Raw genomic sequence first — 72,089 nt, forward strand, 5'->3', positions numbered from 1 at the left:
AGTGATGAGCACTAAAAATTGTGTATTTAAACCCCTTAAGCTTAGGCATTCTAGTACCTTTATCTATCTAACTTTACCGTTTTAGATTGATTTCGTATTATTTTCATTTTCTGGCACTTATCCCAAAAATAAGCTAACTCGGCCAAATAAGAGCAGAAATGAAGTAATTCTGGGATGAATAAAAAAAAGGAGCCAAGTGGAAGCAAAAGGAAGAAAAAGGTGAAAATCAACATCTTCGATCGATCTCAGATCAAGGTTCGATCGATCCAACATGATCGATCTCAACACTTCAAGATGGATCAGAGCCATGATGATATTTTCAGAGATCCCAAAAGTTCGATCGATCCAACATCATTCTTCGATCGATCAAACTATTGTCCTTATCCAAATGATTGATCTTATCTAGTTGTACCACCCTACCAACCACTTTTGTCCTTTTCCCAAAAATATCTTCAAAATATCTCAGATTTGTCTTTATCCAAAAAGTGCCACCAATAAAGATCGATCCAGCCTAAGTTCGATAGATCTCAGCCATGTTCGATCGATCCAAGTCCAAGGTTCGATCGATCGAACTTCCTCCAGTGCGAAAAAGTTAAATTTCCAGCTCATTAAAAGTTATCCTTTATCCAATCATTGGGGAATATTGTGTGCACGACCCCAGCTCATTTTGAGTGTCATTTGACCTACCTATATAAGGATAAGGATTACTTTTTACATGAAAGGACCACACATCACATCATATCATCTCATACCTTGTAGAACTCTTGGAGAGCAAGCTTAGAGGAGGAGGAGGCTAGAGACACCATTGGAGACTCTTCATCAACCAAGGAGCAAATCTCTACCACGGAGTTAGCCTTTGAAGGTTGGAGAAGCACTACCATGAGTGGCTAGACATCCTCTTGGGGCTAGAGTTTGCCCCAAGCATGTTTTTTACATCTTGATTTTGTGTATTATTGAGGGATTAGTGTTGTAATATATGTTTTGGCACTTATATATATATAGATCTTGTTTATTCAATGATTTATGTGGTCTAATGCTTCCAATTGATCATTTCATTCTATCCATATGTCTATGTATGTTAGAATAGATGTTCATGTGTTTATCTCTATTTCTTGTGTTTTTTATGCATGTCTATGTGTATTAATGCTATAGATCTAGAGATTGTCAAAACATAGTGCTTAAAGGAATACTCTTGTAATTTTCTAGATGGTTCATGCTCATTTCTTGATGGATTGTGCCTCTTCCTTAGTTTAATTAGTTTAATTTCATGTCTTTAGCTTAATTGTAGTGTAGTGGTAGCATAGTTGTTAGATGGGAGGGCAATCCATGCTTGTTGTTTGATATTCCATACTTTTGAATCCAAGTAGCATATGTCTCTAACCTTGTGGTGTATTTGGCTTGTGAGCTTAATGAAAGGATTAATGACTTGCTAGATATGTTGTGCTTTTCACATGCTATTCAGACAATATATACTTAATTGCTAGATATATTGTGCTTTTCACATGTTGGTTAGACAATGTATGCTTAATTGGTCACCCTTGCTAATTGAATCAACCAAACACACATACACATCAATATTGCAACACACATAACCCCTCATTAGTCACTAGTTAAGGGTGTAGAAAAACATTATTTGGTGGTGACCTCTAAACCCCAAGAACTCTCTCTCTCTTACTTATTCCTTATTGCATTCAATTATTTAGTTTAATTTGTTCTCTAGTTTAATCAACCAACCAACCATTTGTTTGATCACTCGACCTACTAACCCTAATTGTGATTCCACAAGCTAGTACGACTCCAATCCCTTGGGATGATCCCTACTCACCCTAGCTATATTTTTAGTGAAGGTAGTAGTGGCTTTTATAAATGTAAAACTTGGCCCTCGCCTTGATGTACACACTCTGTAAACTTATGGTGCAGCGACACACCTATCAACAAGCACATTGTCAGCAAGTCTTTTGCCCCTAGACAGAAAGTTTGGCTTTTCAATTCTCAATTGAGACTCTTTCCCGGTAAACTCCGTTTACGGTTGGATGGTCCATATGTCATTACATCCATCCTTCCTCATGGTGCAATTGAACTCCAAGATCCTACCGATGGATCTCTCTTTAAGGTTAATGGCCAAAGGCTCAAGCCTTATGTTGATGGTATAGTCCCGATCCGAAAAGTCAAAAAAATCCTATTGATGGACCCGATTTACAAAGACTAATGCGAAATCATGATTCGTCTAGCTATCGACATTAAATTTAGCATTTTGGGGAAATAATTCTTTCAACTTCCAAGCTTCCCCCTTCCAAGTTGCCTAAGCCACGAATTTTTCAAAAATTAGCTAAGTATAGCCAAAATGTGACCTTTTTTAGAATTATCTCGAATTGCGTTCCAAAAGTCACATTCGATTTTCTTAGTCATTTTAAGGTCTCAGTACCATTTTTGAAATTTTTTAAGGTCATTTCGGCAATATTCTCAAAAAATCCAAAAGTCACGGGAAATTCAGATCTCAAAAATAGCATTTTTGCAAATGAGCTCCGATTCTCATTCTAAAGGTTCTACAAGGTATCTAGGGTCAATAGGAGCTTAAATTTCAAATTTGGGAATTTTTCAACCCCGGCCCGGCCTTCGTTAGGCCAAAAATCAATTCAAAAAAGAGGTTTTTGCCCAAAAACATGGCGGGGCTTGCCAAACCTTGTGGGCGCCCGCCATTTTAGGCAGTGAGTTTGGAATTTTGTGGGGCCCTGCCAAGCTTTGCGGGCCCCCGTAATAGGTTTTCATCCGAGCCGTGGGCATGCCCTTGACAACCCTCGGGCGCCTGCCATGAACCTGCGAAATTACGGGCGCCCGCCCATGTTCTGGGTTTCCTTTAAACCCCCACTTCCATGGCTCAATTCAAATACTTAACTTTCCCTTCTCTCTTTTTTTTGGCCTAACCTCCCTTTTTCCCCTATCTTTCTCACTCCAACCTTTTTACATCTCTTTCTCTCCCATCTCCATCATTCTTCTATCACACCCACTTCTCTCATCCTCATCACTCCATCTATCTTCCCCCAATCAAGAGGAATTTTGTGGGTTTCTCCCTCAAATTGGGTAAGCTTTCTCTTCTCTCTTTTCCTTTCAATTTTTGGATCAATGGAGGACGGGATTGCATGCATAGAGGTTTTGTGATTGTTTGGGAGTTGTGTATTGTATTTGCAGGGCCAAAATTTTTGGGATTTCCTAACTCTAATTGACATTTGGCCCTTTTCCTTTTTGTCTTGCACACCAGGTTTTTAATAAATTGCCTAAGCCAACTTCTTCTTCCAAATGGTGCCTAAAACCTCCTTTAAACATGCTCGCTCATCTGAGGGAGCATCCGAGGAAGCTCCTACGCCAAATTGGGCTGAGTGGCCCATTGAAACCGAGGCCAAATTTGTTATCAAAGACGGCTTCGAAGAAAATCCAAATAGTATGGGCGGTCCAAGAGTTGAAGGATCGTAGCCTAAAATCTTTATTCAAACCACGCGCTAGCTCTTTCTATCCGCATATAGTCCGCCAATTCTACTCCAACATGTTTTATTCATGTGCGGAGCCAGATATCATTAAGACCACCATTGATGGCGCAGATTTTGAATTCAACATTTATGACCTTGCCACGGCCTTAGATTGTCCATTGGCATCTCTGGTGAATGAATTGGGCCAGCCTCTGTACGATGACCCTCCAGCTGAGCTGAGATTGTCTGAAATTGTCAAGGAAATTTTCCACAACATGTATACTGGCAGTCGCAGATCAAGCACGAATAAGTCATTCCTTCCATGCCCGCTATGGTTCTTGGACTCCATCTTTGCCAAAAATGTCCTGCCCATTCCTAAGCATTCTAAGCATAAAGGGGTCTTTCTGCATACCCTTTATGCTGCTGAGAAGGGACATTGGTTTTGCGTCCCGCAGCTCATCTGGGACCAGCTTCTTGATCGGTTGGTCAATTAAACATCAACCTTCGCAATAGCACGAATCATTGTAAAATAGGGCTATTGGTCGGGTAAGTCGAACCATTGGGACTGCGCTAGTCTATGGCAACCTAAGTGTCTAGAATTGTTCTTAGAATGATAAGGGGTAATAAGGGTTTGTTTGATGGTCACTAAACTAGAAATGTAAAGATGCATAAACTAGTAGATTGCAAGGAATGTAAAGAGGTGAAATGCAAGTAGAGAAGACTAGGGAGATGAATCCACTACCTACTCTATTAACATGCTAATATGTGGTTAACTTGGGAAACAAATTAGATATATGGCAATGATATGTAGCAATACAAAATTACTACACTATCTCTAAGAATTTTATAGAATCAAGATTTAAGCATAATCCCTCAAAGTTATACATGCTTGACTACCTAAATGAAATTGTAGCTTCACATATTCACTAAGCTAGGGACAATCAAACCCCTCAATAACTATGGTGATAGCACATGGAGCTAAGAATCAAGAATAAATCCATCAAAGGGGGACCCTAAGCTATGGACTAACAAGATTCTCAAATACATGCCAATAAAAACACTTTCACAATCTTGTTTCCATTGTCACTATGGAAATGAAAGCAATACAACCATGAGAACATACACTCTAAGAGAAGATAATATATTCAACATGATCATTTATAAGAGTTTATGTTCATTACATCAAATACAAGCTCTAGACCATGAAAGTGCCATATATATACATATTTCCCAAGATTAAACCAAAACTAAGACATACTTACAAAGTAGGGCTTCATCACCTCCCTAGATAGGGAGTTAGTTACCCATTGCCAAGCTAGAAAAAGGAAGAAGCTCTATCTTCATGGCCATTTTCGTGCAACCTCCTTGGAGCTTGAAGAACCCCTTCTTTTCTTGCTCTCTTCTCTCTCCTCTATCTTGCAAAATGTAGCTTAATGATATGTGTGGCCTTCCTTGCCTTATCTCCTTCAACAAAGCTCTCTCCTTCCTCCAAAAACATCCCCAACCACCTCATAAAGAAGTAAGTAGAAAATGAGGAAACCAATGCACAAGTGGCTGCCAAAATGAGAATTCCCAAAGGCAATTCTGTCCCAAATTCGAGCACTCTAAGCAAGGCCTCAAGCACTCGAAAATGGAGCAGATTGCTCCATGCTTGCTTTGATTCGCCCAGACCTACTTTGGTAAAATAGCCATAACTTTGTGTTCTGAACTCCGAATGATGAACTGTTTGAAGATTTGGAAAGCTAATTCAGAGATCTAAAAACTTTATGTTTTGGTGGAGATCCAATTCTCAATTTTGGTTGGTCGAAATTGAAGAGCAAGGCAGAAATTCATTGTTGCCAGGCAGTTCTGAGTACCTATGATAAGAAGATCATAACTCTCTGCTCAAAACTCCGAATGAAGAACCACTTGAAGATTTAGAAAGCTGATTCAAAGTTCTAAATATGTCATGTTATGATGGAAGTCCAGTTCTCAATTTTTCAAGGTCAAAATGGCGAGCAAAGTTCAGGATCCACTGCTGCCAGAAATTCAGCCTTGTGCCTTTTGATGGCCAAAACTCCACAAAGCCTTGATTTTGCTCCTTTTTTGGCAAATGGACCTGAAAATATATACATACACACAAATGAAGATAATCTACTTAAATAATCAAACGATGGACTTAATTAATGCAATTTAGGGCGCTTGAATATACAATATTCGGCGCTTATCACTTCTCAAGGTTTACAATGACCTTTTTATGATACAGTCGGATAATGCCCTCACTTGGGCACTCTCTTTTCTGTACTTGGTCACCAAGCTCCTCAAGATTAAGAAGTTCAAGGCCCCCTAACGAGAAGAGAAGGACACTGAGGTATTCCTTTTTGACATTGGTGCATGGAAGTCGAGCACTGTCCAGCTTAAGACTTCCCGTCAAGCATGCAATGGTGGTGTGTTTGATTAGGGAGGTCCCGTTGTCTTTGTTGCTCCTGCGCCGGTTACTTCCGCACCTATTGCGCCACCACCACCTACTATGTCCCGTGTCGATTACGACTCTTTCAGCACCCATCTTGATACCATTTAGTTGCGAGTTGATACCATGGAGGGCACCCTTACGAACTTCCGTAAGGAGACTCATGAGGGAAAGAAGGTGTTGCAAGCCATGTTGCAGTCTTGATTGACTGCCCGTCAGGCGGTGCCGGTGGCTCATCCTCCACTTCGATGATGGATTGATTTTATGCTTTTAGTATCTATTTTGTTTTTTAATCGTACTACTTGGATTTATTTTGGGCTGCCGCGTTTGGCATTTACTTTTAGCTCTTATTTTGAACTTCTAACTGCAACTTTTTTTACTATTTTGCATAACTACTCGATTTTTAGTTAAATAAAATTGCAGTTGTTTATTTTTATCTTTGTCTGGATTTATATGATGCTTGTTGTGCATAGATGTGTTTTGACAGGTTTTTAGAATCAAGATTGGGGGCGTTACTTTTGGAATTCACATGGTGGTCTGTTTATATCGCCACTGATTTTTTCCTCCACTTGGTATTATTGCTCTTTGTACCCTCCTTTTTCAATTTCATTTCCATTCTTTGTCTTCTCACATTGAGGACAATGTGACATTCAAGTTTGGGGTTACATTATTGCATTTTTGGTATTACATTTTTGATTGCATGCGCTAAATTGTTCATGTAAATTAATAAAATCATGTTTTTTGGAAAACGATGATCTTGTAACCTTGGAACTTGTTGGAGATTGAAGCAAATGTTTAATACTTTGTGTATAAAGGCAAATGATAGTTTTGAAAATAAAGAAAAATCTAAAATGATTATGTTGATTCAAACTGGTTTGTATAAATGCTTCAATTAGATTTTCATTGGATTTCATACTCTTTTATGCTTCACACTTCACAGATGCACACCGGAAACTTAATTGTGAGGCATGTAACCTAATTTACCTTGACTATGACTCAATTAATTTAAATTGATGACCCTAATGAATGGATATCTTTGGCATTGATTTAAAAATAAATAAATAAAAAATATATGAATAAGGATAATGACTAGTTTAAGTTCGTAGCCTTACTAACTCGAGTTACTAAGCCCTTGGAGTGTCCTTACACTTAGCACCCTAAAGCCATCCAGTTTAGGAGTTACTGGCCTAACATTTGCTACATGGGTTAGTTAGAAAGCTTAAAGGACTTAGGTATTACACGGTCATTCATGAAACAAAAATAAATAAATATGGTTCGTTGGAGTTCGTAGCCTTGCCAACTCGAGTTATTAAGCCCTTGGAGTGTCTTTACACTTAGCACCCTAAAGCCATCCGGTTTGGGAGTTACTGGCCTAACACTTGCTACATGGGTAAGTTAGAAAGCTTAAGGGACTTCGGTATTGCACGACCATAATATGTATCATAAATAAAAATAAAATAAAATAAAAAGCAACAAAAGTTGTATTTTAAATAAATTCATACCTTAGGGACCTCATTTAAAAGGGAAATTCAATGATTTGAAGACTTGTATTTTGAAATTAGAAAAAGAAGGTAAAAGTCATATATTGGGAATCCGGTTCACTTTCATTGAAGTTAGAGTTGATTTCTATTAAAGAGATGACAATTGAAGTATTTATATAGACTATGATGTTGATGCATGAGAATTGAAATATGTTTAGCCATTTTGTTATGTCAAGGCTTCATATACACAAGGTAGTCTACAAAATAATCTCGTCTCCAATATTCTGTATGTTTTAAGTTGCAAATGAGCTATGTGTGTCTTTTCTTGCACCATAGTTCTTGTATGTTGATAGCATTTCAATTGTTGTCATTTTGTTAAGATCTTCATTTTTGGTTTTGCTATGTGACTAGCAAAATATAAGTTTAGGGGTGTGATAAGCGCCGAATATTGCATATTCAAGTGCCCTTATTTGCATTAGTTAAGTCCGTTAGTTGATCATATTGTATATATTAGCTTCATTTGTGTGTTTTTGTTTACTTTCAGGTTGGTTCCCCAAAGATAGTTAAAAGTGAGGTTTTGTTGAGTTCGTAAAGAATCAAAGCATGCCGTTACCGTGGACCTTCATTTTGACAAAGCCAGTGATCTATTGAACTCATGAGTTTCACTGCATCGTGCTAAGAAGGAAGCTCGCGTCATCGGGCCGAGTCAAGTTCAATTCAAGAAGTAAACCTGTTGTTCAAGAGCATTGCGGGCGCTCGCCAAACAAGGTAGAAAAATCGCAAAGATGCGGGCGCCCGTTGTGTGCCATGCCCTAGCCCTGTTGACACCACGCGGGCACCCGCCCTGCGCTGTGGGCACCCGCCATACTGTAGACAAGAGAGCATGACCCTCTTTTATTTCACCTAATGATATCCCCTTAATTGGGGGGATTGCTTTGTACTTGTCTAGGAGTTTTGGACCACGAAAATGGAGTGGTTGGAAGGCTTTGGTTGATTATTAGAGGCTTGATACAATGTATTAGAGATATCTCACATGGTAAGACATTTTCTAAAGAGAGAAATATTATTCTTGAGAGTTTTGGGTTAGAGCTTGCTCTAGGTGCGAAAATGGAGGGTAAGATCACTTCAACCTCCTCCTTCCTTACTTCTATGGGTAACTAACTCCCTTTCTAGGGAGGTGATAAAGCCTTTCCTTGTAAGCATGTCTTAGTTTTGGGTTTAATTTGGGGAAAGATGTATATATGTGGTAGTTTTACAATCTAGAGCACTCATCTTGATGTAATGAAGCTTAATCTCTATAAATGATTATGTTGAAGCTATTGTCTTATCTTAGACTATAATTTCTCATGATTGTATGGCTTGCATTTTTATAGTGACAATGAAAATGAGATTGTGAAATGGTTTTAATGGCATATTGATTAAGAGGTTTGATAGTTCATAGCTTAGGGCCTTCCTTTGATGGATTATTCTTGGTTTTTAACTTCATGTGTTTTTATCATTTGATTAAGGGTTTGATAATCTCGAGCTTAGTGAGCATGTCTAAGGCTACACCCTAGTTTAGGTAGTTCAAGCATGTAAAACTTTGATAGGTTATTCTTGCCTCTTGATTTCATGAATTTCTTGAAGATAATGTAGCAACCATGTGTTGCTACATATCTTGGCCACTTATATATGTTATTTTCCCAAGTTAATCACAAATTAGCATGTTAATAGGGTAGGTAGTGGATTCACTTCCCTAGTCCTCTCTACATATTTTTCCTTTCCTCTTAATTTCTTTCAATTTAGTATTTTATGCAATCTTTAATTTCAAGTACCAAGTGACAAACCAAATAAAAACTCTACACCTCCTTCATCAAACTAAGTGATTTTAAAGACCTTGGTTGCCATAAACTAGCAATCTTTGTGGTTCGACTTACCCCTACGATAGTCCTATTTTACAATGATTTATGCTATTGCAAAGGGTTGATTATAATTGTAATCGGATCAACCGACCAGGATTTGAAGGAGAATTGGACTTTCTAGCATGAAACCTTAAGTAAGTTTTTATTCGAAAGCAATGGCTTGGTTTAATCGATTGGGAAAGTTACCTAAAGAGTTTAAATATTCTAATGGCATGTCTTTTGGTATGGTGATGCTATAGAACATTTCCTAATTCTAATAGTTTGCTTAGGTAACAGGTGGTAGTTCTTGTAGAGAAACAGGTTTTTCTGGTTATTTCAAAAGGATAGAAGAAAACAATGTCTACTTCTAACAAGATAATGCCCATAGGTATGAGGTTGTCTGTTTGTATAAATCTTAAGAAAAAATAATGATATCGGGTTCCTTTAGGTGGACTGTTGTTTCTAAGGTAGTTTTGGATATCAACCCATTCTTTGAAACCATCAGACTTTGCCTCTTCAAGGATAAGTTCTTTGATGTCTTCAGGGAAGAGCTCAACTTATTGTCTTAGGATTTCTCTGTATGTTGGAGAGAAAATGGGTAATAACTTGGCATACTTGGTTTATACATGCAGAAATTGAACTTTCTGAAGACTTTCATCTTCATTAGTCCTTTACTCAGAAATGGTTACTTCTGTGGGATTTGCTGTAGAGTATGATATGCTTTGTTAGATGCTACAAAATATTCACTTAAAGTATTTAGATTTGTGACGAGGGTTCTATCGGGATTATTTCTTGATAACCAAATATTATCTAAAATAAGTTTTTGGTTAGGAAAAAGATTATGTCTAGCGCATAACATCAAAAGAGGATTAGAGGTGCCTGGTATAAGGCTATAGCTATTGTTGCTCTTCGATTCTATCCCTGCAAAGTTTCAACTATGTTATCACAATCTGTTCTTATAAGAAATTTTTTATCAAGGAATATCTGAAATTTTTCAATAGAGTTAGTTACTCCTAGAATTTCTAGATTTGTTAAAGGTAAAGTAGATTGTGCATTATTAAAAGTTCCACTAGCATGGCGACAAATTTTTTCTTCGTCTCGAGAAGATTCTTTTGTAGGTCTTTGAAGAAGTAAACATGCCTATCCTTGTGCTGATGCATCTATTTGAATTATTTTATAACTATTTTCAAGTGGAAGTTGTAATGGTTCTAACTGAGTGACTAAAGATTTAATTTTCTGAACTAATTCTATTTCTTGGGTATTGAAATACTTTTGACCATTTTCCCCTAATTTAGAATATAATGGTCTTACTAATTGCCCTAATTTTGGAATAAAATTTCGACTGTAATTTAATAATCCTAAGAAAGCTTATAATAACTTGGTTTCTTCTAATTTATCAAGAAAGTCTAAAATCTTTTGTACAATATGTGATTGTAATTCTACTTTTCCGTCTTTAATATATAAGCCTAGAAATTCGATATCTTGTTTTTCTAAAATCATCTTTTTACTGCTTATAATGAGTCCTTGAGTTATGACTTCATTTAATATAATCTCAAGATGTTTTCTATGCTTCTCCTTAGTTTGACTGAAGACTAAAATATCATCTATATAAACACAACAGAATTTTGAATATTTATTGAATATGGTATCCATTTTTCGTTGAAACTCCAGTGGTGCATTTTTTAATCCAAAAGGCATAACAAATCATTTATAATGTCCTTCAGGACATGTGAACGCAGTCCATTCGATGGATTCTTCAGCCATACGGATGTGCCAAAATCCTAATTTGTAATCAAATTTAGAAAACCATTTTCTATCTTGTATTCGATTTATTAATACATCTTTATTAGGAATTTTATAGCTGCCATCATAAGTATTATTATTTAATCGTTTATAATTGATAACCATACGAGCTTTTCCTCTTTTTATTTCAGCATGGTTTCTAACCATAAAAGCTGGACTCCTATGTCTACTATTGCTTTTTCTTATTACTTTTAGTAATAAAAGTTCTTTGATTTGTTTTTGAAATTCCTCTTGATCATCAAGGGTATGAGGATTATCTTGAGTTTTTATAGTTTTGAATGGGTTTATTATATTCAATTTTGTTTCAATTTTATTTTTATACCAGTATTTCTGGGGATCTTCTCCTAGAATCTCAGTAGTTTCAGCTAATCGTAAAAGATTATCTATATTTAATTTAGGATTTTTTAATATAGCTTTATTATTAAGAAAAATCTTTGGTTCATCTATATGACTAAGAAACATTAAGGCGTCAGAAATATCTTATAAAAATTCAGTTACATCAAATAAATTTTCTTCTGTAGCTTCTTCGGTCATATGTAAAGTATTGACATAAGTAATAGCTCCTTTTTCTTTTTGAGGAATATAAGGATCTCTAGATGGAATAAAGGTTCCTTTCTTAAAAAACTATAAACCCGTAGAGGTATACATGAATCCTCTGGTGAGTGAGTTTATAAAATTTAATTCTAAAATAAAATCATAAGTACTAGGAATATTATTAACTACGTAGGTTTGAGGTAAAATAAACTTTTCGTTATTAATCAGTATAAGAATGTTTTGAACACAATGACTTATTGGAAGTTTCTCATTATTATACTGACTTATATTAGCATTATAGTTTAACTTTACTAAAACTTCTTCTGACATTAAATGTTTTTGAATTATACTTTTGGATGCTCCAGTATCTAACATAGTTGAGGTTTGAACTATTTTTTCTTTAAATTCTAAAGTTACAGGGAATTGGATTAGACAAGAGGGTTTATATATTGAATTTATGGATTCAACTAAAGTATTTTTTATATTACATTCATATTTAGAATAGCAGTTATTACATAATAGAGTTTTACAATGGTCTCTACAGTAATGAGCTTCTTCAATAGAGAAGTTACATTGTTTACAGTTGTAAGAGGAGAAATGAAACTTAACTGAATCATAATGACATGATGTATTGCTTATAGTGTAAACGAAATCTTCCATAGAATGAAGTCCTTGTTCAAAATCTTTATTAAGATCGAATTCGTTATCTATACTTTCGATACTATATATGCTTTCATTATCATCATTAGAATCATAAATACTTTCTAATTTATATAATTCTTCTATCTGGTCTTTAATATCTTCGAGAATATTGATTTTCTCTTGAATTCTTTTAATAGAGTTTTGTTTATAACTATAGGGGCAATTTGGTCTTATATGACCTGGATCTCCATAAATAAAACATTTACAATTTCTTTCTCTTATGGGTAGAGTGTTAATTTTTCCATCTTTCGTATCTTTATCTTTATTATCTTTCTTATCTTTATTTATTTTTTGTTTTTTATACCATGGACGTTTCTTAAAAGGTCTAGGGTTATTTTTAATATAAGGTTTTTTATTACGATAGTTTTTATATGTTTTACTTTTTTGCAAGTTATATTTCCTAGGTTTGTTTTGTTTATAGGTTTTCTGGGGCATGCAACCGTATTGTGGTGGAAAGTCAAATTGTCTACATGTAAAATAGAATTGTTTCTTGATTTGTTTAGACTCTTTGCGTAGTTTAGATTCAGCTTTTAACATGCTATAAACATGATTTACTCTATCTCCTATAGTTAACCTTTCTCGTCTAGGATTTTCTAACAATTTTTCCCATATTTTGGTTCCTATACTTCCTAGTAATTTCTGAAGACATCTATCTAGTAAAGTTCTGTCTCCGGTTTTTCCTGTAGCTGTGAAATACTCAAAAAACTTATTTATATAATCTTTAATATATCTAAAATCACAAATCTGTAGTAATTTTAAATTACGTAAAACTTCATTTTGCTTTATTTGAGTTTCTTCCAATAGTCTATCTTCTCCTAATAAAACTCTTTTTATTAAACCAGTAAACATCTGAATTGTAAAAGTATCCTTCAGGATGGCATAATCATTAGCATAACTAATTTTGTAAGATTGCCACCAGTAATAGATTGTTCCTCTAAGTAAGGTTTCACAATAAGTTAAGGCTTGGGATTTGTTATCAAATTTGGTTAGAATATATGTTCTAATACAGGCTTGTTCCCAATTTTCAATTACTCTTACCCAATCTTATGGATCGTGTCTAGATATATCTAAAAAAGTTTCTGCGTCATGTGCTGGAATATTATCATACCTCCTACGATTTGGTATCCAGGTAGACATATCTAGTATATTTCTATTTTCTACATAAGTTTCTTATGTAGGTTGTAATCTTTGTCCAGTACTATAGTCGTCATTAGTTCTATTCGAACTACTAGTTGCATTATGCATTTCTCGATCTACTGATCTTGTAGGTTAAGAGGTAGATCTTTCTGGTTCTTTTCCTTCTCTATGCTCTACTTGTTCCACGACATTTAATTCTTCCTTTAGAGCGTTCAATTCGTGCTTTGTGTAAAAAGATTTAAACCCTACCTTTAATATGTTTCTGTTAATATCATTATTATTTCCTTCACCTAGATAAATACTTTCTATAAGTTGGTAACTTGGCTCAGGATATTTTTTTTTCAGATCTTCTATTTCAAGATTGTCAAAATCATGCATTATTTTATCTAGAATTTTATCTTTTAATCTGTCATAAAGAACATTTATTTCTTCAGGAGATTCTGTTTCTACTAGTGTAGTTAAAAAGTTTTCTTGGGTATCATCAACTAAATTATCCTGACTTTTATAATTACTAAATCTTATAGTAGCTACTCCACTATTTTTCACATATATCATATTACTTTCTGGGAGTCTTTTAGTGGCAGTAGTAAGATTAGGTAATTGCCATTCTGTTCCCTCATGGGTAACTATGCTTACTTTTCTAGCTTCTATCATCTTGACGTATTTACTACTAAAAGGTTTAACTATGTCACTGAATTGAGCTTTAAATTTTAGGTATATTGATTAACCGCTTTTCCCATAAATAAAGTATTAACTAATAGGTTTTCAAATTGTCCTGTCATATTGTATCCCTTTGTGGATATAGCTATCTTAATATGTTTACTGAATTCTTTAGTTGTCATCGTGTAATTGGGGATACATCCTATGATTGATGCGTTTGTTGCTAAATCTATTTCAGCGCTAGCTATTTGTGCTTGTTGATGGTTATTCCATCGATCATCATAAATATAAGCAAGTGCTCTAGTTCATACTTCTGCTTTGTTTAATCCTACTAACCCAATCATTATTACGCCTAAATGCATAAGTTCTAAATTATTTTTATTCAACTTTTGACAAGCCTCTGGTGTTGTAAGGTTTAAAATAACTTGATTATTAACTGAACTTATTCTTCTCTGGCTAAGGAGATTATATATCTTGCTCTGGAAATCTAGTAAATTATTGGAATAAAGATTGGCTTTATTTGGTACCTTCTTCATTTCTTGTTCCATATAGTTTTTAGCATCGTGTTCATTATCATATAGAACTTCTACCCTCATTATTTCTTTGGCTTTTCTAAGGATAATGGCCATTCTCCATGTGGTTGTAAAAGATTTATACGCTTAGTGATTGGGCCGAGAAAGGATTAGTTGTTAACTTTATATCCTTTATTTTATCTGATAGTTCAGATAATTTGCTAGATGATTATCTGGGAATACTTTATTGTATTATTTCTAATTTTTCATCAAGTTTATTAACTTTTTCAGATAATTGGAGTAATAACTGTATTAAAAACTTATTTTATCTAATATTTATATTAGTTGATTGCACATCCGTCTTAAAACTTATAAATCCTACGGGGTCTTTATCAATTTTATAAAGTTCTGCTAAAGCTACTAGATAGTCAGGATTATTAGTGCTCATAAAACTATTGTAATAACCTTTGAATATCAGTTTTAAGTGATTTTAATTAGTCTATAATTATTTTTGATTTTTTGCAATATTTTTAATATCATTATTTATATCCTTAATAGTGACTAATATTATTTTATTATCTAAATTATTCGGACTAGAATTCTGTGCTACTTGTTCTTTAATATAATCAAGATTTTCTCCTAATCGTCTTATAGAGTTATCTAAATTATTAAATTATATTCTACTCATACACTTGGCTAAAATCTTTGGTGTCTAGCTTCTAAAATATTTTGTATTTGAATAATTCTAGATCTAAGTTCATCTATTCTACATTGTAGGCTACGTGTTGTGTCTCCTAATTCTTGTGCGATGTAGTAGTTCCTAAGTGCTGTTTGACAAAATTCTAAGACTTGCACAAGTTGTTCTTTGGGTAAGTTATGCATAAAATAAACTTTAGGGGTGAAAATATAAATTCAGTTTATAAAAGGAGTTCAACTAAAAATTGATTCATATATTTGTAAATATGCAAACTACGTTCATGGATTGGTAATATACTTTTGTTACTACCACTTTTCTATAAAATTCCTTTGCATTTATTACCTAGGCTATTTTTGACCAATAATCATTAAATACGGGAGATAGTGACTCACTGTTGGACAGGGGCGCTCCATATTCAGTGTGGGGGTGGACCTTATCTCCATCCTCTGGAGCCTTCTCTGTTGAATGCCAAACCTTCACAAACACACACATTGACACACACACACACAGAGCTATGAAGGAAAGAAACAGAACTTGTTTGGGTAGCCAATGGAATGTGTAGAGTATTATTTGATAGCTTTTTTAAGCTTTGTATTAGCTTGTTTACTTGCAATAACTCTTCAAGTCTTCTTCTTCTCAACCATATCTCCTGACCCACTCTAATTGCCTCCTGCACTTATGTAATGACCCGATCATTTCCTTCCTTTCCTTTTTCCTTAGAATTTTACGGATGAATTTTTTTTCGTTGAAATTTCTTTTCTGAGTTTAGTTTCTCATCGCTTAGTGTCATCTCGAGTGCCCGGAAATCTTTTCCGAGACTCGTTCTATTGGATTGACAACTTTCTTTGAGGACCGAGTCATTTTCACATTTTTCATCTTTCGACACCATTCACTTTTCGTCCTTTTCCTTGTTTTGTCCTTTTTCCCTATTTTGTCTTTTCCTCGTTTGTCACTTGGTTGGCATAACCTCACTCTTTGTGTTAGGAGTTGGTTTTTGACTTCGCATATCTTCATTCTAAGTGGTTTTCACGAAATACGTATCTTTACTTTTGCAGAAAAGTACTTTGGTTGCTCCCGGTGTCCATAGGGGCATGGATGCATAGTTCTTTAGAAATATTCTTATTTCTTGGGGTGTTTTTCATAATTATCTTTTGAAGATATTTATTTCAGGGGTTTTTAAGAAAATATCTTTTGGAAGATATTTTCTTTCAGGGGCAATTTTGCAGTTAACCCTTTTTGTAGGGGCCATTGTGCAATTACGAAAGTTATTGTAAAATACCTTGTTTTGAGCCTGGATCCTCATACGGGATTCATTTTCACATTTCGTTGAGTCATGTAGTCATAGAATTTTCTTCTGGTCATTTTCCTCCAGTTTCAGGGTTTTTGGACCCGGTTGCCGCCGAACTTGTTTGGAGCATATCTCTCTGCTCAAGACTCAGTTTTTAACACCGTTTCTTCTGTTATTCATATTTTATCATTTTGAATCTTTTTTGTTCACAGAGTTTAGTCATTTGAGCGCGTTTGCTCAAAATCCACTTTTTCGGACCTAGCGGGACCCTTTCAGGGCACTTTTTGAGATTTTTTATAAAGAGGGAGTCTTAAGTCAAAAAGTCAGATTTCCATCATCTTCTTCACCCTCTTGGCTGGCAGCCATGGGAGCCTAAGGGGCTGCCTTCATTCTTTCTTCTCCTCCACTTGATTTCCTTAGTGAAAACTCTTCGGCCTTAACGTTTATCGTTCCCCTTGACGTGCTCTACCTTTCCCCCTTATTAGAATTCATTTCTGACCATTTCTTGAGTTCAAGTTTGAAGTCAAGTTGTGATTTTGATAGGGCTTCTTGGGGATTCATGTAGATCGTGTTGTCCCTGACAAAACCTAAGAGTATCGTCAGATTCGGAGCAGTTTCAATTCAGTGGGGATTTGAGATTTCATCTCAAAATGAGGTGGGGGATGTCTTAGGTTTATATTAATGTTGTATTGATTGTTATATAAGCATACACAACTTGTAAGCATGCCTTTGTTCAAATTTTAGAATTTAATTTAATTATTTTCTAAGATTAAGATTTAATTCACATGGATGTATGTTGTTTAGAATTAAATTATGGCATGCTAGTAATTTAGGCCTTGGTATACTTGTTGACATATATTAAATTGGGAGAATTTGAATAAGAATTGCAAATTTTATTTAATATTTATCTTTTGTGAAAGATTAATTTACATAGTTGTATCAAGTTTGAAATCAACTTGTAATGTGATATTAAAGTAGGCCTTGATGAGTTCTTTAACATATATTAAATTGAGGACATTTGGATATGTTTGAAAATCTAGACGAAAATTAATTAACTTAGCTTAATTAATTTTATTTTGAGTGTTGTAGTCGTTTAAATTGATTTTGGGTATAATGTATATGAAGACCATGTTATGACCTTTAAAATATATTAATTTGAGCCTAATTGGAATTGACTTGAAATCTAGAGACTTTTCGTGATTAGGTTGATAATCTCTTGAAATGGAATATGTATAATTACCTTGTGAGCATACTACTAACTTGTTGTAGAATTAGTAATTGTAATCTCTAACGATGGTGATTTGACTTAGCATGATAGTTGATATCATTGTCGTAAATAGCTTGTTTAAATATATCTTGTGTAGGTATATGCCTTGTTGGAATATTACAATTGTTTACCTTGAAAGCTTGATACTAAATTGTAGCCTATTTAGTACTTGTGGCTTAGGATGGTAATGTGGCTCAATTGTTGTAAAATATTCTTACTTTGTATATAAATTACATATTGAGGACATGACATGTCATATGTTATTTAGACTTGAATTCTAGGACATGGTTTGTGTGGATTCAACCTTACTTATGCATGAAATGTGATAACTTGCATTTAATTTTGTATAAGTTTTGAAATTATTGATTTTGGAAAGCTTGTGGACATAATTTATGTGATGGATAGGGTTTGGCTCTAGTATGTGGACAAGTGTCCTCTAATTCATAAGTGCGCACTAGGTGGTACCTTGTGGGTCGTAATTATCTGAAAATATCTGCTTGATCTAGCGACCACATGTCCTAGTTTTTCCACTATTTGATTTCGCATTTAATTTCAAGTTGTTAATCATGGATTACTTGTAACTTGAGAATTAATGCTTGGCTTGGATATTTGATTCCTATTTAGTATACTTGAACTTGTATACTTGCTCCGTGAGTTTAAATTTCATTTAATATGCTTATGCCGTGTATACTTGTTTTAGGCGTATCTCTTTTAACTTAGTATACTTGTGTTCGTACGCTTGATTTACGAGATTTCCATATAAAATGCATACTTGTGTAAATATGCTTAGACATTGCATGACTTGTCTTAATATGGTTTAGTATACTTAGAAATGTATGCTTGTATGTTGTAGAACATATTTTAACATTACTTAGTGTACTTGAGCATGTATACTTGTATGCCGTTGTTCACTTTAAATTGCATGAGTAGCTTAGGATGATCCCTGAGTCTCACTTTGACATAGACGTTAGGTGGTATGAGCCCCTTTGACATGTTTCACCTTAAGGTGATAATATTGTAAAATGTTAGGTCGATGCATGCTCATCTCCTACGAGTAGCTTTATGTTACTCACCCACATAGTGGGGACATTTTTCAGGTACAGGATTCAAGACTTAAAGACTTCATTTGCCTTGGTTGATTTGTGGCCTCTTATGACAAAACTTGTATTTTTGTTCCAAATATGTAATGTGTACATAAGTACACGTTTTGTAGCGTATTTGACATGTATGACATGAAGCCAAGGGCCAAGCATGTTTATAATTGCACTTGTATTCAATTGGTGCCATATTTTGCTTGAAAAATGTATTTTTATCAACTTTGGAGGTTTGGCATGTCAAATTTTGTAAATGAGATGTAATGAGGCCATAGGCCATTGGAACATGTTTAAAATGTTATATTACACTTGCGTGTATGTTCACACCATCACACATTAGCATATAATGAAAATTGAACATGCCATGGGGGATTCAAATGAAGCTTAGGGATTTCTCTTCATTTCTAGTGCATAACAGGAAATTTTGCACTTTCTTGAGTCATTTCGGCCGATCGAAATGCTATTTTGGTCGACCAAAACCTTTTGGACTTCATTTGTACAGTAAAACATGCATTCTAGTAGCCAAAATCAAGTTTCAGGTCCATTTCGGTCGACCTAAGTGATTTTTCTTCACTTTCAAGAGTTTTGGAGTTTTTTTGGCCATTTCGGTTGACCGAAATGGCTATTTCGGTCAACCTAATTAGCTTGCATTCAGCTGCCTTCTAGATTTGTATCAACACTATTGTTCCAACTTCAAACGGCCATATTTCCTTCATTTCTAACCCAAATAGGGTGATTCTTGAGCCTAAATTCATGGATTTTGAGTCAGATTTCCAATGATACCAATGTCATTCTCAAATTCCAAACACAATGAAAGTTATTTATGTTTTAGTGAGGTAGTGTCAGTTTTTGCCTAAACCGAGAAAGGGCGTTTTGTGGGATTCTTGTCCAAAGTTCTTAGAACCTCTTGGAATGTTGTGAAATGATTAGTATAGGTTGTGTGGACCTCATTTGACTTACTTGGAGTCAAATTTCTCTTCTTGATCATGAATTGACTATTTTGTCCTTCATTAGCGAATTTTGTCCGTTTTGACTCTCATGTGTTCCCTCATTTTTCCTTGAGTTTCGTGACTTCATGGAAGGTCACATTGGTGTTCTAGGGATAATTTATATCTTTAGAGGCCTTGGTTTACCTTTTGCTTCTGCATTTCGTATCCATTACCGGGTTAACTTTCGGGTCTTCACTGACGTACCAGGGTTGAAAAACTCGGGTCATTACAACTCACTTCCTTTCTTCCCACTAACTCCCATTTACAGGCAATCAGTCATCAAGAGCTATCTAAATTTTATGTTATATGATAATTTTTTATTTTTTATTTTTTATTTTTATTTTTATTTTTATTTTTTTTTTCTGAAGGTGATGTTATATGATATATATATATACTTATTATATATAATTAATGGTACGCGTCCCAATATTAATTTACAGGGAGTGATAAAACTTGGAGAAGGACTTATGGAGAAGCCAGAAGATGTTTGTGTGGATAAAAAGGGTGTGGTTTATACAGCTACAAGAGATGGTTGGATTAAAAGATTAGATATTGTTGACACCCATTTTGATAATTGGGTCTGGGCTCTAATTGGGCTTGATAAGCAGTGACATGATGGCATGGACCAAGAATATATGGGCCTGATGAATGATGATGATTTAGAAGATCGGGCTGCACAAACATTAGGCTGAAGGATGCAATAATAAGTTCGGGCTTGGACACATGGATTAAAGTACTAAATTTGGGTCGCAATTGGGATAGCATTGATACAGTGATATGGAAGTGGGCTACAGGAGATAGACAGTGACATAGCAGAATTTACACAAGGATAAAGCTACACACAAGGGCGTTATTGATCAGATGGAGTATTTTTGAAATATTTTTTGATTTTATGTTAGATAAGATTTATATGTTTACCAAATTTAGTTAGGAGTTAATATTTATCTAGGAACCTTAGTTTGAATTTAAATTTAGTAATAATGTAGAGTTTTATTGTAATCAGAGTACTTATTGATAGGAGTTTGTTTTTAATACTTTCTATAAATAAACAAAAGGGCATGTTGAGGAAGAGGTCCAGCACCCTTAGAATCATTATTATTATTTGTTTGCTTTCTCAAGCTTTTCCAAGAATAGCATCCTTGCTATTTGTTCTTTCTTTTTATCTATTTATCTTTCTCAATATCTCGTTCTATCTCTTAATCCTTCCCTCTATATCTCTTTCTATATCTGTTTCTCCCCTTTTCTACTCTCAAAACGTTACTATAATTTATTCATTCAAAAGTCCTTTTAACTAGGCAAGTAGAACTCATTAAGGAGTCTATTTGTTCTCTTCCTCCTATAATCGCCTGAAGTCAACCATCTTTAAGAGACTGCAAGTTGACAATTTACAATCGAACCATATATTTGGTTCTGGCATGCCCGCAAAATCTTAAATTAAAAATTGGATCTTAGGAGCCGATTTTAGCGTTAATATTTTTGGCACGCCCGGTGGGACCCACTAGTTGAATAATTTATTTACAACAATGATGCCTCCTAAGAGGAACAAAAAGAATATGAATTCAAATGAAGAAAAAGAGAAGGAAGTCCAACCAACTGGTCAAGCCGGATCTTATACAGCAGGAGCTTTATTCCTATCGGATGCTCTATTCATGCAAATACTTGAATCCATTCGGCAGGGAATGGAAAACTAGGAGACTCATTTGGCAGCTCGCATTGATGGGATCGTTTAAAAGGTTAATGCTCGTATGGATGGGATGAATCAAAAAATAGATGTAGTATCAAATCAACTATCGGTGGTTTAAAGCCAATTTGATCAGGCCGAAGCTTCAAATGTGCATGAGTCATTGGTTTGGTAAATTTCTTCATCAAAGGCGATTATTCTTGAAGAACCAAGGACAACAATGACGGGGGTTATTGTGCCAAATCCAACTCTCGACATGCCGATTAGCATGATGCCAACTCAAACACTGGGTATCACAATCGGTAGTGTGCCGAACCAAACTCTCAACATGTCGATTGGTAATCCACCGATGAATAATTAGTATAATCAAAATGTGCAGTGTCCATATGCACAACCGATTCCTCCTGTAAGAGATTTACAAGAAGGGGGCAATCAAATTTAAGGTAGGTTTAATCCAATAATACCACCGGCGGCTGCCGAGGGGCAAGTAAATGTCGATCCACAAAAAGTGGGTTAATCCATACATTCTGTAGCACCCAAATGATCCTCCAAGAAGAAATGCAGGGATTGATAGGGCTCAGATTCTAGCTTTAATACAAGCTAAAGTGGCACAAGGTTGCAGATGTGCTCAGACAGTATATAGAAAGCCTTATCCCGATCATGTCGATACTCATGAGTTGCCTAGAAATTATCAGTTTCCTGATTTTTCTATATACAGCGGTGAGGAGAATTTTTTTACGGTGCAACATATTGCAAGGGTCACAGCACAATGCGGTGAGTTTGGTGATAAGCGCTGAATATTGCATATTCAAGCGCCCTTATTTGCATTAGTTAAGTCCAATCGTTGATCAAATTATACATATTAGCTTCATTTGTGTGTTTTTAATCATTTTCAGGTTGGTGCCCTAAAGATAGTTAAGAGTGCTGCTTTATTGAGTTTTTGAAGAATCAAAGCTTGCCGTTGTCGGGGACCTTCACTTTGGCCAAGCTAGTGACCCATTAATCTCATGTTTTCCCTGCAAAAAGCGCTAAGGAGGATGCCTACCAAAGCGGACCAAGCCAAAAGCAACCTGGCAGTAGTGAAGTTTAACTTTGTTCTTCATTTTTGACCCAACAAACTTAAGAATTGGACTCCCATTAAAACATGGCAGACTTATAGCCTTGAATTAGCTTTCCAAATCATTAAAGGGTTCTTTATTTTGAGTTTAGAGCAGAGAGTTATGGTATTTTTACCAAAGGTGTGCAGAACAGCTAGGCAGCAGTGAAGTTTGACTTTGCTCTTCATTTTCGACCCACTAAACTTGAGAATTGGACTTCTATTAAAACATGATGTACTTAGCTCTTTGAGTTAGATTTCTAAATTATCAAACGGTTCGTCATTTGGAGTTCAGAGCAGGGAGTTATGGCCTTTTTACCAAAGGTGAGCAAAGCTGAGGAACATCAAAATGGGCAGCGAGCTTGTGCGCCCGCCAGCGCCTCGCGGGTGCCCACCGATTTACAGAGATTTGCTCACCCACTCCATGATTTTGCTCAAAGCTGTCCCCTTTGACTAAATGAATGGCTAGACTTCCTTCTAGGGATTTTTGAGCCACGAAATTGGGGATAGATGGAAGGATAAGGTGGATATAATAAGGCATGTATGGTTGTAAGAAATGATATCTCTCATTTTTTGTAAGGTTTTAGAGAGAGAAATGAGTCTTCTTGAGTTCTTGGTTTATGGGTGTCCTTTAAGCACGAAAATGGAGGGGGTTTTCATCTCTTCTCCTTCTTCTCTTGCATCCATGAGCAATTAACTCCCTATTCTAGGGAGGTGATGAAGCCATTCTTTGTAAGAATTCTATAATCTTGTTTTGATTTGGGGAATGAAGTGTTTATGTAATCTTTTCATATTCTAGAGACTTACACATGTTGTAAATGTTCTTCAATTCAATAAATGAATGTGTTAAATGTATTATCTTGTCTTAGATTGTATGTTTTTATGATTATAGGGCTTACATCTCCTTAGTGAGAATGGAGATGAGAATATGAAATGATTTTAATGGCATGTTGTATGGAAGATTTGATAGTCCATAGCTTAGGGTCTCCCTTTTGATGGATTATTCTTAGCTTTTGACTTCATGTGCACTTATCATACAAATTGAGGACTTTGATGGTTCATAGCTTAGGAAGGATATTTCATGTTATACCTTAGTTTAGATAGATGAATTATACCAACCTTTGATGGATTATACTTAATTCTTAAATATGTGAACTTCTTGAAGATATTGTAGTTGTCTTGCGTTTCTACATATCATGGTTACATGTATACTTTGTCCCCCAAGTTATTTGCAAGCAAGCATGTTTACATAGTTGAGGGTGAATTCACTTCCATAGACCTCTCTTTCTAGATTTCTTCTTCTTAAATTCCTTACATTTATTGCTTTAAGCACATTTCAATTCTAGTAACTAAGTGACAAACCAATTAAAACTCTATACACCCTTCATCAAACTAAAAGTGATTTCAAAGACCTTGGTTGCCATAAACTAGCAATCCCAGTGGTTCGACCTACCCGACCAATAGCCCTATTTTACAATGATTTGTGCTATTGCAAAATGGGTTGATTTATAATTATAATCGATCCGTCAATCAATTTTTGGCGCCGTTGCCGGGGATTACAAACGGTTTTGTGGCCGAGGTTTTAAAAATTACCTTTGGTTTGATTGTGAATATTGTGTTTTGTGGATATTTTCTTATTCGGTTATGATTATTGTTGTGTTCTAAGTGTTTTAGTGAGATTCTAGGTACTCAAGGCTTGCAAGGGAAAATTGAGAAAATCGTAAGTCTAGAGGACTCTCAGTAAGTTTTTCAAGGTTCTAGTCTCACAAATTGTGAATATCTTGCATGTGTTTAACTTAGTGTTATTTAGCTTGTGAAACGCTTGTCGAGGCTATTCCTGTTTTACTGTTTTACAAAGCATCGGTCCTTGTCGTGGCCATTTATTTTCTATCTTGTTGATAATTGAGGAGAAAGGGATCATTGCATGTGGATGTTTTGGTGAAGGGTTGTTGTGTATCTTGTTTGTGTTGTATATATGTTATGTGTGAAATTTTTTTTTATGTATCCCAACAAGAGGTTGAATTAGTCCTAAATGGAGGGAAATTTTCCTTCAACTCAAATTTTCACACCACATGAGTTTTGTGCATTTTGCTCTAGTCATACACATCATACAAGAGATTGTCCTCCAACGGGACAATTATCAGATTTTTATCTTTCTTTGAACCAGGTAATGATCCATATTTCAATGGTTATGACTCGGGTTAGGGGGATCATCAAAATTTCTTGTGGCATGACATGGGAAATTCAGCCCCACAATCTCATAGGCAACATTTTCACGTCAATTTTCAACCCAATGATCATTATTTCCAGCCCTTTTCTTTTTTTTCCACCATCTCTATTGGATGAGTTCATTACTGTCAACAAACAAATGATAGAGTCTATCAATAAGCAAATGATGGATTCCAATAAGCAAATGTTGGATGACACTGTTAGCATGCAATCCACCACCTATTCTCATTCCCAATCTAGAGTTGAGTTAGATGACCAAATTGCTCAAAATTCAACAAATGGTTAATTCTCTAAATCATGAAAAGGAAGAAGAATTTCCCATTAAACTTGTGGTCAATCCAAAAGAAAATTCTATGAATGATGAGATTACTACAAGTAACTTTCATCATGAGAATGATCAAATGGTTACCACATGTGAAAATGAAGAAATGGTGGTTAAAGATCAAATTGTTGCCATGCAAAAAATTGAAGAATTTGTGGTTCAAAATGAGGAAATTAATGATGAAGAGATTGTCTCCCTTGAAAATCCAAATCAACCCCTAAATAATCCTTTGCTTGATACACCTCCTTTAATGGAGGATCCTCTAAAAGCTTGCTTGGCTCATTTCAATTGTGAGGATTTTGATGTTGACAATTCCATTTGGGAGTTAAATTTTTTGCTTGATATTCCTCCACCCATTCACTCTCTTCTTTGGGCAACATCAAATGTATCTCTTTCTTGGGAGCTTGCATCTCTTCCCATTCCCTCACTTGAGTTGTCTCAAACTGTTGAGCCCGAACCACCGGATAAGTGTGAGGAGGATGTTGAATGTTTGAAGGACAATTTTTCGGGCATTCCCGTGCTAAATATGATCTTTCACAAACCTTTGCTAGATGTGCCCTCACTTGATCCATATTCCCATAATCCAAAACAGCCCCTAATTAATCCAAAGTTCTTCATTAAGGAAAAAGAGTGGGTTGAGGTCTTTCCGTTACCTCTTTTCAAATTTTATCTTCATGCTCTTTTTCCTCCGTTTCTAAAAGAACTTTCTTATTTAGGGAATTATAACTCTCTAGAGAGACTTGGTGTAGGGTAAACCCTACTTCGAGATTCGTCTAGCTATTGACATTAAATTTAGCACTCCTGGGAAACAATTCTTTCAATTCCAAAGCTTCCCTCTTCTAAGTTGCCTTGGCCAAGAATTTTCTGGAAATTAGCTAAGTATAGCCAAAATATGACCTATTACAGAATTGTCTCGAATTGCATTCCAAAAGTCACATTCGGTTAACTTAGTCATTTTAAGGTTTCGGACTTTTTCAAGGTTATGCTTGCAATTTTCTCGACTAATCCAAAAATCAAGGGAAATTCGGGTCTCTACCATATCACTTTTGCAATTGAGCGCCGAATCCCGTTCTGTAGGTTCTACATGGTGTTTAGGGTCCATAAGAGCTTCACTTTCATATTTGAGACTTCTTCGACCCTAGCCCGGCCTTTATAGGCCAAAATTCACTTCAAAAAACAATTTCTACACAGGCCTACAGGAGCCCGCCTAGAACCCGCGGGTGCCCGCCAAAGTAGGCAGCGTGCTCATAGGACCTGCGGGTGGTGGCTAGAATCCCGCTGGTGCACGCCATTTCGGGCAGTATGCTAATGGTTACCCGCGGGCGCCCGCCTGGCGGCCACGTGCGCCCGCCGCCCGTCGCGCCCCTTTAAAATGGCTATGTCAAGCCCACTTTTAAAAACATTCTCAATCTCTCTCCCCCTCTCTCAACTTGCATCCAAACCCCCTCCTCCTACATCTTCTAACCTCACTTATTCTCTTCTTCTCCCATTTCCTCATCTTCCTTCCCTACTCCATCATCTCACCTCCCTCTCATGCTCCAAGTCTTTCATCACCCAACATAAGGGACTTTTTGGTTCCTTCATTGTTGGTAAGTTCTCTTCTATCTCTTTCTTTAAATTTTTAATCAATGGAGGGCGGGATTATATGTGTGGAAGATTTGTAATTGTTTGGGAGTTGTAAATTGCATTTGAAGGGCCAAAATTTTTGGGTTTTCTCATCTCTAATAAACCTTTGGCCCTTTTCCTTTTTGTCGTGCACACCAGGTGTTCAACGAATTGCCTAAGACAACTTCATCTTTCTAAATGGCATCACTTTTAGCATTAACTTGTGGCTGATTTTGTTGTGTGCGGATTTGTGTTTTATGTAGATTTTTATCTTTCAATAAAATTCATCTTTGTGTTATTAATTCTGTTTTAGATTTTCTTAAGAGACCTATGTTTTTACATATATATATTAGTTGTGTTTTGACAGGTCTTCATGTCCAAGTTTGGGGGAAGATCATTTTGGCATCTCTTCATGGGATTGCATGCGGCCACAATGCCGGAGTTGCCTCAATCATTTGGTATTATTGTTCCTTTTATCCCCTATGCTCTTTATTTATACATCTTTGTCTCACACATTGAGGACAATGTGCCGGGGTATAGTGTATGGTATTGTGTATTGTAGAATGTTTGCGTTTGCTATTTTGTTCAAATAGTTTGGTATAAAATTTTAAATCTTTTTTTTTTTTTTTTAAAAAAAATGGAAGTAATGATTTTGTAGTCTTGGAACTTGTTGGAGATTGAAGCATGTATTGAAAACTTTGTGTATAGAGATAAATGATAGTTATGAAATGAGGAAAATTTGAAATGAACATGTGGATTCAAAATGGTTTGTATAAATACTTCAATTAGATTATCTTCGAGTATCACTCTCTTCTATGCTTCACACTGCACAGATGCATACCAGAAACTCAATTGTGAGGCATGCAACCTGATTGACCTTGACCATGACTCAGTTGATTTGAATTGATGACCCTAATGAATGGATATCTTTGGCATGAACTATTAAAAAAAAAAAGAAAAAAAAAAAGAGTTGAAATAAATAATGATAATGACCAGTTTAAGTTTGTAGCCTTGCTGACTTGAGTTATTAAGCCCTTGGAGTGTCTTTACACTTAGCATCCTAAAGCCATCTGGTTTGGGAGTTGCTGGCCTAATACTTGCTACATGGGTTAGTTAGAAAGCTTAAGGGACTTAGGCATTGCACGGTCATTCGCGAAATAAAAAAATAAATAAATATGGTTCGCTGCAGTTTGTAGCCTTGCCAACTCGAGTTATTAAGCCCATGGAGTGTCCTTACACTTAGCACCCTAAAGCCATCTGGTTTGGGAGTTGTTGGCCTAACACTTGCTACATGGGTCGGTTAGAAAGCTTAAGGGACTTCGGCATTGCACGACCATAATATGTATATAAAAATAAAAAAATAAAAAAAGAAAAGAAGAAAAAGAAAAAGAAAAAAAAAAAGTTGTATTTTGAATAAAATCATGCCTTAGAGACCTCATTTAAAAGGGCAAGTCAATGATTTGAAGACTTATGTTTTGAAATTGGAAAAAGAAGGTAAAGCCACATATTAGGAATCCGGTTCACTTTCAATGAAGTTTGAGATGATTTCTATTATAGATATGACAATTGAAGTATTTATATAGACTATGATGCTAATGCATGAAAATTGAAAGTTGAATAACCATTTTGTTCTATCAATGCTTCATATACACAAGGTAGTCTTCATAATGATTCTATCTCCAATGTTCTCTATGTTCCAAGTTTTCAAATGAGCTTTGTGCATCTTCATGCACTATGTTGATGTTTGTGGGTAACATTCCTGTTAAACCCTCATGAGACTTCACTCGTCTTCTAGGGATGCCTAGGGGTTTCAAAGGCTTATTGCATATGCTAAATGCAACCGTCACTCTCACGAAAGAAGAACCATTTTGTTATTTCATTGTGTATTTAGTTTTGTTTTGCTATGGGACTAGCAAAATGTAAGTTTGGGGGTGTGATAAGCGCCGAATATTGCATATTCAAACACCTTTATTTGCATTAGTTAAGTCCATTCATTGATCATATTATACATATTAGCTTTATTTGTGTGTTTTTGATCATTTTCAAGTTGGTGCCCTAAAGATAGCTAAGAGCGCTGCTTTGTTGAGTTTTTGAAGAATCAAAGCATGCCATTGCCGGGGACCTTCACTTTGGCCAAGCCAGTGACCCATTACTCTCATGTTTTCCCTACAAAAAGCGCTAAGGAGGATGCTTACCAAAGCGGACCAAGCCAAAAGCAACCTGGTAGTAGTGAAGTTCAACTTTGTTCTTCATTTTTGACCTACCAAAATTAAGAATTGGACTCCCATTAAAGCATGGCATACTTAAAGCCTTGAATTAGCTTTCTAAATCATCAAACGTTTCTTTATTTAGAGTTTGGAGCAGAGAGTTATGGCATTTTTACCAAAGGTGCGCAGAACAGCCTGGCAGCAGTGAAGTTTGACTTTGGTCTTCATTTTCGACCCACCAAACTTGAGAATTGGACTTCTATTAAAACATGACGTACTTAGATCTTTGAGTTAGCTATCCAAATCATCAAACATTTAATCATTTAGAGTTCGGAGTAGGGAGTTATGGCCTTTTTACCAAAGGTGCGCAAAGCTGAGGAACATCCGCGGGCGCCCGCCAAAATGGGCAGCGTGCTCGTGCGCCCACGGGCGCCTGCCAGCACCTCGTGGGCGCCTGCCGATTTGTAGAGATCTGCTCACCCACTCCATGATTTTGCTCAAAGTTGTCCCCATTGACTAAATGAATGGCTAGACTTCCTTCTAGGGATTTTTGAGCCACGAAATTGGGGATAGATGGAAGGATAAGGTGGATATAATAAGGCATGTATGGTTGTAAGAAAGGATATCTCTCATTTTTTGTAAGGTTCTAGAGAGAGAAAAGAGTGTTCTTGAGTTATTGGCTTGTGGGTGTCCTCTAAGCACGGAAATAGAGGGGATTTTCATCTCTTCTCCTTCTTCTCTTGCATCCATGAGCAATTAACTCCCTATTCTAGGGAAGTGATGAAGCCATTCTTTGTAAGAATGCTATAATCTTGTTTTGATTTGGGGAATGAAGTGTTTATGTAATCTTTTCATATTCTAGAGACTGACACATGTTGTAAATGTTCTTCAATTCAATAAATGATTGTGTTAAATGTATTATCTTGTCTTAGATTGTATGTTTTTATGATTATAGGGCTTACATCTCCTTAGTGAGAATGGAGATGAGAATATGAAATGGTTTTAATGGCATGTTGTATGGAAGATTTGATAGTCCATAGCTTAGGGTCTCCCTTTTGATGGATTATTCTTAGCTTTTGACTTCATGTGCACTTATCATACAAATTGAGGACTTTGATGGTTCATAGCTTAGGAAGGATATTTTATGTTGTACCTTAGTTTAGATAGATGAATTATACCAACCTTTGATGGATTATACTTAATTCTTGAATATGTGAACTTCTTGAAGATATTGTAGTTGTCTTGCATTTCTACATATCATGGTTACATGTATACTTTGTCCCCCAAGTTATTTGCAAGCAAGCATGTTTACATAGTTGAGGGTGAATTCACTTCCCTAGACCTCTCTTTCTAGATTTCTTCCTCTTAAATTCCTTGCATTTATTGCTTTAAGCACATTTCAATTCTAGTAACTAAGTGACAAACTAATCAAAACTCTATACACCCTTCATCAAACTAAAAGTGATTTCAAAGACCTTGGTTGCCATAAACAAGCAATCCCAGTGGTTCGACCTACCCGACCAATAGCCCTATTTTACAATGATTTGTGCTATTGCAAAATAGGTTGATTTATAATTGTAATCGATCCGTTGATCAGCTGGTCCTAGTCATTGGTTGAGGATGAGGTTATTCTCTAGCTCTCTGGCTGGGGCAGCATTTGAATGGTACAGTAACTTACCAGCCAATTCTATTCAGATATGGGATGAAATGAAGGAAGCTTTCCATACCCAATTCTACCGAACAGAGACAGAAGCTACGCTGGCAGATATATCCCGTTTATCTCAGTTGCGGAGCGAATCGGTTGAGACTTTTGTTGCTAGGTTCAGAAAAGCTAAACTTAAATGTCGAGTAAGTTTACCAGAACCAGAATACATTAAGTTGGCATTAAATGGTTTAGACATCGAACATTGTAAAAGGTTTGACAGGGTTAAGTTTTAAGATCTCTTCGATTTAGCAGGCAGGGCTTCTCGATATAAGGAGATACTTAAAGAAGAAAAAGAGAGGAAGAATTCTTCTAAGGGTACCTATTACAAGGACCCTAATTATGAGGTGTTCTTGGCAGAAGTTGAAGATGAATTAGAAGTTGACGTTGTAGAGGTAAATATCAATAAACCATACATCTGTGAGGCACTGGTTAAGCCTAAACCATCCACAAGGGGCAGTGCAACATCAACATCAGCAGCGAGGAAAGGTCCTGCTGATACCGGGAAAAACTATTCGTTCGATTTGTCAAAAATAGGTAAAATGTTTGACCACTCGATAGTCGATAAGATGATATCTTTGCCTAAGGGGCATAAGATTCCATCGGCAAGTGACTTGAAAGGAAAGGAGTATTGTGAGTATCATAATTCTTGGAACTATGCTACTAATGACTGTACTGTTCTACGAGGTGTATTGCAGAATGCTATTGACAAGGTATATTAAAATTTCCAGAGAAAACTTTAGACACTATAAAGGTGGATACTAATCCATTCCCTACAATCACATCTACAAATGTGATAAGCTTAGCAAAGCGAGGTAATCGGCAGGAGGTTGAGAAAATATTAGGTGAGTTCCTTTCATCACATGCGACACCTGAGAAGATGGCAGAACAACAGAGACAATTAAGAGAGGCTCAATTAGCCTTGATCGACCATGGTTGTTACCCAAATTACAAAGGAAAGCAAAAATCAAAGGAAGATATGCCAGTAGAGGTTCAACCAAAGAAGAAAGGAATTCTTGAGAGGTTCATTTTCCTAATTAAGCCTAAGGAAGAGCCTCGGCAAGGTGATCCCAGCAGTAGTCATTTGAAGAAAGAAAAGAAGAATTGACAAGAAGATATATCTAGCTGATTTCATTATGAAAATCGGCATCCTAGTTTTAAAAGCGGTCGCCAGTTCAGTCAAAAATTTGGGTAAAAAAGAGAGCCGATTCATATAAAGTGCAAACTGTGAAACCAAGGACAGACTCAGTGGAAGACAGATGGACTCGAGTTAGTCACCCAAAATTCCCCAAGGTTCAAACAAATCAAAATGGAGGCCTTATTTGATCTCAGAAACGTAGGGAACAAAGGAGAAGGGTTAAGGAAAAAAGGAAAATAGAAGGAAGCAAAGAAGTGTTGGCTGAGGAAATCGGCATTCTAGACAAAGACCAACCGGATGAGGAGCATCAGCTGACATGGTCCAGACATAACGATGAGTTTAAAATTCAATTTGGCAGCTTCCTAAATGAAATGTCATGTAATATTGCGTTTGTATTACCAGCAATGTTCCAGGCCCCATCAGCATTAAATGCAAGTACTGAAAATAAGGAGAATGAAACTCAGCCGATTCGGAATTTATCAATTCTTTCCTCAGAATCGGCGAAAAAGTTAGTCTTTGAGAAACCTTTGTTAGCAATGACTCAATAACTAAGGCCTTTGTATGTCGAGGTATGGGTGGAAGGCCAACCTACTAACTGAGTCTTGGTTTACAATGGCTCGGTTTTGAATGTCATTCCAGCTAACACATTGAAAAAACTCGGTAAGAGTAAGGAAGATGTTTTTCCCACTGATGTAGCAATTTGCAATTTTAACAGAGGCACTACTAGCACTAAAGGGATTCTTCCCTTAGAAGTCAAAGTTGGAGGAAGGACATCTTTTGCGGCATTCTTTATTATTGAATCCATAGATTCCTACAATTTGTTATTAGGTCGTGACTGGATTCATCTAAATATGTGCATCCCATCCTCATTACACCAGATGCTGATTTTTTGGGATGAAGATAAGGTGAAAATAGTGAATGCCGATGATAAGCCATTTGTGGCAAAAGTGTAATCGGTAGATGCTATTTTAGATGATGAAGAATGTGTTCTTATTCGATTTGTGGGAACAGGAGCCGATGGAAGACCTACCTCGGCAACTATGAGAAGAAGTCTTGTCGATCGTGAAATCGGCGAGTTGCAGCAGGAAAATTCTAGGCCGAAGGTAGAAATCCCTCGGCTTACTGTAATTGAAGAAGAAGTTGTTAATGGAGGTGAAACTTAAGAAAGAAATAGCTCGACAGCAGGCTTTTAGGGCCGCTTGCATTAGGTTACAAGCATACATAGCCAAAAAATAGTTAGAAAATGAAACAAAAATAAAGCTAGGACCATCGGCTAATTTTGCTGAAGTTGATCAAATCGATACCGAAAAAGTTGGATGCTATTCAGTTGGAAGACTTAGAATTGGCACCAACTAAGCTTGATGATCTTAAAGCAGAAACTCAAGATCCATTAAAGGAGGTGAATTTAGGCACTGACGCAAAGCCTAGACCAACTTACATCAGTGCACTGTTAGAACCAGAATTACATGCCGAGGTTATCGGCATGTTAAAGGAATACAGTGACTATTTTACTTGGAATTATGAGGAAATGCCGAGTTTATCTAGAGATTTGGTGGAACATCGGTTGCCCATTAAGGATGGCTACAAGCCATATAAACAGCCACCTCGTCGAATGTCTCAACAGGTGGTAGACAAAGTCAAGGTGGAAATTAAACGATTGTTGGGTACTGGCTTCATTCTAACTACAAGGTATGTTGAATGATTATCAAATGTAGACCCTATTATTAAGAAGAATGGAAAACTACGTATATGTGTCAATTTCTGAAACATAAATTTAGCAACCCCAAAAGATGAGTATTTAATGCCGATAGCCGATCAACTGATTGATGCTGCTGCAAAGCACGAAATTATGTCTTTTATAGATGGACACTCAGGATATAATCAGATTTATATAGCCGATGAGGATATCCCAAAGACAACTTTTAGATGTTTAAGATCAATTAAAACTTTTGAATTGGTAGTAATGCCTTTGGTTTGAAGAATGCTGGTGCTACATATCAGCGAGGTATGAATTATATTTTTTATGATATGCTCGGTAAGTTTATGGAGGTATATATTGATGATGTGGTGGTCAAATCAGCAACAAAAAAGGAGCACTTGGTTCACCTCAAAGCATCTTTTGAGAGGATAATGGCTCATAAGTTGAAATGAATCCAATAAAATGTACTTTTAGAGTATCAGTAGGAAACTTCTTGGGTTTTTTGGTACACCAGAGGGGAATAGAGGTCGACAGGAATAAAGCTAAAGCAATTATTAATGCCAGTGCGCCGAGAAACAAGCAATTAAAGTGATTACTTGGTCAGGTGAACTATCTCAGGTGATTTATTATTAATACAGCTGGTAAGTTACATGTGTTTTGCCCGCTACTTCAGTTGAAGCTGATGGAAGAATTCAAATGGGATGAGACATATCTAAGGGCATTTGACCAGATTAAGAAATACTTGTCGACTTCTCCTGTCATGACGCCGCCAAGGAAGAAATGGCCGATAAAGTTGTATTTATTGGCTGCTGAAGAATCCATTGGAGCTCTGCTAGCACAAGAGAACGAAGCAGGAAGTGAACAAGCAATATATTATCTCAGCTGAGTTTCCAGTCGAGTATAGATATACGCCGATTGAGAAATTATGTTTGGCTTTGTATTTTACAGCAATGAAATTAAGAGTCTATATATTGCCTATTTTGGTTTATATTATTTGTCAAACAGATCTAATAAAATATATGCTATTAAGGCTATTAATTACAAGCCGGATCGGCAAGTGGGCTCTAGCACTAATGGAATTCAACTTTGCAGACGTTCCACAAAAGGCAACTAAGGGGAGAGCATTGGCAGATTTTCTTGCCGATCATCCCTCGCCTAAAGTTGAGTCACAAGTGTTTGATGAGATTGACTCGGTAGTCATATTCATGACCCCTTGGACTTTAATGTTTGATGGGTCGAGTACCAGTGAAGGCTCAGGAGCTGGAATAGTGATAATATCCCCAGCAGGAAACCAAATTTCATTTTTCTTCTTTTTGGATTTCAGGTGCTCAAATAATCAAGCAGAGTATGAAGTATTAATTATCGGCTTGGAAATTCTGCTAGAAATGGCAGTCAAAGACGTCCACATTGTGGGGGATTCAAGTTTGGTGATTAATCAAATCTCAGAAGACTTTAGATGCTTGAATTGGCAATTAAGGCCATTTTATTCATTAGCAACCCAATTGGTCAACCAATTTCACATTGTGACTTTAGAATACAGACTAAGGGCCATGAATAAAATAGCTAACGATTTAGCACAGACTGCTTCAGGAATCAGGGTGCCGAGTTGTATGAAGGAAAGGGTAATAAAGATCACACGCCGATCTCTTCCATCAGCTAAAACAAGAAATTAAGTTATGGAAGAAGTCTTTGCCACTGATGTTGTCGAGTTAGATGGTGATGATTGGCGGATCCCTTACATATTGTTCTTACAACATCCAACTCCAAAAGCCGACCAAAGAATAAAAAGAAGTGTAGTCGATTATGTACTTATGGATGGGGATCTTTATAGAAGATCGGCTAATGATGGTTTGCTATTTCAATGCATTAGCAAGTTTGAAGGTTTAAAAATTATGGCAGAGGTGCATGAAGGAATATATGGAGCTCACCAAGCTGGCATCAAAATGAGATGGTTGATACACCAATATGGAATGAGAAAAGATTGCATGACCTATGCAAAAGGTTGTACAGATTGTCAAAAGCATGGTCCAATGCAATGGGTTCTAGTAATAGAAATGCAATTATTAGTTAAACCGTAGCCTTTCAGAGGTTGGGCCATGGATCTAATCGGCAAGATTAATCCTCCTTCATCAAAGGGGCATCATTGGATTATTTTGGCTACCGATTACTTTACCAAATGGGTCGAAGTCGAGGAATACGTATCGGTAACTCATAATACTGTTATATAGTTTTTGAAGCGACATATTTTCCATCGATTTGGATTACCAGAAACAATTGTTGCCGATAATGGATCTGTGTTTCTAGCAAATGAAGTATTACAACTCGGCCATGATATGCAAGTAAAAATGGAAACTTCAACACCTTACTATGCTTAAGGAAATGGCCAAGCGGAAGCTTCAAACAAAGTTGTGATTAAAATTATTCAGAAAATGATCAAGGACAAGCCAAGATGTTGGCATGAAACCCTTTCAGAGGCCTTGTGGGCTTATAGAAACTCGAAAAAAACAAGTACCGGGACAACTCCTTATCGGCTAACATTTGGCCACGATGTTGTGTTGCCAATGTAGTTAAATGTGAAATCGGCAAGAGTGGCTTTACAACACAATCTTATACCTGCCGATTACAATGAAGCTATGCTTGCCGAGTTGGAAGATTTGGATGAGGTTCAGAAACTTGTTTTAGACCACTTTATGGTCCATAAAGCAAAGGTAATGAAAGCTTACAACAAAAAGGTGAAGTTCAAGTCGTTTGCAGAGGGTGACATGGTGTGGCAAATGATTCTTCCACCTGGAAAGGTAAACAGAGTTTATGAAAAATGGTCACCTACTTGGAAAGGACCATTTATAGTTCACCAAGTGTTGCATGGAGGTGCATATAGGCTGAAGGATTTGGATAGTGAAGTATATGAAAGGCCAATAAATGGAAGGTACCTTAAAAAATATAAGCCAACTATTTTTGATCTCATAGAAGAAAATAAATCTCCAATGAAGTCAAAATAGTTTGGACTATATTTTGCCTTTTTGTTTTTGTGCAAATTATGTAAAGATAGGATAAGTTTGTTTGCACAATGAATAAAATATTAGCATATTATGATAGCAAGGCTGTTCAAAGAAAAAAAAGAAAAGAAACCGCATTACTTGCCCAAAAAGGCAAATTGATCAAAAAGCATATTACAGACCCATTGTTAAAATTACTGTGAAACTCTTAAAATTTGGCTTTGAAATCTGCCAACGAGGCCCGGGATTGGTTAAAGGATGTTTCTGCCATTTTTTTGTTTTATTTCAACTTCGACATCTGTGCTTGCAAAGCTTTGAATTTGAGGGCTGCAGTCTTCGCTTGAACTTTCAATTCTGCCACCTTGTTACCAAGCTGAGTTTTATCTAACTGTAGCTGACCAAGTCTAGCTTGAAGCTTCTTTTCCTTAGTGTCCAGCTCGGCAGCTTCTTTCTTCAAAGATAAATGCAGCTCATTTCCTTTCTTTAATGTCTGGGAAAGCTTTTCTTTTCATGACATTGGGAAGAGTAATGATCAATGGTATGGATTGATTCAGCATAAGTAGTAGTTAAAAAAGAAATTTAAAGTTGGAAATTCTTGAAAAGAGCTTGGTCATTTAAGGAGAATCCTGGATAACTACTCAGGAAAGACAGTGTTTCGGTCAATTCATTTTTTAATGAAGGGGTTATAGACAAATCTTGCTGCACCATTTAAGACAATATCTGAATGGCTTTTGTTACTTCCAAGGGAGTTTCAAAAGTTTTTTCAGAAGGGATTTCAGGAGGCTTAGGATCTGGTGAGTCGAACACAGAATCGAATAACGAGTCAAGGGCTGTGAAAGGAGAACTCGGGTTGATGCTGACAGGAATAGTTGGAGTAGTTGAGTCTTTTTGTACCTGAAATATGTTGGGTTAATCACAGTTGTTACAAGTCTACAAGAACAGGTTATAAAAATCATAACTTACTTCATCAGAATCTCCAATTTGTTTATTAATTGAAGTTGCAGCCAGGTGTGGAGAAGACACCGGGGACTTTTGCTTTTGCCCCACTAATCTTTGGTTGAGGATGAGGTTATTCTCTAGCTTTCTGGCTGGGGTGGCATTTGAATGGTACAACAACTTACCAACCAATTCTATTCAGACATGGGATGAAATGGAGGAAACTTTCCATACCCAATTCTACCGAACAGAGACAGAAGTTACGCTAGCAGATATATCCCGTTTATCTCAGTTGCCGAGCGAATCAGTTGAGACTTTTGTTGCCAGGTTCAGAAAAGCTAAACTTAAATGCTGAGTAAGTTTGCCAGAACCATAATACATTAAGTTGGCATTAAATGGTTTAGACATCGAACATCGCAAAAGGTTTGATGGGGTTAAGTTTCAAGATCTCTTCGATTTAGCAGGTAGGGCTTCTCGATATGAGAAGATACTTAAAGAAGAAAAAGAGAGGAAGAATTCTTCTAAGGGTACCTATTACAAGGAACCTAATTATGTGGTGTTCTCGGTAGAAGTTAAAGGTGAATTAGAAGTTGACGTTGCAGAGGTAAATATCAAGAAACCATACATCTGTGAGGCACTGGTTAAGCCTAAGCTGTCCACAGGGGGCAGTGCAACATCAACATCGGCAGCGAGGAAAGGTTCTGCCGATACCGGGAAAAGCTATTCTTTCGATTTGTCAAAAATAGGTCAAATCTTTGATCATTTGATGGCCGATAAGATGATATCTTTGCCTAAAGGGTATAATACTCCATCAACAAGTGATTTGAAAGGAAAGAAGTATTGTAAGTATCATAATTCTTAGAACCATGCTACTAATGACTGTACTATTCTACGAGGTGTATTGCAGAAAACTATTGACGAAGGTATATTAAAATTTTCAGAGAAAACTTCAGAGACTATGAAGGTGGATACTAATCCGCTCCCTACAATCAAATCTACAAATGTGATAAGCTTAACAAAGTGAGGAAATCGGTAAGAGGTTAAGAAGGTATCAGGTGAGTTCCTTTCATCACATGCGACACCTGAAAAGATGGTAGAACTGCAGAGACAATTAAGAGAGGCTCAATTTGCCTTGATAGACCATGGCTGTTGCCCAAATTGCAAAGGAAAGCAAAAATCAAAAGAAGATATGCCAGTGGAGGTTCAACTAAAGAAGAAAGGAATTCTTGAGAGGCTCATTTTCCCAATTAAGCCTAAGGAAGAGCCTCGACAAGGTGATCCCACCAGCAGTCATTTGAAGAAAGAAAAGAAGAATTGATAAGAAGATATATCAAGCCGATTTCATTACGAAAATTGGCATCCTAGTTTTAAAAGGCGATCGCCAGTCCAGTCAGAAATTTAGGTATAAAAGGGAGCCCATTCATATAAAGTGCGAACTATGAAACCAAGGATAGACTCAGCGGAAGACAGATGGACTCGAGTCAGTCACCCAAAATTCCCCAAGATTCAAACAAATTAGAATGAAGGCCTTACTAGATCTCAGAAATGTAGGGAACAAAGGAGAAGGGCTGAGGAAAAAAGGAAAATGGAGGGAAGCAAAGAAGTGTTGGCTGAGGAAATTGACATTCCAGATAAAGACCAACCGGATGAGGAGCATCAGCTGACATGGTCTAGACGCAATAATGAGTTTAAAATTCAATTTAGTAGTTCCCAAACGAAACGTTATGTAATATGGCGTTTATATTACCAGCAATGTTCCAGGCCCCATCGGCATCAAATGCAAGTACTGAAAATAAGACGAAGGAAACTCAGCCGATTCAGAATTTATCAATTCTTTCCTCAGAATCAGTAGAAAAGGTAGTCTTTGAGAAACCTTTGTCAGCAATAACTCAACAACTAAGGCCTTTGTATGTCAAGGTATGGGTGGAAGGCCAACCTATTAACCGAGTCTTGGTTGACAACGGCGCGGTTTTGAATGTCATTCCAGCTAACACATTAAAAAAACTTGGCAAGAGTATGGAAGATGTTATTCCCACTGATGTAACAATTTGTGGTTTTAATGGAGGCTCTACTAGCACTAAAGGGATTCTTCCCTTAGAAGTCGAAGTTAGAGGAAGGACATCTTTTGCAGCATTTTTTTATTTATTAAATCCACAGCTTCTTACAATTTGTTATTAGGCCGTGACTGGATTCATCCAAATATGTGTATCCCATCCTCATTACACTAGATACTAATTTTTTGGGATGGAGATAAGGTGAAAATAGTGAATGCCGATGATAAGCCATTTGTGTCAAAAGTGTATATATGACGAAGAATGTGTTCCTATTTGATTTGTGGGAACAGGAGCCGATGGAAAACCTACCTCGACAACCATGAGAAGAAGTCTTGCCGATCGTAAAGTCGGCGAGTTGCAGTAGGAAAATTCTAGGCCGGAGGTAGAAATCCCTCGGCTTACTGTAATTAAAGAAGAAGTTGTTAATAGAGGTAAAACTTGAGAAAAAAACAGCTCAGCAGCAGGCTTTTAGGGCCACTTGCATTAGGTTACAAGCATACATAGCCAAAAAATGGCTAGAAAAGGAAGCAAAAATAAAGCCAAGACCATCGGCTAATTTTGCTGACGTTGATCAAATCGATACCGAAAAGTTAGATGCTATTTAGTTGGAAGACTTGGAATTGGCACCAGCTAAGCTTGATGATCTTAAAGTAGAAACTTAAGATCCATTAAAGGAGATGAATTTAGGCACTGATGCAAAGCCTAGACCAATTTACATCAGTGCACTGTTAAAACCAGAATTACAAGCCGAGGTTATCGGCATGTTAAAGGAATAGAGTGACTGTTTTGCTTGGAATTATAAGGAAATACTGGGTTTATCCAAAGATCTGGTGGAACATCAGTTGCCCATTAAGGATGGCTACAAGCCATATAAACAACCACCTCATCGAATGTCTCAAAAGGTGGTAGACAAAGTCAAGGTGGAAATCGAACGATTGTTGGGTGCTGGCTTCATTCGAACTACTAGGTATGTTGAATGGTTATCAAATGTAGTCTTTATTATTAAGAAGAATGGAAAACTACATATATGTGTCGATTTTCGAAGCATAAACTTGGTAACCCCAAAAGATGAGTGTCCAATGCCGATAGCCGATCAACTGATTGATGCTGCTGTAAAATACGAAATTATGTCTTTTATGGATGGACACTCAGGATATAATCAGATTTATATAGCTGAGGAGGATATCCCAAAGACAGCTTTTAGATGTCCAGGATCGATTGGAACTTTTTAATGGGTGATAATGCCTTTTGGTTTGAAAAATGCTGGCGCTACATATTAGCGAGCTATAAATTCTAATTTTCATAATATGCTCAGCAAGTTTATAGAGGTGTATATTGATGATGTGGTGGTCAAATCAGCAACAAAAAAAGAGCACTTGGTTCACCTCAAAGCATCTTTTGAGAGGTTGAGGGCTCATAAGTTGAAAATGAATCCAATAAAATGTGCTTTTGGAGTATTGGCAGGAAACTTCTTGGGTTTTTTAGTACACTAAAGGGGAATAGAGATCGATAGGATTAAACTTAGGTAATTATTGATGCTAGTGCACCGAGAAGCAAGAAGAAATTACAGAGATTACTTGGTCAGGTGAACTATCTCAGGCGATTTATTGCTAATATAGCTAGTAAGTTAAATGTGTTTTCCCCGCTACTCAAGTTGAAGACGATGGAAGAATTCAAATGGTCTGTAGCAATTTCCTGACTTAATTTTTGTTCTGAAGAGAGTAGAGATTTCTAAAAATAATGCCGATTTAGTTATATTATATGAATAAAAAAGGTAATATAGTGAAATCAGGCAAAAAGAAATTACATTGGGAGATTCAGCAGCAGTTTTCTTTTTCTTGGATATAGCTTCGTCCTCGTCCACTTCATCATCATCTATCAATACAAAGTGTCTCTTGGCTCTTGACTTTTTAGTAGGTTTCTTTCCTACAGTTTTCCTTCTTGTTGTCTTCTGGAAAAGAAGTATTAGCAAGAAAAGTGGCATGTGTCAAAAGAGTGAATATGGTTCGATTATGAGTATTACCTGAGGAGTTGAAGATAGGGGTATACTTTGGAGAGGGACATAAAAATCAATATGGGTTTCCTCAGACTTGGTAGGTATTGATTTTTCTAGTGATTTGGAATGGGTACCTGGACTTATGTTAGTAAGCATGTAAATAAAATAGAGGTTTATATGAAAAGGACAAGAATATAACACTTACTTTGCCGAGACCGAGATCTAGTCCTACCTACAGAAGCTGTGGGAGGAAGATGAGTTGGTACTGTATTTGTTACATTCTGTGGTTCACGAGTGGCAATAAGATCAACGGGTTCAATGGAATCCACACCTTGGAAATTGAGGGAGATAAATTTGTAGGATCCAAGGAGATTGCACACAAGTTGACTGGAATCTACAGTCTTGGTAAAATTGATATATGAGGACCACCAGGTTTCAAAGCTTGGATCTATATGTGGTTCTTCCAAAAAGGACTTATACTGAAATTCTTGAAGACGCTGGGTAAATCGATTGGTTATATCCTGAATCTGTTCACTGTTTGAAAGCTTGACCCGCCGATGATAATTCTTGTTATAGGAAAAATGGGATGGCAATGGAATCATTTGTGTCAATCTAAATTGTTGTGCTAATTGAGCTGAGTTATAGAATTCTACCCCAGTTCGGCTCTTTGGAAGGTGGGGAGCGACAGTATTATAAGGAATGTCACTAGCAATTAAGAAATGGCCCCAAGAGTTGTTGTGAATTTCAATCTGTTCTGCCAAAGACTCGGCAGTCGGAGGAAACAACCAAGAGCGAGCTAACCGATATTTGGAAAAAGGAAGAAATTGGGATTGGGTTCTGATCTTACACTGGTGATAGAAAAACTGAAAACAATCATACCCAAATGATAGTAAGGGATCGCTAGTCGTAAGCCGAATGGGGGGAGCTAACTCAAGGAAGTACGCATGTAGCCAGAATTGATAAATCCAAAGAGGGCCTCCAGACCTTGAGAAATTGGAGGTAATGAGATCGGATAAGCCTCTATACACGGAAGCTAAAAGAAATGGAGCTAAGGCCATGGGTTTTCCTTTGGATAATGCAATGGCTAACTAGGTAAGGTCTTTGGTGATTTGAATAGTAGGGGCACACAGCAAATATCTACACAACCACAACAGTAAAAAACCTATGTGTTCTTGTTCATCTACTTCCGTCCCATCTTCCCCTAACATTTCCTTTTAAAATGGGCCATACGACTGTATATAGGGTTTAGACCCTTTTTGTTCTGGAAAATAAAAGGAGGTCTTTTCATCTTGGAGGAGATAATTGATTTCATCTCCTCCAAGCCTTAACCTCATTAGAAAACAGATATCCCTCAAGGTAGGGGCCATCATACCACAGTGCAAGTGTAGTGAATTGGTTGTGGATGACCAGAAGTGCAAAGAAGCAAAAAATAACGCTCGGTCAAAGGTAAAAAGGATTTTACTGAGTTGGATGATGTCATAAATACCCATCCTATTCCACTGCTCTCCTTTCGCTGCTGATACACGATCCACCCAGTCGTTCCATTGGAACCTTGGTAGATACCAATTTCTGACAGAGAGGGTTGGTCTGTTCCCTTCTGCTGTCAAATAGAGAGGTTTTGAGAAAGGAAGGTGTTGCTCGACTTATGGATAAATCAGAGATAACAAAGGAGGAAATCGATTAAGAAATGCTGGGCCAAGTCCCTTAGTGTTTTCTGTGATGTCGATCAACGTTGTTTGGACTAGGGTTTTGATTACAGATTTTGTCATTTAGGTATGAGATATTGCTTCGGGAAAGGGAGTTTCTAAAGTCAAATCACTTTGCTTCTGTGATTTTGAAGCCATGGTTGTAAGAAGGGAGGATTTAGTTGCAGAGGAGTTTCAGATAGAGAAGAACTTTAAGAGAGAGAGGATTGTGTTTGCAAAATTTGGTTCAAATGAGAGAAGAGGCGTGTTTAGTGGAAAACGAAGGGATTATTACAACGCAATTAATGAATGATAGGATGGGTTAATGTGATCGGCATTTTTTGGGAAATCCACTCCTGATATAACTCCAGGGATTATATGATATGTGCAATGTTCCAATGCAATGGGTGTATTCAAATTTTGGAAGCCGAAGGGTTAAAACGGCTACCAAAATGTGGGGGCATAGTTGACACCCATTTTGGTAATTGGGTTTGGGCTCCAATTGGACTTGATAAGCAGTGATATGATGGCATGGACCAAGAATATATGGGCCTAATGAATGATGATGTTTTAGAAGATCGGGCTGCACAAACATTGGGCTGAAGGATGCAGTAATAAGTTCGGGCTTGGATACATGGATTAAAGTACTAGATTTGGGTTGGAATTGGGATAACAGTGATACAGTGATATGGAAGTGGGCTACAGGAGATATGCAGTGACATGGCAGAATTTACACAAGGACAAAGCTACACACAAAGGCGTTATTGATCAGATGGAGTATTTTTGAAATATTATATGATTTTATGTTAAAAAAGATTTATATGTTTACCAGATTTTAGTTAGGAGTTAATATTTATCTAGGAACCTTAGTTTGAATTTAAATTTAGTAATAAGGTAGAATTTTATTGTAATCAGAGTACTTATTGATAGGAGTTTGTTTCTAATAATTTATATAAATAAACAAAAGAGCATGCTGAGGAAAAGGTCCAGCATCCTCAGAATTATTATTATTATTTGTTTGTTTTCTTAAGCTTTTCCAAGAATAACATCCTTGCTATTTTTTCTTTCTCTCTATCTATTTATCTTTCTCAATATCTCGTTCTGTCTCTCTCTTTCTCTCTCTCAATCCTTCCCTTTATATCTCTTTCTATATCTATTTCTCCCCTTTTCTACTCTCAAAACGTTACTATAATTTATTCATTGCAAAGTCCTTTTAACTAAGGCAAGTAGAACTCATTAAGGAGTTTATTTGTTCTCTTCCTCCTATAATCGCCTAAAGTCAACCATCTTTAAGAGACTACAAGTTGACAATTTATAATCGAACTATATATTTGGTTCTGGCATGCCTGCGAAATATCAAATTAAGAATCGGATCTTAGGAGCCGATTTTAGCGTCAACAGATATTAAGAGAAGTAATGGAAGCTAGGAACATTAGAGGATGATTGAGGGTGATATGTTACTTGGAATCACCACTATTACTGCAAGTCATCTCATTGTATGCGACTCTGAAAAGGTAATATATATATATATATATATATATATATATATATATATATAGATTCATATATATATATAGATACATATATATTAACTAGACTCAAAACAATTATTAATTAGTGTTGACACCCTTTTTGGTAAATTTTGTATTAATGAAATGGCAAACAATTTGGGTATAAATTGACACGTGGAAAAGGTTGCAGAAGCTATATTCAGAGACAAAGGAGATTGAAGCATTTGAATTATTTAATGGATAAGGATTATAATTTTAGTATTTTTCTTTTAGTTGATGTAAGTTAAATATTTATGTTTATCTTTAGAATTAGTTTATTTTAAACTTATAATTAGTTGGGTTATCGATAGGATTAGATTTTATTTCATATTAGTAATTAATTATTTGATAGAGTTTGATGTATTTAGAATGCTTGTGCATAGGAGTTTGTTTTTATGAATTATTCTATAAATAATCAAAGTGGCATGCTGAGATAGGGCCCAGCACCCCCAGAATCATTATTATTATTTGTTTTCTTTCTCAAGCTTTTCCAAGAATAGCATCTTTGCTATTTCTTCTTTCTCTTTATCCCTATCTTCTTATTCTGGTTCTCCCTCTTTCCTTCTATCTCTCTTTCTCTCTCTCTTCTTGCTATATCTATTTTCCTCCCCTTTCTATTCTCTTAATATTTTACTATAATTTTTCACTGATAAATTCCTTTTAACTAAGGCAATTCTGAACTCAAAGAGGAGTTTTTATTGTTCCTTTTTTTCCTTGCAATCACCTGAAAGTCAACTTTCTTAAAGGGACTGCAGTTGACAACTCACACTTGAATCACAGTATTGGTTCTCGCACGCCCGCAACATATTAATTCCGAATCGGATCTTAGGAGCCGATTTTAGCGTCAGCATTCTTGGCACGCCCGGTGGGACCCTACTAGGTGAGTAATTTATAGTAAAAAATATGCAGTCGGATTCTCAACTGACATACAACTATTCTGATCCGTCAAATCAGCCGATGTACCAGTATTCTAATCAGCCATATGGTTGGCCAGACGATTATCAGCATGTTCCAGCAACCGATTATCGACATGTTCCAGTTGCTGATTATCGGCAAACGCCAACAGTCGCTAATTATCGACATGTTCCAGCAGCCAATTATCTGCGTATTCCAGTAGTCGATTATCGGCAGATGCTAACAGTCACTGATTATCGGTAAGTTTCAACATCAGATTATCAGCAAGTTTCAATAGCCGATTATCGGCATGTTCCAACAGTCGATTATCGGCAAGTATCGATAGTCGATTATCGACGGATGCCAACATTTGATTATCGGTAGAAGCCAATAGTAACTGATTATCAGCAAGTTTCAGCAGTTGATTATCAGCAAGAAAGTTGGCCAGAATGTAAGCAAAGGATGAAAACACTAATGGCTCAAATACGGGAGGAAATACCCAAAGAGGAGAAGGAAAGAAAGAATTCCTCTAAGGGTACTTACTACAAAGACCCTAATTATGAAGTGTTCTTGCCTAAAGTTGATAATGAATTGGAAGTTGATGTTGCCGAGATTAACATAAAAAAGCCTTACATATGTAAATCAGCATGTCACCATGGTTGCTGCCATGAATGGAAGGGTACAAATCAACTGAAAGCAAAGCGACCTATGTACCAGAATTCTTTGCCGATTGTGACATCTAATAATCGGCAAAAATAATCATCAGTTGAAAGAATTGTTTTAACTCACTGTCCTCAGCCCAACTTCAAGAAAAGAAGAAAAAGACTAGCTGATGTTAATTTACAAGGGTACTTAGAAATCGGTTAAGAAAATCGGCTGAGGCAAAAGCGGTTGAAAGAAAATCAGCTATGACAAAATCGGTTGAAAGAAATTCGGCTAAAAAACCAGCGGCTGCTGGGGAGCATGTGATTGCAAACCCCAAACAAAAGTTGGTTGATCCATACGCTCCATTTCAGCATGCCGATTATAGTGAGGTCATGCTTGTTGATCAATGGACTTTTGGGCATGATGCAGTCCTGCCGATTGAACCGAATGTAAAATCAGCAAAGGTTATTCAACGACATATCTTGACTCATGCTGATTATAGTGAGGTTATGCTTACCGATCAATGGAATTTTGGACATGATTCAGTCTTGCCGATAGAGTTGAATGCAAAATTGGCTGAAAGAAAATCAGTTAAGAAAACTCCTTCCTGGCAAAATGTCATAGAGATAATAGGCAGATCGGCTAGAATGACGCTTCACATGAATTTAATTATTGCCGATCATGATCATGATTTGCTAGCGAAGTTGGAAAATGCATGGGGGGCAAATCCTTCATTGGTTTATAGGCTGACAATATCGGCAAACTTTTTAAGAATCTAGGAAGAAGCCTAAACCAGAAGATTTGGTTAATATGAAATAAAGATCATCTTAAAGGTGATTCAGAAGAAATAAAACTTTGGAACTCGTTGATTTGCAATCTGATTCCAAGTGACTAGAGTAACCTCTGTTCAAAATTTCCTTCCAATGTACTTTAAATTTCAAATATCTTATCGGCTTGAGCGGTCGACAGTCGATAAGACATTTAAAATTGGGAGGCATTGTTGACACCCGTTTTGGTAAATTTTGTATTAATGACATGGCAACCAATTTGGGTATAAATTGACACGTGGAAAAGGTTACAGAAGCTACATTCAGAGGCAAAGGAGATTGAAACATTTGAATTATTTAATCGATAGGGATTATAATTTTAGTATTTATCTTTTAGTTAATGTAAGTTAAATATTTATGTTTATCTTTAGGATTAGTTTATTTTAAACTTATAATTAGTTGGGTTATTGATAGGATTAGATTTTATTTCATATTAGTAATTAGTTATTTGATAGAGTTTGATGTATTTAGAATGCTTATGCATAGGAATTTGTTTTTATGAATTATTCTATAAATAATCAAAGTGGCATGCTGAGATAGGGGTCCAACACCCTCAGAATCATTATTATTATTTGTTTGCTTTCTCAAGCTTTTCCAAGAATAGCATCCTTGCTATTTCTTCTTTCTCTTTATCCCTATCTTCTTATTCTCGTTCTCCCTCTTTCCTTCTATCTCTCTTTCTCTCTCTCTTCTTGCTATATCTATTTTCCTCCCCTTTCTATTCTCTCAATCTTTTACTATAATTTTTCACTGATAAAGTACTTTTAACTAAGGCAATTCTGAACTCAAAGAGGAGTTTTTATTGTTTCCTTTTTTTCTCGCAATCACCTGAAAGTCAACTTTCTCAAAGGGACTATAGTTGACAATTTATATTTGAACCATATATTTGGTTCTGGCACGCCCGGTTTACATCAAATTAAGATCGAATCTTAGGAACCGATTTTAGTGTCAACAATTAGTAGACAAATTAATATAATGATAATTATTATGATGGATCAATTGATGTGCAGGGTTTGCTTAAGGTTGGTGAAGACGGGACAACTGTTCTTGTTTCACATGTTAATAGCATCAAAATAAGGTAAGAGCATTAATTATTAGTACTTTATTAGGGTAAATTAAAAAAAAAAAAATTAAAGCAACTAGCTTTACACCCTTATGTTGTGTTCGGCATTGATTTGGAACTTTAGAATTGAAATCGGTGGAATTACAAAAATAAGAGTTAGTTTAATTTTTTGAATTGTTTTTCTTTAATTCTAATTTCAAAATTCCAATTTCACAGTCAAATATATTTTAACATGTGGTACTCTTCTTAATAAAAATCTTCATTTTGGTTGATATCTCCCTTCTTTATTATAAGGACAATTGAGACTTTTCCGAGAAATATCACATGTTAAAATATTCTGAAACCATAGTATGTTGTAAGTTGTGCAACACAATTAACTAGATACAAAACATTATTTCAAGCCTTAATTAGTAGTGTTATTCTCACACGTGTAATGTTAGAACATTAGAACGGTTCTGATGCGCCCGATGGATACACGGGCACATCGAAGGTATTCATAAGTGAGGAATGTGTTGGGATTTAATCGAGGTTTGAATGCGTTATTTTCCTTGGTATTAGTCTCTGACTCTTGGAAGCTATACCCTTTATATGTATGTCTCAAATGCATCTATGGGTCAATGCTCTCTAAAGTCTCAATCATTTATAATGTTTCTTATCACATTTAAATTATTACGTTATATATGGATGGGGGTTGATCAGATTTGCTGATGATGTGATAGAAGCATCGGACGGTAGCCTGTACTTCAGTGTTGCAAGCACCAAGTTTGGACTTCACAATTGGCACCTTGACATGCTTGAGGCTAAACCTCACGGCCAGCTTCTCAAGCATGATCCTTATCAAATCACACCTCTACATTGCCTGATCATCTTCATTTTGCAAATGGTGTTGCACTCTCCAAAAACCAAGATTATCTGGTGGTCTGCAAAACATGGAAGTAAGTATTTAAGTAAATTTATCATTATTCGTAGTTTTACCTCGACATGTAGAGAGACACTGTTTCATTATTTCGAACTTGTCACAATTTATTATAACTTTTTATGTTTGTGGGTCAGATTTAGGTGCCTCAAGTATTGGCTAGATAAGGAAAACAGAGGAGAAGCAGAGATCTTCATTGACAATCTTCCTGGTGCACCTGATAACATCAATCTTGCTCCTGATGGCTCATTCTGGATCGCTCTCCTCCAGGTATATAAACACTTCAATCCAAACTCTTATCAGAAATTAACATGATTGATTACGAAATAACCATTAAACTAATATATAGTTTGTAATTTTCTTTTATATAATATATGTGATGACGGTCTATATCACAAACCTAGCTAGCTCATGGCTCTTAAAGTCCTACTGCCCCAGAAAATTGAAGCATTATAATGCAACTTATAATCTTATAGAGCTAACAACAAAACTGTGATGTGTGTGCAGTTAACGCGAGTCAAGCGAAGGAACTTTGAGTTTGTGCATAGCTCCAAATCATCCAAACATTTGCTAGCAACCTTCCCAAAATTGTACCAGCTAGTTGTAAACGGAGTGCGAAAGAAAGCAATGGTAGTAAATGTGGAAAGCAATGGAAAGATAATGAGGAAGCTTGAAGATCCTAATGGAGAAGTGATGTCTTGTCCTTCGTGACGTCGGCCCTTGAGTTCGAGGACCATCTCTCTACCTGGGAAGTCTAAACACCAATTTCATTGGAAAATTACCATTGAACATAGTATAATACTAATCAGTCATGAATGTCTTGTACCAATAAGGACATTAGTATAATAACCCTCAGATCGTAGTTAGTTCAAGGAAGCACCTGTCAGTGATCGTTGAATGGTACATGGACAATCTCATTGGGCTAAACGACTATATGCATGTGTGTGTGTGTGTGTATATATATATATATAAACATAACATTAGTATAACCCTAAGCTCGTGTATATATATATATATATAAACATAACATTAGTATAACCCTAAGCTCGTAATTAGTTCAAGGTAGCACCTATCACTCAAGCAACTATTTGTTGGTACTATATATGACAGAAATCAGTGTCCTAATCTTTCTATAATCACAAGTTATGGTGTGCGCAATGCAACAATCAAATGAACCAAGAACATGCGCAAACACATACCTATATATTCGATCATGAACAAAAACATTCAATTTAATGGAAGTATGATATATATGCTTTTATAATAAGAGAAAATGTGAGAAAATCTTCAAAAAGTTATAAAATAAAAAATAAAAAATAAAATAAAAAATAAAAAAAGGAAGGTAATGTGCAAATAAAACTCTTATACTATGAGATTATTAGCATTTACACACCTTCTTGGGCATTTTTGGAAGAGTAAATGGGTAAAATGAGTATTACAACATTACTTTATATTAAATTTCTGTTTGATAGGTGTTTTCGAACAATGTTAAAAGAATAACGGAGTTATTAGCACACTTTTTTTCAAATAGGAATTGAAAGTGTTATGCCGAGTATACATTTGGGGTTTTTTTTGCACTTCGCCCTAACTCCAATATATCTATCGTGAAAAATTTCGAGTATAATGAGGTGATCGAAATACCCTCAGATTGTGTTCAGTTGCATGAAATATTTTTTGCACTTCACCCTAACTCCAATATATCTATTCTTATTTCGAACTTGTAATCATTGTCACAATAGTTTAGATTTATTTTATTTTATTTTTATGTTTGTGGGTCAGATTTAGGTGCCTCAAGTATTGGCTAAATGGGGAAAACAGAGGGAAAACAGAAATCTTCATTGACAATCTTCCTGGTGCACCTGATAATATCAATCTTGCTCCTGATGGCTCATTCTGGATCGCTATCCTTCAGGTATATAAACACTTCAATCCAAACTGTATCAGAAATTAAGACCGTTAAATTAAATATATAGTTTGTAATTTTTTATATAATATATGAGATGACGGTCTATGTCACAACCTAGCTAGCTCATGGCTCTTAATGCCCCAATAAAATTGAAGCATTTATAATTGAGAGTAATGTACCTTTTAATTTTATAGAGCTAACAAGAGAAGTATGTGATGTGTGTGCAGTTCGTGCGAAGGAACTTCGAGTTTGTGCATAGCTCCAAAGCATCCAAACATTTGCTAGCTACGTTCCCAAAATTGTACTAGCTAGTAGTAAACGGAGTGCGACAGAAAGCAATGGTACTAAATGCTGACAGCAATGGAAAGATAATCAAGCAGCTTGAAGATCCTAATGGAGAAGTGATGTCCTTCGTGACATCGGCCCTCGAGTTTGAGGACCATCTCTACCTGGGAAGTCTAAACACCAATTTCATTGGAAAATTACCATTGAAATTTGTATTATACCAATCAGTCATGAATGTCATGTATGAATAAGGACATTAGTGTAACCCTAAGATCGTAGTTGGTTCAAGGAAGCACGTGTCGATGATTGTTAAATAGTAAATGGACAATCTCATTGGACCAAACGACTATATATGCACGTGTGTGTATATGTAAATCTGACTTCGACCACTCAAGCAACTATTTGTTGGTACTGTGACAGAAATCAGTGTCAGAAACGCCTATAATCACAAATTATATTTAGTTAGTAAAGAATTTGGACCATACATGTCTGGTGTGCGCAATGCAACAATCAAATGAACCAAGAACATGTGCAAAAGCAAACCAAATTTCTTCATTCCTAATTTCTGTCGGTCTATCTAACAAAGAGGATGATGTTGGAGAAGAATTCATTTTCAAGGTTATGCTTTCGGAAGTAGAACCAGTACTTGTGCTGAGCCTAGTCATCAATTCTGTGAAATTTGAGGTTGAAAGCCACCTCACTGTACTTGCTACTTGTGAATAATAGAACAATTTCCCAGACTTCCCATATTTCTTGTAGCACTCATCTTCGAGGAAGGTGGCTGATGTTTCCAAGTCAATCCTGAAACCCAAACAGCAAGCAAAGAGATACTCCCATGGTCAAATACAAGAAACTAGGTTATTCGTAAGAAAATTGCAAGCCTCAACATGGGAGTTGTTTACGTCCATGAGCAAGGGTCAAAAGGAGAGAGAGAGAGAGAGGGAACTTTTGAATAGATTAGAATTTAGAATCATTGGCTATATAAAGTGTGCACACTGTAAGTTGCTAAGCCGCTGCTGAGTTTCCTTCAAAGCATTTAATAATCTTTGCTTCCTTGCTTCTCTCAGCTTTTCAGATATGGCATTCTTGTCCAATTTATTGTTCTGTTAACAGCTTCAAGGTTAGTGGGCGTGCAGGCAAAGAAACTTTAGAGCAGTTAGAACTTAAAAGTACAGATCTATTGCGGCATATAAGACAATATTTCTAGCTCATGAACAAAAACATTCATATTTATTCTACAGCAAACAAAATTCAATTTAATGGAAGTATGATATATATGTTTTTATAATAAGAGACCATACACAAAGATAACAACTAGTCCTGCAATAAATGTGTGTATAAGGTGAATCTCATCTCAGATTTCAGACTTTCAGTCTGATTGACTGAACTTTAAAATCTATATAGCTTTGCAAACAGGTATGTCAGGTTACTCATATTCCAGTAAGACCACTTCAATTGAAAGATTTCTATCTGCAAAAAATTTAACTCCTATAATTTAAAAGGTTCAAACTTCAAAGCATTCAAAGGATTGATGTAGTGATCCTCGCAGTGTAGATCCTTGTCGCTGTTAAATGATTAAATATCTCTAACCACCTCAGTATCAACTTAGAGCAAGATTTTAGTGAGTTACAAACATTTCAATTCAGTCAAGAAAATATTATTATTACCACCAAGCCTTCAACCCTGATACCTATTGAAACTAAGTTGGTTCTCCAAGAAAACACTAGACAAGACAGATAAAAGAAAAAACCAACCCGTTTGTCAGGGATTTTATTCTGATAATAATTCTCTTCTGCACGATGCAACAACTCAATCTTCTCATTTAGTCTTGATTTTGATGATAACTTTGACCGGGCTAGGCTCTTTGCAACATCAATACCATCTGGCAGTAGAAGTTTATGAAAACTATCAAAAAAAAAAAAAAAAAGAAACACTTTACAGTTTTAAGATACAATTGTTACACGGACTCTTGAAAAGTGATGCAGTACTTCCGATATATGCGTTAAACACGTCTGGTTGGACATGCACCAAGCAAGCAATATCCAATAAACAAATTTATTATATGACTATACAAAAAATACTATCTTATCAAGTCTCTTTGGTACGTTATTACTTTAAAATGAGTGAAGCCCATAGAAAATGATAGAAGAATATTGGATATTGAGCCGTGTCCATTCCTTGATATGTAATAACGTAATGGAGATTTACCTCCATTTGTAATTGTACTATTTTGATTTTATCCTATAAAAAAATAAAAATAAAAAAAGAAAAAAGAAAAGAAAGAAACCTCCATTCAGGAAAAAAAGATATTGAGCCGTGTCCTTGGGTTTAAGAATTGGATGAAACTGACGCTAAAAACACATACATACACCAACACACATACTGAATTTATGTAACATAGCTTATCACAAGAAACGCATGTGCAAACACACACCTCATCATTACAGAGGCACTTGATAATATATTCAACATTTAATGAATTTCCAGGAAATGGATATACCATCACAATCAGATATATCTTCCTCAGACCCACTTGCTTCATCATTGCGATTCCAGAATTCTGAGAATTGTTCTTCATCAATCAGATTTGAGGAGCTGAAATAAAAACCCTGTATGAATTAGCTTCTCAAGCAACACTAAAATCAAATTTTGTATGACCTTAAGGCTCACTCGCTTTAGAATAAAGGAAAGCCAACCTCTGTATCTTCAAAATTATCAGTTAGAAGACAGGAACCATGGAAGAGATGAAAATTTGAATATAACCCAAATGTCACAGTAGAAAATCTCCAGCATTCAAGTGAGCCAATAGATCTGTTCAACTTCAACAATCAAGTAGTTGGTGCTTAAACTCTTGCAAAATGATTACAGAACAGACTATACGGCATGTAGTGGTTTACAAAATTGTCCTGGATTCTGGTAATCATGTCTCAATCACAAACGCCTATAAGCACTAATTCAATTCATTCACCATACCCGAAAAAAATATAATATTAAAAACTATATAATTGGTCAAATCTCTTGGCCATCAATCTTCCCATTCGCTTGTGTTAGAATATTGAATCATGTATTGGCAAATTTCTTACTTTAAAAGTAGGGTTGTAAGTGTTGACCCTAAAGGTCATTCAAAGACCGTTTAATGATTTTGATGATTACAAAACATTAAAAGTGTTCTCGGACTAATGTTTACATTGAGCATGCAGAGCAAAGGGATAAAATACGCCAAGCAATTACAACCAAGCAAACAAGATGAAGATACCATTTCGAGATTACCTCAGGCATAATGCAATCATGATCAACTTGAAGAAAAAGGGGTAAATAGATTGGTGAGTGATTAGGATCTCTGTCAAAGTAATTCATGAATTAATTTGAAGCTCATATATATAGGCCCATGCATTTACTTCAAATTCATTTTTACAAGATCTTGCATTTTTAAAGAAAAATCAAAATTTCCTATTATAACTGGTTAGGAAGGTCTATCTAACCGATTAGAAGAATGGGCAGAACACGCACATTGTGAAATTAGTCCTATAACCGGTTAGGAAATATCATCTAACCGAGTAGATGAGCAAAACAGAGAGCGACCTGATCAACTGGATCTTATAACCGGTTAGAAAGATGGTTCTAACCGATTAGATCAACGCACAGAATGATGCATCCAATTATATCTTGTCATAACCGGTTAGGAGAACCTAAGTAACCGATTACCTTCGCTCAAATAGAATACAATTTTTTCTTGGCCAATGATGTAACCGGTTAAGAGAACCTATGTAACCAGTTATCTTCGCTTAAACAGAATACCACTTCTCTTGGCCAATGATGTAACTGGTTAGGAAGCCTTTTGTAATCGGGTAGTTGATCTAAAATTGAAAAGATCCTCTAGCTGATGTAACTGGTTAGGAAGAATCCTGTAACCGGTTAGATAAATGAGCTAAGATAGATCTGAAAATTCAGTATTTATTGCTCCAACGGTTACTTACTCATTTAATGCTCCACAACCAACTTCAACAGTCATATTTGAGCAATTAATGCACTTCATCTTCCTAGCTCCTTATTCTATATAAGTTCAAGCATTGATGAAGGTAAGTGCGCGGTTGGGAGAATATTTGAAATATCATTCAAGAGCATTTACTCTAGCATTTATTCATTCAACCATATTAGACTTGAGCTTCATTCTGATTCATTTATTACTCTAGTCTTGTGAGCTTACATTTGTATATCTATCTTGAGAGAGATTCAATCTTGTATTTCAACAACAAACTCTTCTACAAATTTGTAAGGATTGGTGTGACCCAAAGAAGCCTAGGAGAAGGGAGTTCTCCTAGCAAGAAAGAGAAGTAAGGGTTTGCTTCATGTGAAGGTTTGCTCTCCACCCTTAAGGAGAAGCTTTAGTAGATTGGAAAGTCTTAAGAGGGATCTTGAGCTAAGGAGTAGGAATTTCTGAACCTCGCTAAAATCTCCGAGTCATTGTTTGCAATGTCTTATCCCTATGTCTCTTACATTTATGCTTTGTATCATTTATCTACCATAATTGTTTATTGCATATTTTTTTATTGGAAATTAAATTTGTAAATCTGAAAAATTCCTCATCGATTCTATTCACCCCCCTCTAGAGTCAATTAGTGTCTAACAGTAAGATTAAACAAAATGTCATGAGTCAATGTGTTTGCAACCAAATAAGCTGATGAAGATAAAGAACACGCTAAACTATTCATCAAGCTCAATCAAATATCTACATTAAGGTAAGATGAGATCTTAGAAGACAGGAATCTAGGTTGGAGCTATTTATTAGACAGAGGACTTCCTGTAACCTAGATTTGATTATGTGAAGATTCAATTAATGATTAAACAAGTTTTTAAAAATCAAGGATGTCGATTGATTGAAAGATTGATGGATCGATCGAACTTTTGAATGGGAAAATAAGTTTGAAGACAATGAGCTTCGAAAGAAGCTTCAATAACTCGAACATCACTTGAACTAATTCCAGTATGCTTCAACCTATAGAATAATCAATAAAAATTGGCTAGTACATCATTCAAAGGTTACTGGAAAAGCCCGATTGATCGATCTGATTTAAAAATTATTTGGAAACTCTTGAAATAAATCTTTTACTTGGGTTTAATTTCCCATTTTACATAGTACTCCTTTATTGGCTATAAATGTGAGATTTTTTAGAGATAAGAAGCTGAGAATCAATCTCGGGTTTCTAAAGAACATCACATTCCATGTGATTAAAGGATTCAAAGAAAGGAGCAAATCAGAGATTCATCAAGCAACCATCGAATAATGAAAAAGCAAAGTTTCTGATATAGCACTAACATTCCGGTTCGCTGATAGAATTAGAAATAAAGTACCTGCTTATATATATTCGAGAAGATCCATTTTTGTGGCAAAAGGCAGTAGCTGAGAGCTCCTCCAAATACTTGCAACCAGAGTCGGATGTTTGCAGGCATCACATGATTTTTTACATAGTGATGCAGGTACCTGCTTCAAAACATGATGCCATAAGTGGCATAACTTGAACATTGGTAACAATACAAATCATCCTAATGTCTATAGGACCATGCATAAACTAGATAAAATTACCTGTTCTCCAAAACTCTCAAGAATTTTCTTCATATGGTAACCAGAACATTCAGAGTACTCGACCATCTACATGCATAATACGCTTAAGCTCCTTGAAACATCAGTTACAAATAGACGGGATTGAGACTTACTTTGTTGAAGTCTACTAACGACTTCTTTGATGACCCATCTTCCGAGCCCGACGACTGCATCTTCTTGCTTTCAGCATTGTTTAGAATAAATTCATGCAACATATTCTTCATGTTTCAATCAAAATTCTACACCTTGCAAACAAAAGAAATCAGAGATCGTGGTGCAAAAATGGCAATCCAACCATTTTTCTCCTATCATCCATTCCGTAGTACAATACACTTCTAGAGGGCAATTGATCTCAACCAGCTATGCCTGACTCTTGATAGAAGGCTTCCATTGACTTAGGAATATTGAAGTAGCAAACAATTCGGACATCCTTTCGGTCTATACCCTAGACATATTACGCATAACCCATTAGTTCAAAATGTATCTGCTTAACAATACCTCCCGTTAGAAAAAAGTGGAAAAAGTTTGTTAGAATATTGTGGCTCAATTTTTATAGCCAACTTAGCATTGTATCATTGATTCTATAAGCATCTTGCATCAGCACCTTGGGCTCCAAGAATGTGTGCCCAACAAGTCTTTTGAGTGGTCACCAAGCAGCCTATGTATGACCAACAAGCTGTGGTATGTGTGGGCAACAAGAATACATGAGTGTCCAACAAGCTCAAGTTAGTGATTTCTTGGCTATAAATAGCCTGCACTCCATGGTGGTTTGGCATCCTAAATCATCAGAGTTTGTAATATCAGTTGATGTGTGAGAGAGATTTTGGGTGTTATTTGGGTTTTGGGTGTGAGCCACTTTTTCTTGTATCTTTTTATTTCTATAGTGAAATATTGTTCTGTCTTCTCTCCGTGGATGTAGGCATAGCCAAACCACGTAAATTCTTGTCTCGTTTGTGTGTGTGCTATTTTATTTTTCTTGTCATTAATTTTTCTCTTTTGTTCTCAAAACTCCTATTCGATTCTTTTTTCACAGCCATTTTGTCTTGTATCTCTTTATTTTTATAGTGAAATATTGTTCTGTTTTCTCCCTGTGGATGTAGGCATAGCCAAACCATGTAAATTATTGTCTCGTTTGTGTGTGTGCCTATTTTTTTTCTTGTCATTATTTTTCTCTTGTTCTTATAAACTCCTATTCGATACTTTTTTCATAACAAACTGGTATCAAAGCTCAGGTTCGTGTATATTATGTACAGATACTGTTCTCACGCATGGTATTGTTCGCATATATTATTCGGGTACCGTTCACAAATACAATACTATTCACCGAGAAATTTTTTAGGGAGTTTTTTGAGATGTCGACTAGATACAAAATTGAGAAATTTGATGGTAAGATTAGTTTCAGTCTTTGGTGCATTAAGATGCAGGCCCTGCTGACTCAGCAAGGTCTAAAGAAAGTGTTGTTCGGGAAGGACAAGTTGCCAGAAACTATGTCCAATGAAGACAAGGATGAGGTCGATGAAAAGGCGCGCAGTGCAATTATTTTGAATCCAGCTGATGAGGTGCTGCGTGAAGTTATTGATGAAGACACGGCGGCAAAGTTGTGGCTGAAATTGGAGAGTCTGTATATGACAAAGTCTTTCACCAATAGACTTTACCTGAAACAGAGACTCTACACTTTTCGTATGAAGGAAGGTATGCCTCTTAAGAAGCATATTGATAATTTCAATTCTATTATTATGGATTTGAAAAATACTGATGTTAAAATTGATGACGAGGATCAAGCTCTTATTTTGTTGTGTCCTTTGCCTTCTTCCTATGAGCATTCTGTTACCACATTACTCATTACAAGAAATTAGGGTTTTAGTGACAGTCAAGACCGTCTCAAAAAGCCCTAAAACCGTCACTAGTGATCAAATCCGTCTGTCACTAATTAGAGCGTCGCAAAAGATTTTTAGGGACGGAAAAAATTGACTGTCACCAAAAAAACTCAAGCTGTAGGGACGGACTTACTGTCCCAAATAATACTGTCACTAAAATTTATTAGGGACGGTATTTACCGTCCCTATTGCTTTATTTTTTTTAATTTTTTTTATTATATTTGTGACAGTTTGAAACTGTCCCTAATGCTTTATTTATTTATTTAATTATTATTATTATTATTATTATAATTATTGGTATGCTAAATTTTGTGTTTTTGCATTTTTTTTATTTTTTATTTTGTCAAGTTTTTTTTATGACAAATTAGAAATCCAAATATTCAGCATAAGAGAGACAGAAATAAACCATTAATTATCATAATAAAATGTTTACAACACAGTATAATATTAGCCAAATATTCAACAAAACATACCAACTCAAATAATCCATTAACCAAAAAGATTACACAATATTAACTAAATATTCAGCTAGAATGCTCAAATGTCTTTAATATTCAATTGACTAAAGAGAAGACAATCATATTGGTCATTCAGGTGGTTGTGGTAGTGGTGCTGACTGCCGCTGAAAGATGAACAACTGAGCTTCCCTTCATAAGATGATTATACTTGCAATCAAATCCATATTTGCATCTCCCAGTGGTAATGAAATATCGGCATTCAGGTTGATTAAGTCACTCAAGTAGAAGAAGAACTGATGTAGACAACATATGCAACTGTCCACGGGAACCTGAATCATCTTGATTCTTGGAGTTGTAAATAACATTGGGTCCAAGAACACTGCTAGAAGATGGCTCATACTTCACTGATTGACATTGTAAACATGAATTAGAAATACAATAAATGACACTTAAATTAACTAAAAAAAGCCTCAACCCCAACTAATTGCAGTAAGTGATAATTTTGTAAACTTCCAGAGATAATTGACCAAACCATCCCCAATATATAATATAATAATGAAACCTGTAGTGTCCTTTTACATCAAAATTGTTAAAGAAGACATAAGTATATTTCTAAATAGGTAGATCCTTACTGACTCGCTAGTGTAGACAAAAACCATGAAAAGAACTGCAACAATCCATTTTTACAGCTAGAAAATAACCAAATTAAGATAAACTAAGTCCCCCAATTGAATTACAAATAAACACAACCTCATCATTCATTTAATTTAGGATCTTATGAATTTGACAGAAGTAATCAAAATTCACCAGACCTGAGTTAATCATGAAGTAATGATCTTTAGTCAAGAACATATATCTGTCAGTCTGAAGTGGTGAAGGTTGTCATCGTAGCCTTGAAAAAGGACATTTTGTGATTGGACCCTAGAAGTAGCAAAACACCAGAGAGATAATATTGCTATTGTAGATCACAATATTCAACTCGCCAAGCCCTCAAATCAGAGTAAACATGAATTTCTCTTTAAATGTAGGATTGTTGCCTCTAATTATTTTTTAAAAACCAAATCAAATTGAATAGTTGTGTATAAGAATTAACCAGCAGAAAAATTCAAGAAACAATACAATATAGATCTAAATATACATATATAGAGAGATAAAAAGGGAGAGAGAAGAAACATATGCAAACATAGGGATCTTGCCTCAAAATCCACTTTGTCTCTTTCAATAAACAATCTCATTCACTTGAGGAATAAAAAGATCTGTCCTTGTCCTTGTGCTTAACGAGCAAAGACCAATATAGTCTCATTACAAATTGAATAGTTGTGTAGAGAGAGAAAGTGGATATTGTTAGATCCATAGTCAAAGGGTACAAAGAATTACTTAAAATTGAGGAACTGCTACCATTCTAATGAGAAGTACTTTAAAATGAGGAACTACTACCATTCTAATGGAGAATGATGCTATATAAATCTGGTCTCATTGAGAAGAAGGATAAGATACACATAAAGATAAATCAAACATCTGGATCATATAAAAAATTTCACAAGGTGAATTGTAGAAGTGCTGGTACTCCAAAAATTGCCAATCATGTGACTTATCGAAGCAATAAATTTTGATCCAAATTTTTTTTTAAAAAACATGGAACAAGATTAAATTTAAGTGAAATATAAACAGAACTTAAACATTAAGAACCGAAGGGACTAGCAAAGAAAAATATAAATGAAGGCTCCAAGATAACTTTGTATTGTCTAATGTTGAAGCAATTGTCAAGTAGATGAAAGTACAAACAATTCTTTTTCTGGAAAGAAGTACTAAGAGTTTTGGTTACATATGTAAAATTAAAGAATAAAAATAGTTGAGTAAACTTAAAATTATTTAATAAATACACAAGTTCACTTGCCATATTATTTTTTATTGTGCCAAAAGTTCATCAAACTAAAACACATATATAATAGGAAACATTTCATTTAATAATACTATATAACATCACTCAATTGTTTTAAAGGTGCCTATATGTTCAATAACACAAGGAAGACAACAAAAATATGGAGAATATATATTTAAATTCTACTACAGTTTTAGTAAGCTTTTGAGCTATCAAACAAGAGATAAGTATGTGATCAAAACGCTTTTTAAGAAAATGAGAGACATGAAAATGGAGAATGGAAAAGAACTAACAAGGTTTTCAAATTTGTCATTGTTCCAAGATAATCAGGTATCTGTCCCATAATATTGCAGCTCCTTAATATCATGCGATGCAATCAAACATATTTAAATATATATCATTCCAAAACACCAAAAAGATATTAATATATTCCATAAGAGAATATAGAAGTTTTCTACGTACAGTGTCTTCAGGTTTTTCATATTACTAAGAGGTGGAAAAGTTGTTTCACTTCCACTCAAGTCACTGAATCTCCTGCATTTGTTTTTATTTATCAAAGAATAAACATAAATTAAATATTTTCTTATATAAAAGGGGAAAGCTATGAGATTATAAGAATTTACTAAAAAGTCAGACAAATTTTCCAAGAGAAAAATTCCAGAAGGAATTGACCCATCCAAACCACTAGCCTGAATCATCCTGTCACAAAACTAACACCATAAAATCAAAAAACAGATAAAAGGGTCTTACACTTTCTCCAAGTTGGGAAGATTCCCAAGCTCTAGAGGAATACCTCCAGAAAGCTGATTGTCCCTGAGGACTCTAAAAACACCAAAATTAAAATCATAAAAGCATAATTTTATATCACATGTACCTAAATGTGAAAGAAATTGGTTATCCAAATCTTACAAGCTTCTGAGTCCGCTTATGTTTCTGAATTCTTTTGGGATTGAACCTGTTAATCGATTTCCAAGGAGAGAGCTGCAACAAAACCATCATGCCATATATTTGTTAGAACAAGAGAAGTTTCAATATGGATGTGTGTGTTTGTGTATAACATATATAAATATATACACACAGAGAGGGGGCAGTTGATACATACATGTTCACTAGTTGTATGGAACCCCATTCTAGAGGAATAGTACCGTTAAGGTAGTTGCGAGTAAGGTCACTATATGAATGAGTGTACATACAACAATTTGAGAATTGAGATTGAGTAGCACTCAAATGCGTAATTAACAAGAAAAGATGAGGGCATTGAGGGATTCATAAAGTAATAGATTAAAATAATCAAGCAAGTAAACCATGTAACAAAATGAATGTATCAGAATCAAAATGCTGTCATAATGTGTGCACACACACACATAAAGAGGCAGAGTTTGGAAAACTTGATGGTAATATGTAATGTATCTAGTTTGGCATTTTATTCCACCATAAATTAACAAGAAAATTGTTGTTCCTTCTATAAGCTTATCGTTCCATAGAGAAAAATGACAACAGACCCGTAGAAGGCTAGATTAAAAATTGCTTTGTTTTATACCATCTTACTTTTCTATTATCAAGTGAAAATCAGTGGAATAGGACATGTTAGTATTTATTTAAGAGCTACATAATACATTGATTTACTTTTGTTAACTCTGTTCTTTTAACCCCTAATTTTTTAATTCATTTTTCAAAGGTTACCAGTACCTAATGGCTCTGAATTTCTTCTTTGAACATTTCAAATTCAAAAATATATTTAAGCCCTTAAATTATATATTCACCTTTCACAATGAACAAAAAAATGTGATGAAATAACAATAAATGAATTAGATGAAAAAAATCTCAAGCTATTAACTTCCCAACCTTTAATTCAAGAACGATGATGTGATATTAATTAATTAATTAATCCTGAAATAATAGCAAAGATAAACTTGTTGACCAGACCTGACATTTTCTTTTATTCAAATTACTCTAAAATAAACAAAATAACAAAAACCTAAAGAATATAAAAATAATATTAAGCGAAGTACAAAAAATAATAATAAAGCACAAAAAAAAAAAAAAAAACTGCGGAAAATTTTGATTACCAGAATGGAATATGAAAGAAACTGAGAGCAACTTTAATTGTATTTTCTCCTAAGCTTCATCCGCCAAAGTTTACCCGAGAAGAGAACAGATCTGATGCATATAATCAAACTGTAAAAAAAGAGAAACAAAAAGAAAAAAAATTCTCTATGTGTGAACAAAAAGAAATAAAAAAATAAAAACTCGATCAGTAAGTGAAGAAAGACACAAACCCGGACGATCTATTGAGCTTGAGGAAAGAGTGATTATAGAGAGAAAGGGAGGCGTCCTGCGGACTATGAGGGAAGACATACTAAAAGAGTGCTGGTAGAGAGAGAGGCCTCCAGTGGAGTACAGAGTGATTGTTGATCGGTTGATCAACTATACATCAACCTTCGCAATAGCACGAATCATTGTAAAATAAGGCTATTGGTCGGGTAAGTCGAACCACTGGGACTGCGCTAGTCTATGGCAACCTAAGCGTCTAGAGTCATTCTTAGGATGATGAAGGGGTATAGAATGTTTGTTTGGTTTGTCACTAAAGCTAGGAATGTAAAGATGCATAAAACAAGAATGCAAGAAATGTAAAGGAAGGAGATCTAGCTAGAGAGGGCTAGGGAAGTGAATCCACTACCTATCCATAAGCATGTTAATACATGATTTACTTGGGGAATAATATATACACATAACCATGAAATGCAACAACATAAAATTGCTACATTACCTTCAAGAATTTTTATGAAATCAATAGGCAAGAATAACTTATCAAAGTATTGCATGTTTTGGTTACCTAAACTAGGTTGCAACCTTAGACATACTCACTAAGCATAGAGTTATCAAGCCCTTAATCACATAGTAGAAGCACATGACATTAGGAATCAAGAATAATCTATCAAAAGAGAACCCTAAGCTATAGACTATCAAATTTCCCAAGCATCATGCCAATAAAAACATTTCCATAAACTCATCTTCATTGTCACTATGAAAATGGAAGCAAAATAATCATAAGAGGAAACAATCTTAAGACAAGATCTTAAACTCAAAATGTTCATTAATAGACATTGAAGCTCTTCACATCAAATAAAGCTCTAGTTCATGGAAAGGTCATATATATACATTACATCCCCAAATGAAAATAAAAAACAAGACATGCTTACAAGAAGGAGTTTCATCACCTCCCTAGAAGAGGGTTTAGTTACCCATGGTAGCTCTAGATGAAGGAGGAAGCAAGGCATCCAACTCCATTTTCGTGCTCCCTTGTGTTGGCTTGAAGAACTCCTCTTTCTTCCTCTCTTCTCTCTCCTCTATCTTGTAAAAATGAAGCTTAATGATGTGTGTGGCCTCCCTCCTCTTCTCTTTTATAGATAAGGCCTCTCTCTCTCCCCCAAAAGACATCCTCAACCACCTCATCAATAGGGAAATCCAAAGTTGGTAAATGTAGAGTGCAAGTGGCTGAAATGGGCTATTCCCGAACAACAATCTGCCCAAAATTCGAGCACTCGAAGCAAGGCCTCGAGCACTCGAATTTAGTGTAAAAAGCTCCATGCTTCACTTGCTCCGCATAGACCTACTTTGGTTAAACAACCATAACATTGCGCTCCGAACTCTGAATGATGAACCGTTTGAAGATTTGGAAAGCTAATTCAGAGATTTAAATACTTCATGTTTTGGTGGAGATCCAATTCTCAAGGATAGTTGGTCAAAAATGAAGATCAAGGCAGAATTTCATTGCTGCCAGGCAGTTCTGCGCACCTCTGGTAACAAGGCCATAACTCTCTGCTCCAAGCTCCGAATGACAAACCATTTGAAGATTTAGAAAGCTAATTCAGAGCTATAAATCTTTCATGTTATTATGGAAGTCCAGTTCTTGATTTTGCTAGGTTGAAAATGGTGACAAAAGTCAGGTTCCACTGCTGCCAAGCTTCAGCATTGTGCCTTTGCATTCAAAATTTCAACAAACATCATTCTTGCTTCTTTTAAGCCAATGAACCTGAAAATAAACATAAATGCACAAATAAAGATAATCTACATAATAAAATCAAATAATGGACTTAACTAATGCAATTTAGGGCGCTTGAATATGCAATATTTGGCGCTTATCACACCCCCAAACTTACATTTTGCTAGTCCCTTAGCAAAACCAAAATGCAAAACTCAATGGAATGATAAACATGGGACTGCTACTATAAAAATATCTACCATGGTAAAATAAAATAGATACATAGCTCAAATACAACTTGAAACAGACAAAAACTGGAGATGGGGTCATTGGGAAAACTACCTTACATATATGAAGCATTGATACAAAAATTGGCTAAATACATTTCCACATACATGCATCAACATCAAAGTCTATATAAATAACTCAATTATCATCTCTTGAATGGAAATCAACTCTAGCTTCAGTGAAAGTGAATTGGATTCTCAACATGCGGCTTTTACTTTCTTTTCCAATTCCCTAACACAAGTTTTCAAATCATTGAATTCCCCTTTAAATGAGGTCCCTAAGGCATGATTTTATTTACAAGACAACTTTTGTTGCTTGTTGACAATTTATTGCAACTCATAAGCGAAACATAGAATGGTTGTGCAATGCTGAAGTCCCTTAAGCTTTCTAACCAACCCTTGTAGCAAGCGTTAGGCCAACAACTCCCAAACCAGATGGCTTTAGGGTGTTAAGTGTAGAGACACTCCAAAAGGCTTAATAGCTCAAGTTGGAAAGGCTACGAACTCTAGCGAACCATGTTTATTACAATTTTTTTGAATGACCGTGCAATGTTTAAGTCCTTTAAGCTTTCTAACCAACCCTTGTAGCGAGCGTTAGGCCAACAACTCCCAAACCAGACGGCTTTAGGGTGCTAAGTATAGAGACACTCCTAGGGCTTAATAGCTCGAGTTGGAAAGGCTACGAACGTCAACTGGTCATTTTTTTCTTTCTTTCTCAGTTTTTTTTTTTTTTAGACAACTTAAATCATGCCAAAGATATTCATCTATCAGGTTCATCAAATCAAATTAACTAGGCTAAGGTCAAAGTCAATCAAGTTACATGCCTCACAGTTAAGTTTCCAATGTGCATCTGTGCATTGTGAAGCTTAAAAGAGTGTCAAATCCAGCGAGAATCTAATTGAGACATTTATATAGACTGATTTGAATCCACATGATCATTTCAACTCAAATTTTTCTTTATTTTCAAAAATGTCAATTGCTTCTATATACAAGGTATTAAACATATGCTTCATCCCCGACAAGTTCAAATCATACTATCATTGCTTAGCAAAAATGCAAAACCAAAAATGTCCTAATGCACCCCCAAACTTGAATGTCACATTGTCCTCAATGTGTGAAGACAAGTGAAACAAAATAAGAGCAAAGAAGGTAAAAGAACAATATTACCAAGTAGAGTGATGAATGCAAAAATATCCATCGATGTAAATGCGCAAACGCGTCCCCCAAACTTGGATATGAAGACCTATCAAAACACAACTAAAATATACATGTAAAAGCATAGGTCTCTTAAGAAAAACGGGAACAGAAAAAATAATACGAACATGAATGTTATTGAAAGATAGAAATCTATACAAAAACATAAATTGGCACACATTAGCCAAAAGTTTAAAATGGATAGCAAAAGAATGCCAAAAGTGTGCCGTTTTACTCTTCTTCTTTTTTTTCACTTTTTATTTTTTTATTTTTTTTATTTTTATTTTTTTATATGAAAACATGCATGAGGGTTGGATGTGTGGGGGGTTGTGGGGGGTGTTGTTGTTTGGTTAGAGTGGTGAGGTGAGGAGGGCCGAGGGAAGGGTTGGGTTGAGTTGGGGTAGTGAAGTGAGGGATGCCGATTGGTTGGGATGGTTGTGAGGTGGTTGTTGGGATGGTTGTGAGGTGGAGAGATGGGTTGTGTGTGGTGAGGAGTTGAGGAAGATGGTGAGGCATGGAAGTGGGTTGCATGGAAGTGGGTTGATCGGGTTGATGTATACATGATTGCATGCATGGTGGGTTTGTTGAAGGAGGCTGGGGTTGGGAAAGATGGTTGCCGAGAGTAAGGAAGGGTGGTGTTGCATGCTTACATGAAAGGTGGTGGTAGGTTTGGTGGGAGCCGAGAGGTGGGTTGCATTGAGGGAGAGGTTGGGTGTGGTTTCGAGCAAACTCGAGCACTCGAAATGCTTGCTTCGAGTGCTAGAATGACAGGCAGAGAGTGAGGGAGGATGGGTGGGGTTGGCGAGCACTCAGAATGGAGCATGGAAAGCTTGAGAGGAAGAGGGGTGGTGGTTGAGGGGTGGGTAGAGAGAGAAAGTTGCCGGGAGTAAGGGGTTGTGTAGGTTGGTGTTAGAAGGTTGGGTGGTGATGGAGGCCGAGAGGGTGGGGAATGGGAAATGGGTTTTAGAGGATGATGGTTTTGAGGTGGGGTGGTTTGGTGAAGGTGGCCGAGAGTGAAGGTGGTGGATTGCATGGTTGAAAGATGGGTTAAAAGAGAGAGTGTTGGTGTATGTAGATGCCGAGAGGGTGGAGAGGTTGATGTTATGGAGAGAGAGAGGAGGGAGGTGTGTGTGCCAAGGGGTTGAGGGTGGTGTTGTGATGGCAGCGGCGAGCCCTCGAAATGGGAGTGTGGGGGTTTAAAAGAGGGATTAGGTGGTTTTGAGTGCTCGAAGCTTCACTTCGAGCACTCGAAATGGTGGCAGTGAGTGAGGGATGAAGTATTGTGAGGTGGTAGGTTTGGTTCGAGGTTTTGGAGGATGGTGGAGTTGGTTTGGGGAGAGAGATAGATGCCGAGAGGGGTGTTAGAGGTTTGGAGGTGGTTGGAGGTTGATTGGTTTGCATGGGAAGCCGAGAGATGATGGTGTTGTGAGTGAAGTAGAGGTTGCAGCGAGTGCTCGAAGCTTCACTTCGAGCACTCGAAGTGAAGGCAGTGGTTGTTGTTGGTTAGGTTGGTTTGGTTTGCAGGTTGGTGAGGGGTTGGTTGCAGGAGGCATGGTTTATGGTTTATGGCTTGCATGGTTGGTGGGTTGATTCATGGTGTATGGTTTAGGTTACAGGAGAGAGAGGAAGGTTGGAGGTGAGTAGGTTCATGGTGTGCCGAGGAGTGGTAGTTGCGAGCACTCAGCAGCTTTGGGTTTCAGCTTCGAGCACTCGAAATCCAGTCTTCGAGTGCTCGAAATCATGGCAGTAGCTGCGAGATGTTGGGCTGAAATTTGGAGCAATCTAAATGGGAAGCTAGAGTGCTCTAAATGAAGGCAGTGAGCTTGGGATTGATGGTTCACATTTAGAGCACTCCAAATGGGAGCTAGAGTGCTCTAAATGAAGGCAGTAGGCTCATGTTGTTGGGTTGAAATTGGATGGTAGCAGCGAGCACTTGAAATGAGAGATAGAGTGCTCGAAAATGAGGTAGTGAGCTCATTAGGCAACATGGAGATGGAATTTGCAATGTGAGTAACATTATGCAAACTAGATGGAAAAATTTTTGCAACTGCTGCACCTGATGCCAAGCAATACATAGATGGATTTTCAGACCTTGCATGCATTATTCCAAACCAATGTATGGATGGAAATCAAGAACTTGGCAACTTCATGCAATGCATGGAAAATTTGGAAAAATTTTCAAATTGTGCAAATTTTTTTTCAATGAGTGCATGGATGATTTCAAGAAGATTTCCCAACTTTTGCAACCTCACACAATGCATGGATGATTTTGAGAAAATTTTCAAACTTTGGAACATCTCTTTAATGCATGGATGAGATTATGAACATTTCAACAATGCATTGAAGATGAGAGGTTATGCATGTGATTGCCATGTCGAAAGTCCGAGAAAATTGCCTGATAGAGCCGGAAACTTCCAGGAATGAAAATAAGAGTTGAGAAGGTCTAAGAAGCCGGTCTAAAATTATGGAACACAACTGAAGAGCATTCCAGGAAAATCAAATTTTTAGCTTTTCGAAACCATTTCCCAGAAAATTTCAAGGCTCAGGCAATTGAAATGAGGGAAGCTTGGAAATTGAAAGAATTGCTTCCCATGAGTGCTAAATTTAGCGTCGATAGCTAGACGCACTGAGATCAGGTTAGTCCTCATCACCCTATACCATGTCTCTCAAGAGATTCAAGCTTCCCTAAATAAGAAAGTTCTTTTGGAAGCGGAAGAAAAAGAGCTTGAAGACAAAAGTTGGAAAGAGGTAATGGAAAGACCTCTATCCACTCTTCATCCTCAATGAAGAATTTTGGATTATGGGGCTGATTTGGATTATGGGAAGATGGATTAGGTGAGGGTGCACCAAGCAAAGACTGATGAAGTGTCATATTGAGCACGGGAATGCTCGACAAGTTATCCTTCAGACTTTCAACATCCTCCTCACACTTATCCGGCGGTTCGGGCTCAACAACTTGAGATAACTCAAGTGAGGGAATGGGATGAGATGCAAGCTCCCAAGAAAGAGATACATTTGATGTTGATAAAGGAAGAGAATGAATAGGAGGAATATCAAGCAAAGAATTGACCTCGCAAACAGAATTGGCAACATCAAAATCCTCATAATTAAAATGAGCTAAGCATGTTTTTAGAGGATCCTCCATTAAAGGAGGTGCATCAAGCAAGGGATTATGTAGAGGCTGTGCTGGATTTTTATAAGATACAATCTCATCATCATTAATTTCCTCATTTTGAACCACAAATTCTTCAATTTTTTGTGTGGCTACAATTTGATCTTCACCCACTATTTCTTCATTTTCACATGCGGTAACCACTTGAACATTCTCGTGATGAAAATTACTAGAAGTAAACTCATCATTCATAGAATTCTCTTTTGGATTGACCACAAGTTCAATTGGAAATTCTTCTTCCTTTTCTTGATTTAGAACATCAACCATTTGTTGAATTTGGGCTATTTGGTCATCTAAATCAACTCTATATTGGGAATGAGAATAGGCGGTGGATTGCATGCTAACAATGTCATCCAACATTTGCTTGTTGGACTCCATCATTTGCGTATGCATAGACTCTATCATTTGTTCGTTGGCAGCTATTAACTCATCCAATGGAGACGGTAGAAAAGGAGAAGAAGAGGGCTGGAAATAATGATCATTGGGTTGAAAATTGGAGTGAAAATGTTGCCCAAGAGATTGTGGGGCTGAATTTCCTATGTCAAGCCACAAGAAGTTTTGATGATCTCCTGAACCCGAGTTATAACCATTGAAGTATGGATCACTACCCGGTTTAGAGAAATTTGCATTTGGTTGCTCTAGATAGAAATCCGAGAATTGTCTCGTTGGAAGACAATCTCTTGTATGATGTGTATTACTAGAGCAAAAAGCACAAAACGTATGTGGTGTGTACAATTGAGTTGGGAGATAATTATTCTCCATCTAGGAGTAATTCAACAACACACAAAGCAATCAACACAACACTTCATCACCATAACCTCCACATATGATATTCCCTCTCTCTTCAATTATCAAGACAAAAATTAAATTGGCCACGATAAGGACCGATGCTTGAACACGAAATTTAAACAGGATAAGAGCCTCAACAAGGGCTTCACAATTAAACTAAAACTAAATTTAACACATGCACAATATTCACAACTCGAAACTAGAAGTCACGAGACTTACCTGGGGTCCTCTAGACTTACAATTTGCTAGCGTTCCCACGGCGAGAATCGAGTCCCTAGAATCTTACAACACTTAAAACACAAAGATGGTCAAAACATACAAGGAATATTCACAAGACACAATATTCACAATCAAACTAAAATTATCCCTAGAACTTTGGTCGCTAAACCGTTTGCAGTCCCTGGCAACGGCGCCAAAAATTGATCGGTTGATCAACTATACATCAACCTTCGCAATAGCACGAATCATTGTAAAATAGGGCTATTGGTCGGGTAAGTCGAACCACTGGGACTGCGCTAGTCTATGGCAACCTAAGCGTCTAAAGTCATTCTTAGGATGATGAAGGGGTATAGAATGTTTGTTTGGTTTGTCACTAAAGCTAGGAATGTAAAGATGCATAAAACAAGAATGCAAGAAATGTAAAGGAAGAAGATCTAGCTAAAGAGGGCTAGGGAAGTGAATCCACTACCTATCCATAAGCATGTTAATACATGATTTACTTGGGGAATAATATATACACATAACCATGAAATGCAACAACATAAAATTGCTACATTACCTTCAAGAATTTTTATGAAATCAATAGGCAAGAATAACTTATCAAAGTATTGCATGTTTTGGTTACCTAAACTAGGTTGCAACCTTAGACATACTCACTAAGCATAGAGTTATCAAGCCCTTAATCACATAGTAGAAGCACATGACATTAGGAATCAAGAATAATCTATCAAAAGAGAACCCTAAGCTATAGACTATCAAATTTCCCAAGCATCATGCCAATAAAAACATTTCCATAAACTCATCTTCATTGTCACTATGAAAATGGAAGCAAAATAATCATAAGAGGAAACAATCTTAAGACAAGATCTTAAACTCAAAATGTTCATTAATAGACATTGAAGCTCTTCACATCAAATAAAGCTCTAGTTCATGGAAAGGTCATATATATACATTACATCCCCAAATGTAAATAAAAAACAAGACATGCTTACAAGAAGGAGTTTCATCACCTCCTTAGAAGAGGGTTTAGTTACCCATGGTAGCTCTAGATGAAGGAGGAAGCAAGGCATCCAACTCCATTTTCGTGCTCCCTTGTGTTGGCTTGAAGAACTCCTCTTTCTTCCTCTCTTCTCTCTCCTCTATCTTGTAAGAATGAAGCTTAATGATGTGTGTGGCCTCCCTCCTCTTCTCTTTTATAGATAAGGCCTCTCTCTCTCCCCCAAAAGACATCCTCA

At 36.2% G+C, this 72,089-nt stretch overlaps 2 pseudogenes; one reads left to right on the forward strand and one right to left on the reverse strand.

The window, feature by feature from the left end:
- Positions 1-15,868: 15,868 nt before the first annotated feature.
- Positions 15,869-51,640, forward strand: LOC132278169 (protein STRICTOSIDINE SYNTHASE-LIKE 4-like; annotated as a pseudogene).
- A 178-nt stretch (positions 51,641-51,818) lies between these two features.
- Positions 51,819-57,215, reverse strand: LOC132278170 (ATP-dependent DNA helicase Q-like 3; annotated as a pseudogene).
- Positions 57,216-72,089: the final 14,874 nt, after the last annotated feature.

The sequence above is a fragment of the Cornus florida genome, unplaced genomic scaffold (assembly GCF_030987335.1).
Source record: "Cornus florida cultivar Cherokee Brave unplaced genomic scaffold, ASM3098733v1 CherokeeBrave_3.0.0_Hap2_Chr10, whole genome shotgun sequence".
NCBI lineage: Eukaryota > Viridiplantae > Streptophyta > Magnoliopsida > Cornales > Cornaceae > Cornus > Cornus florida.